We start from the raw sequence: 72089 nt of genomic DNA on the forward strand, positions 1-72089 counted from the left end.
GAGCCGAGCAATGAGCATTATATTTTGTAACATTCGCAAGGGCCTATCGTGCGATATGCCCTAATCACATGTTACTACCGATATGATTGTTGCTACTATTTAAGCGTATAGCGGCCCTTACACGTGACAATATTATTGTCAATCCAAAGTATTGTCAATACCGTCAATCCAATTGACTTGGTAACTTGAGTCCGCATTTTTCGAGAAAATCAAGCGTTTGGAGATTCAAATATTGCAAATGAATATTAAAATATAGAGAGAAGACATTATTGCACATATTTAACAGTTTCTCTCTGGAGAGAAAGTATTGTTGGATTGATGAGCAGTTTTGATTTTTTTGACAATATTTTCGTCAATCCAATGAAGTTTCCATTACACGATCAAAAGTATTGTCAATACTCCTTGTATTAACAATAATATTGTCTCGTGTAAGGGCTGCTTATAGTTGAATGACAATGGAAAACAGGCTACGGTTACTATGGTATTTTGCTCAGTGTACATTCACTTCACTTGATTTCCATCGTGAAGTGATACCCATAATAAGGGTCACATTCACTTTACTTAATTTCACGGTGTAGTGACACCGATAATAAGGGCCTTAAATTTTAATGTGATGATTTCAACATCCTAATCCAACTTCGTAAGGAAGCTAAGTTTTGGTATTACATTCTCTTTGTAGAGTTGGCCTTTCTGTTTCAACAGACTTCGCAGCCGATTCATAGCATACAAAATCATTGCATGGTTAATACTACGACCTTTCTGACACTAAAAATCTTTCCAGGTCGAAGGTCGGACATAATAAAACTGATCTATAACACCAGCGTCCAATGCATTGAACTTTTAACCCGGACAAAAAACTTTGAAAACGGGCAAAAGTTCATTTTGAAAAACAAAAGTTTACGGGAGCGCGCGCCTCTCATTCGGTTTCTCAATGATTTCTGTAGAAAAAAAAGTCGGATATCTTTATGGTTTGGAGGTTTGTCGAATTCGTGATTTTATTTTTGTTGTTTTCTTGTATTTTGCACATTTTTTTGTTTTGCTTTTCAGTTTTTTTTTTCTTCTTTCAACAAACTTGTTAGCTTACGGATTGCAATACGTTACTTTAGATTTCTGATTTAAGTTCTTTGTTTCACGTTCTCTACAAGGTTATGATAGTGTTACATATTTTCGTACTTTTCTTTTTGCGCCTCCATCCATGAAAATATCCTATCTCACTAAAATGTTTTTTTGTTTTCAAGACGTGGTGAACGGACTGCAAGAGTCTTTCTTCCTTTTTTTGAATCGCTGTTTTCCAAAATCAGCGACGAAACTTTGCGGGACTGACTGTTTTTCGTCTGTAGATTTTGCGGAATCGGAAGGTAATTATTACAGTTTGAGACTGTTTTTGCTAGTTGTTACATCATGTGTATTTAATGGTTAATTTTGTGTAGTCAGTATTTTCATCAGAAGCACTACCGAAGATTAAGAAGTCTGCAATACATATTGTAAGTTCTTCTCCCAACACTATAATTGACTCTCGGGTTAAATTTGGGTAAAAGAACAATAACAATAATGCTCTCCCAACGAACGGAACAAAGTTTGAAAGTGTGATATTGCGACCCGAGAGCTTGAGAGGTTTTGATTGAATTAGTATATTGGACTTCCATGGACTTTGAAGGGATGATGAAATCAACTTACGTCCATTTGGATAATTGGCTAGATATTCATATTTAATCTACCTACGAGCTACGGTTGTTCTATTATGTGGATTGATATTTTTTAATGTGAATTTAGTTCAATTTTCGTTTGTTTCCCTCTCAGTCTTCTTTTAGCAACAAACTATAACGACCGATTGTTTATCGGTGTTGGGGAACTGTTCTTCTCCTTCAAAGAAGACTCTCACGTGACTTAAACGTAAATAGATGCTATGCTAAAAGTTTGAGGATTTGACGGAGAAGACACCTTGGAAATGGTGCTTCAACCGATTCGGTTTGGCGATGACAGATTAGCATTCCTTTTAGTGATAATACAATGCCGTTATATGTTTTCTGGAGCTGCTGCGATGAGCGTGTGTATGTATCAGAGTGAATACTAGTGAACGAGTGATTTTCAACGGTGCCGACGAGTAGTCAAGATCTAACTTGCATCACCACACAATATTTTTTACTTTTCTGTCTATATTTGCATCATTTACAAAAATTAAACACTAGTTGTTTACACTATAAGTCAAATCTAATGCCATATACAAAGGTTCCATCGAATCATCTCACGCTATGCTTTGTTTCAAAAGAAGCTTCAATTGCACTTCCATTCAGTTACTACAATCTATTATAGATCTTCTCACCATTCGATCTTAGCATGCTTGTTTTTATTGGTAGAACTAGATTGATTCACTATTACTCTCACATTTGGCGAATACAAATTGATCTAATTAGTGGCGAACAGAGAAGAACACTATTTTCTTTGCATTTTACAGTTCTATTTTTATATAGGTTGAGTTTTTGTAATGATATTCTATTTCAATTAGACTGCTACCGTTTACTTTGTGTGAGTGTCTGGTGTTACATTTATGGGTTTGTGTATGTGTGATCTATTTTACCCAACCATTCGCATCAAAACAAACCAAAACACCAATTCCAATTTCATTAGCTAACCTACGATTTTGTCACTAATCAATCACTGATCGGTACACAGAAGGAAATAAAAAAAATCAGCAAATCCAACTAATGTAAAACAGCTCCTTTTTCCATCCATTTCAGAAGCAAATTTTTATCCAGAATTAAAAACAATCTACAAAAGGTACGATTGGAATTTACAATACAATAAAAATAAACCTTTTCTGCTAAATTTCATAAATCACCATCAATCGAATCATGGTGTAAACACCACGAATTGAAATATTTACTCCTCGTCCTCCTCGTCTTCGTCCTCTGCTTCCGCTAGCCAGGTCAGCCATTGATTTACCTGGAACAGTGCCTTGCCCTTACCCGGGTACATATCGGTGACGTCTTCCTTGTAGCGCAGGAAGGCGTCCTCCTCTATTACACTCAGTTCGTAGAACTCACGGAACCAACGCAATAGGACTCCTAAACGGTGCGAAAAATATCAATTAGACAACAATCAAGATAAGAAACAACGTGGATCAAACATACCCTTTGGGAAATCAATGCTGTACCAGTACACTTGCATCGCATATATGGCAATCAGCTGCAAGTCATTGTTACCATTGAGAAACGCGTTCAGCACCGGACAGTACTTCTTGAGCGTTTCCATTTCCTTTTCCAAAGCTTGCTTCTCATCTGCACATTTAGATGATTCCTGCGATAGCAAAGAATCAAACACTGAAGTTATTAAGCGAGAAAAAAAACGAAAAATATATCGGCTACCTGGGTGATATATTTCAACAAAACCGTCATCACAGCGGTTATGAATCCTGGATCGATGTAGCAACTGGCTTCCACGTTTTCCTTGATCCACTTGTAGAACTGTTGTGGATTGGCATCGGCTTGAATCTGTTTCCATAGTTCGGCCTGCACCCGCAGTAGTGGATACAAGAAGCTTAAATTGCGATCTTCGAGAATCTCCGCCATTCGATCCTTAGTACGGTCACTTTCCGGAAGGCTACTCATCAGGTTCACTTTACTTTGTTGGAACATCTCCTGTAGCTTCGATTTTCCGAGCTGCTTGTGCAGTTGTTGCAGCACTAGCAGGAACAGCGGGTAGTGTTGCCCATTGTCGGTGTAGTTGGAAATATCGGAAAGTTTGCATAATTTAACCGGAACTGCTCGTGATAATAGAGACGCTACAATAGTGGTGATTTTTGGGATGGTTTTTTCCTTCTCGTTCATGGAATTGACTAGCGCTTTGAACGATTCCAACGTGGCACCGTTGGAAAGTTTGTTCAGTTTACGTAGTCGCTGTAGAAATACAATAATTTTTTCGTGGAATGGATCTGCTTTGTCTAGCACTTCGTTCATGACTTTGATAACTGAGTCGCGCATGAACTTTTCTGGTATTTTCAGCTCACAGAACTCGCGCACCAGTTCATCCATCAGCGACTCGGTTGTCACTTTGTCATCGTCTTCAGATTTCATTGTTTCCGAACCGTCATCTCCCTTCTCTGAGGACTTGTCATCCTCTGTCTTCACCTTAAGGTCTGCCTCGTTGATAGTATCCGGATTCGAAATTTCATCAACCACTTCCACAACAACCACCTGCACGGCACCGTTCTCGATTGGTTTTTCATTACGTTTTTGCTTATCTTGCTCGATTTGCCCCTTCAGGTTGTCCAGCAACACCTCGGAAGCGAAAATGGAAACCTTCTTCAAAAATTCTTCCTTGTTAGGACCCTTATCCTTCTTTCCCTTTTTCTCGGTCTTTTCCGAAGAAACCTGTTTGATAATGACCTGCTCCTTTTGGAGAGTATTGTTAATTGGTGTTGTGACAGATGCTGAATTGACAATCTGTTGGTTGGATTGAGATTTTTGATTGTGTGTATTGTTACGACCTAACTGAGTTTGTTGGTTTGATAATGGGCTCAGGTTCCTCGGTGTATTCTGCTGACCAATTGGTGTAGGGTTGTTGAAACCACCAGCACTACTGAGTCCTCCTGCAGAAGTACTACCAGAGCCAAGTCCACTGCTATTTGTGGATGACGAAGAGGATTGATTGTATAAACCGCTATTGCCGGTGTTTGCCCCAAAGGCACTATTACCAGCAGACGCCGCGCGTTGCTCACTCAAGAGCGTTCGGGTGGTCAGCGGTGACGGAAAATCGCCAAGTTGCGATGAGTTGTAACCGCTCGGTTTGCTCGACTGCGATGAAGGCGTTTGCGATATCGGCAACTGCGTCTTCATGTTCATATTTTGGGTCTTAAACAGCAAACTGTTCGGTGTAGGACGCATCTGCAGATCCTCGACCGGATTCTGCGGAATCAGATTACGTTTGAACCGTGGCGCTAAATCCTTGTTGTTCATCATGCTGTCTCGGTTCTGGTAGGACATATTGTGCACATTCGATCCACCGCCACTATTCTGGTGGTGATGGTTCTGATTACCGCCACCATCCCGACCACCATGATGATTGTTGTGCTTGTTGAAACGCATGTTGTTATTGTTGCCACCATTGCCGTGGTAGCTGTTATGCTGGTTTTGACCGGTACCGCCACGGTTATTGTGCATGCGATAATTACCTCCACCACCACCGTTGTCGCGATGGTCACGGTTACCATAACCGTTTTGGGTATTTGAATACCTGTTGGCGATATTAGTCATAAATTAATATAAGTCAAACAAAAAAGAATCATTTATTTATCACGATCTGAAACTTACGTTGGTGGTATCAATGGTGATGGACTAGAAACGCTCAGCAGGTTGAAACTGTCGTTGAAGTTGAGTGGATTAAGTGAGAACTTACTAATCCAGTCCCGCTGATCGCCCCGTTCCGAATTCCGATAGTCGCGGCCTCGACTGCCGTATGGCGGCCGCAGCACCAGGTCATCCTCGTTTGTGAGCTCCTGGATCGGAGCCGGTCCTTCAACACGGGCCACCTTTCTCGGTGTCCAGTTGTTTTTGCGCAGCTCGATTAGATCACGCAATAGAAACCGGATGCGCGGTGGAAATTTGCTCGACTGGGAATACTGTTCCATCCGATCGAAGTACTGATCCATCAGCTGTTTTCCCAGCTCTGTATCCAGATTCTTTCCGCATGTCTTGATGAGCTGTGCCAAGCATTCCATGTCCTCGCAATTTTTCTCCGTCGTCGCACCCGACTTATTGGTGAAGAGTGAGCGCAACATCTTGTGCAGATGTGGCTCACCCAGCATGTCGAGCTTGTACAATTCGCCGATGAACTTAACATTACCCAGTATCTTTTGTTTGGCCACATTTTTCTTTTCCTCCAAATCATCGGTTAGAGCGAGTTCTGAATTGATGATCTTCTCACTGTATTGGACTCGGTTTTCGAACTTGTCGCGACAAACGTTTAGCAATATTTGCAGGAAGGTATTGGACTTTGTTTTGTCGATATCGATCTCTAGTTCTTTCTCGATCCGTTTGCACAGCTGTGCGTACATAGACGAGTACTTGGGTTCATCTAAAGCTTTGTCAAATATCAGCAGGATAATTCCGTTTAGAATCTTGGATGAGTTTAGGTCGAGCTTCAACAGGTCATCACTGAGCTTTTGAAATTTCTCTGGAGTTAATTTATTCAAAATACCGCGTACCTAAAAATATGAAACCTTTAGAAAAACGATACGCAATCGTAGTAGAATTAAAAGACTTACTTTACGGAAAATCGAATCAATTCTGGCCTCTTCGGTGAGTCCATGTTGCGGTCTCAGTGATGGAGGGACCCAGCGTCGGCTAGCGGGGGGGACTTGATTTTCCCTCCCCGTGGCACGAGACTCTGTCCCCGTTTGCCTGGGGTCTTCCGTCTTGGAGGTTAGCAACGGACTACCAGTAGGATATGCACTCCGCAACCCAACCGACGACGGAACCGCTATCTTCTCTATTTTTCCGGGAATGGTGAAAGAAGAAACGGCAACCAGTGGCGGTGTTGGATAGCCTTGCTGTTGCTTCTGTAGTGGCTGATTCCTCCCTGGTTCGAACGAGTGGTACGTTGAACGGTGAATCCTAACGGTGTACTGGGACGTGCCCACCTACAATTCCGATCTGGATCCGAATCCTACCAACGAACAACGGCAGATGAAGTCTCAGTTATCGCACACTTGCTTCCGCGTTTGGATAGAGGAAGCCGTGTACCGATTCCGGATGCAGGGAATGAATGTTCTGTTGCTCGACCGCGACTAGTTTCACGGTTGACACTTATTCTGCAAGGACAAGAAAGGTAAAAGACAACACATTACTATCCATTTCAAGAGGTTGGCTCGCTAAGGTCTTCAAACTTGTCATAAGTTTCACTTGTATTTAATAAATTGGTAACGGTCGATGAAGACATTCGAAATAATCGAAGTAAACTAATATTTATTTATATCTAGTCATTTTTTTAATTTGTTTTCTAGTACATAAAAACAGATTTTTTAATACGACTTCAGCATTTATTATTTTAGCAAAAAAGTGCTTTACATTGCCTCAAACAGAGAAAACTCTGGTGAATATTCCTGGATATTAGAAAAAATATGAAAAACTGTGGCACAAGCTTTATATTTTTAACACATATTCTCGCAACTTTTCTGGTTTCGATTTCCAAAACCGCACACATGATCAGAAAATTTTTCTTATCCGAAAGATAAATAAACTAATAATAAAACCTCAATAGTAAAAAAACCACAACAAATATTTATGAAATGTTGAAATCCATGTGATGCAAAAACTAAATAGAATTGAATTGTTTCTAATATCAATAAATAAATTGCACTCAGTAATTTATTTATTTATTTCAAAATGAACTGTCATATTATGATCATAATGATCATTTTAAATAATGTATCAAATATTGGCTTGTATTGTGCTACGTGGGAAATGCAAGTCGACCCCAGATGATACTCGTTCGAAGAACGTTCAATCGATCTTTGTTAGTAGACAACGGTTCATACCTTTCATGTGATTCATGGATATTGAAGATCTTCAAACTTTTTAGGAAAAAGCTCACTTAGCAAAAAAGTTACTGTGAATTTTGAAGTATCAGCCATCAACATTCTACCGGCAGGCTGGGCGGTGCTGTTTGGGAGTACCACCAGATAAATATCAACAATGAAATATGTAATACTACTACGAACTATTCGCTGAGCTGAGCTGAAGTAGATCGCCCGTAGTTGCACTTCGTGATTGGCCGAATGAGTGAAAACGTACAATGAACCAAGAAAATGAAGCTGGGAGAAGCAAATCATTTTCACTGTCCATACCCACTCACTCCTAACTTTGTATTAAATGATCAATAACGACGCTGGCTACGACCAAAGGCTGTGCTACTGAGGGAAAGGAAGGAATGTTAGTCCGATACTCGTTGTTTCTAAAGACCGCGAGTACCACTGTATCTCCACGAGCATCACGGGATAGGAGATTTGTTAGTAGGGAGGGAAGGAGATCCGGATATGTTTTGGTAAACAATATAATCTCAACAATACCTGATTTTCGATACTCAGGAGAAATATAATAAGTAAGAAAAATATAAATGGAACGATCTCACTAGTATCCCTTTCCTCCTGCTCGCTCTGCTGTCAGCAACGCGAGATGACAAACGACCACTGAAAGAATAAAATAAAAACACTCGCGAATGGGTCCGCTGCAGACCAACCCTAGACCTTCAGTCTGAATGACACGATCGACTTGTAAACTTTCACACATTCCATAGAAATCCGACAACACCGACAATGACATGCAGACGGCGCTTCGATCGGTTAACAGGTTAGCATCGTTGAATTTTGGGGCGATAAATTCACAGTATCCGCCGCTTGAGCATCTTTAGTTTCGCGGATCAATATTATTCAATAAATAGCACTCTCACTTCTAAACACATACTTGTCACACCTGCACTATCACTCAAAATAACTATTTCTACCAAATTTTTAACTATACGTATCAAACAACGCATTGAAATTATACATTTTTGAGAGCAGCACCAGAACACCGCATCGCACTTCCAGTGATGCCAACTCTCCTCTCTGTAATACTACTACGAACTATTCGCGACTATTTTCTTAAATTTTATTTTTGAGTAAATCTTTTAGATTACTACAGTCTACAATTCTTATTACTTTATTTGTTGCTTATTTAGTTATTGTGAAGCACCAAAGACATCATATTAACAAGATCTCCAGCTTCCCACATTTCCAGCTCTCACATTTCCCGAACAAATCATTGGCTACATCCTTTTTGAGATCATTGCGCCCTCAGGCGAGTTTGCATTTAATCTCGTACATAGAAGCAGGAGAGAGAAATGTCAAATTCGAGTGCGCCAAAAATAGCAGCACTGCGCACCCATACAATTAACATGATATGTTGAATGTGATGCCGTGCTACACGCTAAAAATAACATAACCATTTTTGACTAATTTTTAACCATTTATATGAAAAAATAGATTAGTGATAAAATGGTTATATTTAAGGCGAAATTGAAGGTTTTTTTTAATCATTTTTCGAGATGCGTGTAGCGGCTGTAGAAGAATAAAAACAAGCCTTGGGTGTGTGGAAAAAAAACAAAAAGTGAAAAAACGGCGCCATGTTCAGCTGCGAAAAATCAAAAATAATTGTTTTTTATATTGTTCTGGAGTAAATTATATTCGGAAGTTTATCACAATTTATGTATATTACTCACTCGCTTTCTTGTTAGTATAAAGCCGACTGTAAATGGAAGAACTAAGGGAAAAACTGGACCAGGAAAGTTTGTCTATATTGGAAGGTAATGGTCACATTTTATATAAATTTACAACTTAAAAACAAATACAAATCAACGTAAGGTTTGCGATGTCATATTCCGGATTGTAATGAGTTCATACCGGGACATGTAGATGAACTTAAACATCATTTTATTCGAATCCATAAACTTAAAACTTCAGTTTCAAATGAATTACCATTCCGATGTTCAGTATGTGGTCAAACAAACACGTATTTTAAAGACTTGCGAAAACATTTGCTGAAATTTCATCCAATGAACAAAGAATTAGCGATTGAAACAAATGAGTCTCCACAAGTTAATACAAATATCGATGCCATAGAAGGATGTTCCAACCATATAAACAATGTTGAAGCTACTATTACGAATGCAGGATTTTTTATGAACCCTGTTACATTAGAGAATATGTATGACTTGGCATCTGAATTCATAACGGAAATGCGATGTGATGTATCACTTCCAGAAAGCAAAATACAAACATTCATGAAGTTCAGCAAAACGATGTTAAACAACTATAACCGATATGTAATAAGATTGATTCAAGAATTTCTTCCGCTAAAAGACTTGACTTCTCACGACGAGGCAGTTGCAAATTTAATTAATAGTTGTGAACTCCCTAATATTTTCGCTGATGTTCAAACTTTCAAACAAAATATAGCATTTTTATCTGCAAAGTCTAAATGTGCGATACCTGAACCAAAACAAATCGTTTTGGGAAAAACGAAGAACATTAAAACAGTAAGACTTGGAACAACAGTTCGTCGTTGTGGGCAATCATTGAAAAAAATTAACCTTTTTAAAAAAAGGACTACTGTATCTATAGATCAGCTTCACTACATATCAATTCGTGATACATTGGAACTAATTGTGCAAAACTCAGCTTGTCGCAAAATGCTGGAAAATGAGCATTCCAATCCAGATGGAAATTTGTGTGGATATAAAGATGGAAAGCGTTTTGGAAGTCACGAGTTTCTTTCGAAATTTCCTAATGCTATCAGACTATCTCTGCACATTGATGAAGGCGAATATTTGAATCCTTTAGGATCGCGTAAAAGCAATAATAAATTAACAAATGTTACTTTCAAAATTCAGAACTTTGATCCGATAATTAATTCAACGATCGATCGAGTTTATCTTGCGCTCATGGTAAAATCTAACGTATTGAAGAAGTATGGATATCAAAAAGTATTAGAGCCACTTCTCGAAGATCTGAAAACATTATCTCTAGAAGAAGGTGTTGTCGTTCGGAAAGGTTCTGAAGTTATTTGTATACTTCGTGCAGTATTAGTCAATGTACTTGGTGACACTTTAGCAATTCACGATATATTCGAGCTGATGCCTCCACAGTCAACATTGTTTTGCAGAATGTGCTATATAGATAGACATCTTTTTTTATCTGGAGCATATGGTGAAGTTGTTCCGATTAGAACACCCGACAGTATTGCTTCTGATCTCTCAGCAGTATATAACAAAACAAAAAAAGCAAGTGAAGTTGGAATAAAACAAAGATCATGTTTAAATGATATACCACACTTTAATATAGCCAATAATTTCACTTTTGACCCCATGCACGATTTGCTAGAAGGTGTTATTAGTATGGTGCTGAAGTTAATTTTAAACAATTTTGTATGCGTTAAAAAATTGATCTCCATTACTACAATTAATAATAGAATAAAACAATTTCATTATGGCGATGCTGAATCCAATGACAAGCCATCGGGTAACTTAACTTTAGAAAAACTTAAATCAAAATCAAATGCAATCGGTCAGTCTGCGGCTCAAACTTGGACGCTTTTACGATCATTTCCATTTTTATTTTGGGATATACTGAGTACTGAGGAACAAAAAGTACAGATAGTCGGACTTCTTTTAAAAATATCATATTATTGCTTCTCATATAAAATTAGTCAATCTATGTTGAATGATCTAGACGATGCTATAAAAAAGTTTTTCGTATTATTCAAAATATGTTTTCCTTTAACAGATGCCATAAATAAAGTTCACCATCTTGCACATTATAAACGGGTAATCAAAGAATGTGGACCGATTGCCAACTTTAGTTGCATGCAATTTGAAGCCAAATTCAAAGAGTCGAAAAGTCAATCGAAGACATGTAATAATTTTAAAAACTTGACATACAGTTTGACGAAAAGATTAAATTTGCGACAAATTTACAACATACAACACCACAAATATGACATAAACAAATCAGTGATTGTTTCGCACACTTTAATTGAAAAAGATTCGTTGGATGATGCACTATTGCTTTTTGATCTGCCAAATACTGTTGCATTGATTACTCATTTGAACATAAATGGAACTGATTTTAAACCAGGTTATGTTGTTAAATATTATATTTGTGAGCAAAAGGAATTCGGTCTGTTGAAAGCTGTTATTCAATCTGGTGACGAAACAATTTGCATACTACAAAAGATAAATTGTTTACGTTTTTGTGAAAATTCTTTTAGTTATATTGTAGAAATAGAGGAGCAAAATATTCGTATTCCTTGTGTCAAATTACTTACTCGTAAGACCTATAACTTGTGGAAATATGTTCAAAAAGAAGACGAATACTTTCATATAAGTTTAAAATATGTTGATGAATAAATAACCTTCCAAATCGTTTTTCTGATTTTTCCACGTTATACCATCAAGCTCAAATATCGCATAGAGTTCTACCATTTTAAAGGTAGGTTAATCATGTTTATAGCTATATTAATATTTATTAACAAGCATGACCATGATATCGAACTAATTTTTGAGATTTTAACAGCATGTACAAACTTATAACTAATCATAATAACAAGCCATAAAAAGAGTATTCAGGGATACACACAAACTATGCAATAATAGTCAAATTTATATATGATATTTTATAAACAAAATTTGAACGTTAAACAATGATTAAATAGAAACAATAAGGGATAACACGAAAGTTGAGAGAAATAAACGTAATAGCTTAACTACGATAGAATTTTAATTGTAATCATATAAAATATATAGTATATTTGAAATCAAAATTGGAACCTCTTATATTTTTGGAAATTTTAGTTAAAATGAATTAATGTATTTTTAGAAATTTTAGTTAACTAAAATTATTATATTTTTTGAAATTGTACTTAATTAAACCTAAATAAAAATATTGTCAACAACTTCACTTATTGTATGACTGATGCATTCGGTTTAAAAACTATTGATTGGGCTGATGTTTTCAAGATACTAATTGAAAACAATATTTCGAGCTAATCAGCACTTAGTAAAACTGTTGTTCAAGGCTAATTCAACCTATTGACAGCACATATTTTGAGAATATATGGTTTTTAGAAAGGATACATAAGTCAGTTCTGGATTTACTATAGCGGAATAATACTTTTCAAATCCACACAATAGCTAGTTGAATTTTTCCATATTTTCAATTGAAGTCTGTTTCAGAATGCATGGACGCCGTCGAAAACCTCGACGATTTCGAAATAATTAAGAACCTCTCATTTTTTATGGTTGTGTTCTGTTGTTTAACTTTATTTCTCACCACTTATGTAACTGTTTATTTGTTTCCAGCATTTTATTCCAAAATGCAAGGACTTCTAACCTAAAATGCTGACACTTTGAAATCAAATGTTCTTTAAACCAAACAAATGTTTGAATCTTCGAATATATAAGTAGAAGAAACCTAACAGCAGTCCAAAACAAAAAGCATCGCTCAGGCCCACAGTTCGAAAATTGTTCGATGCGATATTTGCTGGAAATTTGAGCTATATAATCACGAATGACGAAATCTACGTGAAGTTCGATTACAAATCCTTGCCAGAGTCATAATTATATAATTAACTTATATCAACAGTATATCCAAATGTATTACATATCCAATACATTTACATTATTTCCACTGAAAACTAGTTGCGCCTTACATTCTGGGACAGACTTTACTAAGCCTCGTAATTCGTTCTCATGCTGCCTTTTTGCGACTGTCTAATGATCAAGATAAATACAAAGACTACATAAACAATCAATGTTTTATTCTAAAATGATTGTGAGAATTAGACCAAACAAAAGTATTTACTAGCATACGTTTTTCCTAAATTGAAAAATAGATTAATAGAAATTAACCATCTAAATAAATCTTTTTTGCGTTTTGCGTTTTTTGCGTTTATTTACACATATGACAAAAAATATTACTTTTAGATGAACAAATAAATAATTATTCATTGATGGAACTGAACGAATCGCATTTAACGAACATGGGAATCATCAGAAATGGACCACGTTTGATCATTCTCGGAGTTATTAGAAGAAATAAGGAACTTGCTGATCACGCGAATATGCCTTCAACAAGCACTGGAAATATTCTTCAAAACACTTCTGAATTTTCGGTAAATAATAACAAACAAGAAAATTGAAGCATTTTAACAATATTCCTGTATTTCCAAGGTCCGCAGATTACTTGAATCGGATAAAATCTTCTCTCAAAAAATACTTTATCCTCTGCTTGATCATCAACAAGTTCCGCAAAGGAAACAACTTTGCTGGATGGTGAGAATCTTGTGTCGTCCGTGGTATGACATGATTATCGAGAAAAAAAGGTAAGCACATAATGAATGATCTTTGTGTATTATAAAATTCTGCATTAATGCACGAAATCTTTCTCTACTATATCAGGAGCATTTTAAATAATTTCGGTTCCTTATTGTTTGCAATAAGTCTGCAAGTATAATAAACTTTTTATACTCATCTTTCTTTAAGCATAGTTCTAAGCATCATATGACTACTTTTTGAACCCGTTTTGCTACCTATAGGCTTTATAACTCATAGCATATGAAGTAATAAAAAAATTCGTGGTTTTATTCTAGTACAAGTTGTTTTACTTTTAGTTCAGTTGTTAGCCCGGGTAACAGGTTTTATAGAAGCTTTGAACACTATTTTATTACTTGTCAAAAGAAGCACTTATTATAGTTGTCATAAAACTTGTAAAGATTGCAGAAACAATCACAAAACTCTTAAAAATTATAATCAGAACCATAAGGCATTCTAAATGTTACTTAGGATGTGATGTTTGTTCAATTCATACCTCCCATAACTGATAATTATATCAAAATAACAACGAACTAACTATTTTCAATTAATTCAAGGTATCCATCGGTGGAAGAGAAAAAATTCTTAGCAATGAAGATTCTGATAACTTTCCCTCACTTGAGATCTACGGCAGTTGGAGATGGAAGCGCGGAGGTATGTGCATATTTTGTTGTCTAACAATATTATCACTGCAGTTGAAAGCGGCAATAGTTTTTATAAGGTTAATCTATAACCTTACTACTAGTGCGCATTATAGCGCATCATAATACAAAAAGGCGCAATACTTTCGACATGTTATATTTAGCGTTGAACATGATATTGATGGTCACTAGTTCCGTTTTCGAATTCTTAACCTGTAACGCGAGTATAAATAAATTTGTATTGATCCGCCATACGATGCCATTTGCATATATTCTCATTTTGTCGTGAATACGACTTGCTTTACTATGAGGTGCCTTTTCAAAATTTACCCTGTACGAGAATGGGCAGAATTTAATCTCGAATATCTTTTGTTATATTAAACGCAGCAACATATTTTTTTCTTCATATCGGAAATATGATCAGCAATTTATGCTACAATTTTCAGTAGTATGAGATAACCGAAGTTTTCTAAAATGCTTGGTATAAACAAACCTTACGATGTTGAGAAGTTGTACATTCTTTGTTACGTTGTACATCACGCCAAAACCTTTGGCGTGATGATAATACTTTACCTAGCTGATGACATAGTTACAAAAACATCAAATTAACAAGATACCCAGCTCTCACATTTTCCGAACAAATCATTGGCAATATATTTTTTGCTAGCATGGAGCCCTCAGGTGTGTCCGCATCGAATCTCGTACATAGAATTAGGGAAGAGAAATGTCAAATACGTGCGCGCCAAAATAGCAGCACTACGCACCCATACAATTTACATGATATGTTGAATGTGATGCCGTGCGATGGCGTTGCTGAACTGAAGATTGTTTTCGCTCCAAGCTGACAGGGTCTGATAATTAGAATACAATTTATAAATAACTGAATAATATTCAAACAAGATCTTTTATATACGAACAGGTTGTAAGATGCTTACTAAAAATATCTAGTTTGTGAAGTGCATATCATATCTGAGGACAAGATTTGACAATTGTTAATCCTGTTCGAGAACCAGTTTCGGACCAGCTCGTGATTGGTTGAAATTGACATAAGCAAGTACAAGTTGTTGACATTAATATTACTGCAGAGTGGTGGAAAAAGTGTTGTCAGTATCGTCGGTAACAATGTAGCTTGATGTTGCATTTAGAAAGTCTGAAATCACGAAGTGTGATATGGACGAAAATATTTATTATGTTGGATGTATTTGAAAATAGTACCAATCCTTTGTGTACTTCTGTATGTTAGTATTTTTCTCAAATAGAATATGTTGAATGCTTTAGTTAATAAATCTGCAAAACCTAATTACCCAAAATTAAGTGTTTAAAAAATTTTTTAATAAACTGTTTCAACTAAACGTTTTCTTCAAAACAAACATCTTATCAAAATGAATTCAGAGCTATATTTTTGACTGATATAACCTTTGTTTAAGTGTTTTCAAATGATTAATAATCGCATGTTATAAGGGGAGAAGCTTTCCAGAATGAAAAATCATCTATACTGGCAACAGTGATCGCGAGGCATGTATTATTTATAACAGGGAGCAACCGTAATAAGAAGAAAAATAAGTTGGCCCGCGCAATAGACGACCTTCCCCAGGTTCTCTGCTAAGCATAATATAGGCCATTCTATATTCCGGTATTCTTGCTACATGTCCAGCCCACTGTAGTCTGTCTGGTTTTATCAGTCTCCCAATGTCAGTATGTTTGTATAATTGGTACAATACGTGATTCATGCGTCTTCGCCATTCTCCATACTTTGCCGCCGAGCATTGAGCGAAGGATTTTTTCTCTCAAACACACCTTCGCTAATGATAGTACTGTTATTTGTTTTTGCAGTCTGCTTTTTTTTATGCGAACGGTGGAAAAGGAACTGGTCATGAACATACTGGTTATATACAGAGACATATTAGAAACCTAGCTAACAAAGTACCCACTGAACTCAAAAAGTACAGACGACGTATGATTTCGCTGGTAGATGATCCTGAAATGATTGCTGTGGCTAAAAAATGTGCCAAAAAAGAAGCAACTACAGCCAACTTCATTTTCATTCGAGACAGCATGCTCCAATGTGTTAAACTTCATACAACATTAGTTGCTCGGAAGGGAAGTGCAAAAGAGATTATGACTACGTTTCCACATTTTCGATCGTATAATGGAAAATTGGTAAGTGTTCATTTTCATTCTGTGAAATCAATACGAAATTTATAACAAATCTTTTCAATCACAATTTGAAACTAAATATCTGTAAGTTTGATAAATATTTTCTATGCTATTTTGACATGTATAACATTTTTCACAGGTTCAGCATTTTTTTGAAGCCCTGTATGATAGCTATAATAAAAATATCGATTTGAAATCCACCTTCGCCAAAGGATTACTGTTTGGTAATAATACCTTCGAAAGAATAGAAGATGGTAAGTAAAAGCATCTCAAATATTTTGTCTCAAATCGAGAATGCGTATAACTGACACATACGGAAAGATTTGGAATCTTTATTAAACGCCCAACGATATATCTTATTGCGTTTATTACGAATCCTTGTGCAGCAATCTTATTTTAAAAACGTTTGCCTTCCGAATCACTCTAAATTTGTATATTTGAGATTACCTATCTTAAATCTACATTTCAGATGGTCTACGCGGATGTCTTCGTATAATGCTTAAGCTTAACAACAGAGGTATCAAACGAAGTTCAGAAGGAGGATCGATTGAAGAGGATCTTGCTTCACCACTAATTAGATGGATACCGGTAATATCAATTATCTTTTAATTTTCTCAAATATCGTGAAGATTCTTATTCGATTTTTCAAGAATTTGACATTATCTGACAAAATGAATTGATTTAATATTGCTTGACAGGTATCAGTGACTTGTTTACACATTCGATTCTGTTCCATGTCATTTCATGTTATTCAAGAGTAAACAAACCATCGACAAATGTCAGAGATGAATTTGATTTTCATTAATTCATAATAAAACTGACATGCTTTTTCCACACATTCAAATATCAATAAACGCACGTACTAGTTGATTGATTGTGAGAATTTTGCATCACTTGCATAATTGTAATCTTTTAGTCATTTAAGATTTCTAAATCTAAGTTGGGAATTAAAATGATATTAATTTCAATAACTTAATTTTCAAACCCGTCTCGAAAATACAAATTTGAATAGCGATTTGAAAGAATATTCATAAACAGAGCTTAAGAATTGTAAAATGTTATTGTGTCTTCATACTAGTCAACTAAAAATACTCATGGTTTATAACTATACATAGTTAGTGTCTGTTTTACTAGCGAACAAAACATGTCGTACTCAGCCATTAAAAATATTCAGTATTTCTATGTGTTGGTTTTGCGCAATATGTTTTGTGCGATGATTCGCTCAATTCATGCACAAAATTTTACCTTAATACTCCTTAATTCACCTTAATACTTTTGATCAACAACCCAATAGTAGCTTTTGAACGAATAAGGGAGAGAGAATGTGTTGAAAAAGCATTAAAAAGTGCATATACACACATACACATGTTCCGACCTCGTCGAGCTGAGTAGAATAGTATATAACACTAGGGGTCTGCGGAGCTCCAATCAAAATTCCAGTAAATCTATTAGCTTCCTATGGAGGAAGACAAAAACGCGCTGAATGTTAACGTTTTGAATATCAAAAAATATATGCAGTATAAAATTTTTACATTTTTGATCATATCACTAATTTCAATTGTTCAAGTTGTAATCTTGAAGAAATCGGAGCTAGAAATTTGATAAAAAGTTTTATATAACATTTTCGTGATCCATGTGGCAATTTATGTTATTTTCATATTTAATTAATGGTATTTAATCATTTCATGAATTGTCTAAATCAATTTTCATTTTCAGGATACTGATGAGGCATTTAACGAACAAATAACGAAATACGCGGCGTCCTATACTGTTAATGGATGTTACCCTCCTGCGCATATTCTATGCCATGCAGAAAAATTCAAATCTGGGACATCGTACATATGTATATATAGACGGTGAATTGATCAGATGTAGGGACAACATGATCACATGTATCGATGTTCTTGTGAAAGCTTTCGTTGTATTCCATGTGAAACCGCCAGCTCAGTTATATAAATTAATTGATTTCCTTTATATCACTGGGTACAAAATAATGACATCGAGCAAACGAACTTCGGTAAATAAACTTTGCAGTTCAATTTTAGATTACGAAAGAGTAATTTTAGGCTCAGATGATGAATTTGATAACTAATTGATTAGATTAGGCATTCAAGATGATACATTCTCGTTTCAGTAACGTATTATTTTTTGCACGCATATTTCTGCAGGCCAAGAAGGCATCTTAATTGATAACCAAGCATCAAAAAATTCTTTGTGAAATCAAAATGAAATGTAATACAACGATAACACTTCCGATAAATGTATTGCTTTAAAATAAAAATTTTAGATCAACAGTTATGTTTTTCTTATATTGACCCTCAAATAAAAAAAACCTTTCTGCAAAATGCTTTAAAATTAACCAGTGTACGATTAAAAATTAATCATTTTCTCAATTGAATTTATTTCTGAAAATGGTCTAAAAATAATCATTTTTCGAATCGATTACTGTTTATCAAATGCTTTAAAATTAACCATTTTGTTGTTCCCGTAAAATCCCGTAAATGATTAAAAATTAACCATTTTTCAAGTTAACATCGATGTCATTTAATGACTAAAGCGCCTTTAGTCATTTTATGACTTTCCCCAGGTTTAGGTCAAAGTGGTTAAAAATCATTCGTAAATGATTACTTTTTCCTTAGCGTGTATGGCGTTGCTAACTGAAGATTGATTTCGCTCCAAGCTGACAGGGTCTGGAAGCACTGAAGTCTGTTTTAGTTCTGAAGTATGTCTGCAAGTTTATGTGGATATTTTCAGACTATTTCCATTAGTGTGTCCTTCATGTACACGGTAAAATAGATGAAATTAACAAGTTGGTTATTTACTTGTATCCTCAAGTAAATTTAATCGAATTCTAGTTTTTTTTGTACTAACTTTTGCAGTACCACATTAGTATTTATTTCTGGGTGCACCCAGTTTACCGTGTAGATCCACAAAGTCACGTGTTCTGTCTCACGCATACTCGGAGAGTCAACTGATATAGGGTAATTGTACCAATAGTCATCTCATTAGTAGAATCACCATGTTATTTTGTCGATTACTCGACTTTTAATCAACGAATTGTGATAAAATCGAATACAATATATTGGCTTCGGCTCTAAGAAGCAATACAATAGAAAAAAATAGTACGAGAATTGTTCAATACTGCTATTACAGTGACGCGAAAATTCGAAACGAATGCACCTAATTTTATCTTACTTTTAAAGTCAATCTATCGAACAGACACAGCAGATCTCACTCTAACTAATGATATTCGTATATGAAATGAATACTAAATCTGAGATGAATTGGGACCCCTTTACCCTATGAAAACGATTTTCAAATTGACTTGGAAAAAATTCAGACCTAATTCTCATAATAAAAATATTAACTTTTTCACTACTTTATTTTTTCACTCTTTGCTGCATTACAACTTTGTCAACAGAATTCCTCTTTCAATGAAATCGTATCTCTTTTGGCATTCTTCAAAGACAGCTGGTCATCTTACCGAATGTCACTTTCGAAAACTCCAAACATTGTTGGGTGGAAATCCTCCTGCCTCCACAGAAATCACATCTGTGTATGTTCACATGTTTCCTCCGGTTTACCCAATACTAGATACAATGGCTTTGTTAGATCCGAACGGGTGACAGTGAGGTTAGATAGGAAAACTTTAGCCGGTTTTCGTATCGATAAAAAAATTTAGATTCCTGGTTTTCGTATACGTTCTAGCTCTTCTGAAGCTCTTGCACGCAATCATTTGATTGAATCTTATATTTCGGTTACTTCTACGACTATTTCGATCCTTGACCTCTGTATTCGCATTTCTTGCACGTTGAAGATGAATAGTAGGTATTACTAGTACATCCATCGGCGTCTTCAAATATCTATGAGCAAGTCTGTGTACTTAATCGCAATTTAATCTCTTCACAAGTGATTTTATAGTTTCGATCGCATTTTTACATATTCAAAATAAACACAGAATTTGTTCAAAATGCTTCGACATTGTCTCCGTGTTAAATCTGTAGATGTACTACATTAAATTTTTTATCAATATCAAACTTTGTGTTGGAGCCATAGGAAATAACGATTAAGAGAATAACATAAATGAAAATATCCAGCCGTAATAAAAAACACAAAAACTCTTAAATTAAATTCCACCATGGGCAGAGAGTGAATTATATTGATAATTACGTTGTATAGAGTGTTCTCTTGCTAGGAGGATGCCATAGATATAGGAAACTTCGTGGCACCCGAATGAAACTGATTTCCAAATCGTGTATCACTTTCAAAGTATTTTAATAAGCAAGACGATTTTCAAAAATAGGAAAAGATACAGAATCCCGTTTCAGTGGCATTTTAATTATAACTATATTTTTTTATTTAATCTCCCTTTCAACCTGTATTTGATCGTTCGCTCGGGTGGAAATGTGGTATTTATTTACAAATTTTCATTTTGTTATTTACGTTTATTAATCTTTTCCAATTTGTTTTCGCATTGGTCACTGAAACAATTTAAAATTGAAATTAAAGACGACTTACATCTTTACAAACATCGTTCAATTGTAACCGTTTGTTACAAAGTCCTCTGATTATTTTTATTATATGTTTAAATGTTATTTGTACTGTCACGTTTCTAAATGTTAATACATGGGTTTATTGTTAGTAGGGTTAGTCAAATAAAAATGTTTAAAAATTGTTAGATTATATGTTAATTGTAAAACTAGGATTAGTAGGGTTAAATAAATGAAAACACACAATTGTCAAAACACTAAAACAACACAGTGGGTACAAATGAATTGTATAGAGCTTACGCAAACTGAACAGAAGTCAATTGTGCCAGTCCGGGTAAAACTAATACCCGTATTACATATACCCTCACAGGACCTTTTGGTATATTTATTGATCGCCTTGGACTGAAGGAAAATCTTCCCAAGGTAGCGCACGATTCGGCCTAGTGAGCCCTGGATGCTCACTACGTCTAACCCGTCAAAGACCAGCGATTGTTCTCTGGCCTTGGGCCATAACTGCAAAGGAGAACATACCCCTCTCGGCACGGTCACTCCGGTATCGTCCTGGGCCTGTCGATTTCCGTCAAAGAGGGAAGACGCCAGTACTAGCCGTAACTTTCAACCTAGAACCCACCAATTTCGACCAACCGGAATTCTACGCCAGCCATAGTTCCCGTACAACCGCACCGTCTGTAGCAGCCACGCGAGCGCTCGCCGGACCATTCCAATTCACCTAACAACAGCATTGGTACGTACCAGGAAAACCCCACAGCACTCACATACACTTACACTTACAGATTGAAAAAAAATAAATAAAATAAAGTAAATCCAATCAATCCGTTTTGTTAGTCCAAATACATTTCCTTTTTAACTCACAACCCATATTCAGACAGGTGACAGTACCCTACAATAGTTGTTCGCGAAGTCCCTCCGAGTACCCAGCTCGAGGGGTCTCTTGCTATTGAGCTTTTCCGGGATACACAGTAGAAGAGTTACACAATATACTACTAAAACATGATCAATCCTTCTTATTCTGTAATATTTTTCCCGGTTTTTCACTAGAATACCCTGTTGTTCCCTTTTCTTAGTGTCAGTGGATCCATAGTACTAGCCATGCAATGATTCTGTACGCTAAGAATCGGCTGCGGAGTCTGTTGAAACAGAAAGGCCAATTTTCACGAAAGGAATGTAATGCCAAAACTTTGCTTTGCTTTGCTTTACCCGGTTGTTCCCATTGAAACCAAATTCCCGACTTTTTCCCGAATTTCTCGGTCTCTTGCCACTCTGGTTTATGTTTATAATACAGGGTGATTTTTTAAGGGCTTGAGAACTTTTTTAAACAATAAAACGCATAAAATTTGCAAAATCTCATCGGTTCTTTATTTTAAACGTTAGATTGGTACATGACATTTACTTTTTGAAGATAATTTCATTTAAATGTTGACCGCGGCTGCGTCTTAGGTGGTCCATTCGGAAAATCCGCTTTTTTATCGACAAATTTTGTTCAGCGATGAGGCTCATTTCTGGTTGAATGGCTACGTAAATAAGCAAAATTGCCGCATTTGGAGTGAAGAGCAACCAGAAGCCGTTCAAGAACTGCCCATGCATCCCGAAAAATGCACTGTTTGGTGTGGTTTGTACGCTGGTGGAATCATTGGACCGTATTTTTTCAAAGATGCTGTTGGACGCAACGTTACAGTGAATGGCGATCGCTATCGTTCGATGCTAACAAACTTTTTGTTGCCAAAAATGGAAGAACTGAACTTGGTTGACATGTGGTTTCAACAAGATGGCGCTACATGCCACACAGCTCGCGATTCTATGGCCATTTTGAGGGAAAACTTCGGAGAACAATTCATCTCAAGAAATGGACCGGTAAGTTGGCCACCAAGATCATGCGATTTGACGCCTTTAGACTATTTTTTGTGAGGCTACGTCAAGTCTAAAGTCTACAGAAATAAGCCAGTAACTATTCCAGCTTTGGAAGACAACATTTCCGAAGAAATTCGGGCTATTCCGGCCGAAATGCTCGAAAAAGTTGCCCAAAATTAGACTTTCCGAATGGACCACCTAAGACGCAGCCGCGGTCAACATTTAAATGAAATTATCTTCAAAAAGTAAATGTCATGTACCAATCTAATTTTTAAAATAAAGAACCGATGAGATTTTGCAAATTTTATGCGTTTTATTGTTTAAAAAAGTTCTCAAGCTCTTAAAAAATCACCCTTTATAACTATGCAAATTCACAAACTAAACCAGTACAAAAACGCGCTTGCAATGCATTGAAAACTTCAGATTCAATACCTTTTTTACGCTGGAGTTGTGTGTTACATAAAATCCATAAATTTTTTTTCTCAAAATCCCCTTGGGCAAGATATTTAAATATATGTTCAAATCTCTTTTGTACCCAAGCGATAAATTAAAAACAATAAATCCACACATCCATCGGGAGATATAAGGAAAAGCTGTACTTAGACTTAGACACATTTTGCCCACTGAGGTGTGTTTTACGAAATCCAAAGTAGTTTAATTGGCAAAACGGTTTCCTGGGTCGTAAAAACTGTTTCTGAAATAATTTTTATTTTTCGAAAGTTTTCATTTTTAATATTTTTTTCAACTCTTTTTCTGGTCTGGCTTGCACGCAATATTTTCCTTGTTAAGCAGAGTAAATCAGTTAGGTCAATAATATGACATCTTCAGTGAAAATATTTCTCAATTTCAATAGTTGCTGTAGTATAGATAGATGGAATGTTATGGCATATATCAGCCCTAAACTAATGAAAATATGTGCTCCAAAGTCTGAATAACTTCAAGATTATCAAGTATTTTGAAAATAAAATAACTTTGCGGTTTAAAAAGAAATTGTATAGACAATTTTTGTGCGTCAAGCTGTATGAACGCCTTTTTCTATTGAATGTGTTATACAGGGTGATTTTTTAAGAGCTTGAGAACTTTTTTAAACAATAAAACGCATAAAATTTGCAAAATCTCATCGGTTCTTTATTTTAAACGTTAGATTGGTACATGACATTTACTTTTTGAAGATAATTTCATTTAAATGTTGACCGCGGCTGCGTCTTAGGTGGTCCATTCGGAAAATCCGCTTTTTTATCGACAAATTTTGTTCAGCGATGAGGCTCATTTCTGGTTGAATGGCTACGTAAATAAGCAAAATTGCCGCATTTGGAGTGAAGAGCAACCAGAAGCCGTTCAAGAACTGCCCATGCATCCCGAAAAATGCACTGTTTGGTGTGGTTTGTACGCTGGTGGAATCATTGGACCGTATTTTTTCAAAGATGCTGTTGGACGCAACGTTACAGTGAATGGCGATCGCTATCGTTCGATGCTAACAAACTTTTTGTTGCCAAAAATGGAAGAACTGAACTTGGTTGACATGTGGTTTCAACAAGATGGCGCTACATGCCACACAGCTCGCGATTCTATGGCCATTTTGAGGGAAAACTTCGGAGAACAATTCATCTCAAGAAATGGACCGGTAAGTTGGCCACCAAGATCATGCGATTTGACGCCTTTAGACTATTTTTTGTGGGGCTACGTCAAGTCTAAAGTCTACAGAAATAAGCCAGTAACTATTCCAGCTTTGGAAGACAACATTTCCGAAGAAATTCGGGCTATTCCGGCCGAAATGCTCGAAAAAGTTGCCCAAAATTGGACTTTCCGAATGGACCACCTAAGACGCAGCCGCGGTCAACATTTAAATGAAATTATCTTCAAAAAGTAAATGTCATGTACCAATCTAACGTTTAAAATAAAGAACCGATGAGATTTTGCAAATTTTATGCGTTTTATTGTTTAAAAAAGTTCTCAAGCTTATAAAAAATCACCCTTTAGTAAATCGTTTAATTGAGGTTGGTGTGTTCTGTAAACGGCTACTAAATTTTTTTTTATATCGTTTATTTATAGCCGGCTTTAACCAAGTTGCAGTCGATCGCCGGGCACTACTAAATTGATATATTATCTTTCCTGAACTGCGCTATGCGTATTCATTTTTGGTACACATACACAATTTGAAGCACCTGCTTAATAGTAAGTCTTCAATTTCCTGTCAATACTTGGCGACTGAAGAACTTACAGCATCATCTGCGATACGCTGTACTACATTTACAATTTACATTTACAAACTAAGTTGCAGCACCTGCGCTATGCACCATAGGCATTGCAGCTGTTTTTCTGATTATTCAGCACAGCAGAATAATCGAGAGCTGCTTGGAAGCAACGTGGAGTAAAAATGAAAAGAAACAGCAAAACTTTGCCTGATAAAAATTTGGTCAAAACAGAACGTAATCATTACGCTACCTTATATATCTGCATGGTTCTTACTCAAGCTAATCTTGACAGCACTGGTGTGCTCCATTACGAAGCCATCAAAGCATTCTTACCTTAGCTTACTTCGCAGAAATAGGTCATCAAAGAACTATATGAATCACCATTCACATCTGCAAGTGTTGCAATAATAAAACAAGGTACCGAAAAAATAAAACTAGCTTGATATAACGGTAGAGATCGGCTGACTCGTGTTATAAGACCTGCCTCAAAATGATGCTATAAGACCTGTCTCAAGAAGATGCTAGTCTCAGAAAGAACACCACTAGCATTGAACAAACTCTTAAAATTAAACCAACTGCAAATAGAGAAAATCATTGAAAACTAAAACGCAGTTTCTATTCTTGTTTATCGACAAGAGCCGAGTGAGTAAGTAAACATCCTACAGGAAACCACAAAAAGATATAGGTATGTTCACTTTCTGCGACTTTTCTAGTTTGTACCCGATCCCGATCCACGAACAGAAACTAGATGTCTAGAAGTTGTAACAACACGTAATAGACGTGTGAATTACAATAAGCAACTCGTTATTCGTGGAACTTCTGGAACACAGGATTAGTAGTGCTGATAACGGCAGCTTCGACACATACTATAATAGCACTGCGCTATTTGATAGTGATAGACGATGATAAAATGATTAAGATTATCGATTAACAATGTGAAATGTTGCTCCTATCTGAAGATTTTTGCCACTATAACAACACAAGTTAGGGTCCTATCGAGCAGAAATCTCACAGAGCAGTGCAGTAACCAGAGCCAGCACAAGGTCAATGATATCCGATAATTTGAAATTATTCTTTGTAGTCTGTATCGGTAGTATACAATCTGTCCCATTCGCCATCCTTCGTCAGAACTGCGACTCACACAACTCGCGACGACCCAAATAAGATGCGGATTGAGAGCAATGCACAACGAAGAAAACCTGACCACGATGACGACGACAGCGGACAATGGAATGAACTTCAATAACTGCACTTTCCACCAAGGCTATAACACGTTTGCGGATAGAAAATCTCATACGTTCGCAGTACATCCAGTACTGCTATAACTAGCTTGGCATATACTTCACCAGATGCAATGGCGCGCTACTGGTTCGAGATTAGATGGAGTGCGCGAGGCACACAGCACCAACCTTGAACGTTCGTCGAATCGTTCGGTATAAGCACACACTCGATCGCTGCCACGGAAACTTTAATAATTTCTTACTGAACACATACACTCACTGTCTGTCTCTCAAACAGCTTTAATGGGCAATTGAAAGTCAATTGAATTCCAATGATTATATCACACTTCACTTCCTTATTTCAAACAGTCTCTAGTCCTTCGAAAGTATAAATTGATATTCTTCTTTCTTATTTGTGAGTGATTAGATCACTTGCGACCTCGAACGGAAATCAAAACCGTTTCGGTCGCTTGCGTCTGGCTTGGACGAATACTGCTCAGTTACTAACAACTGGGAATGCAATGTCGCGACGTACACTTTTGTGCTTTTCGAAATTGGCGACTGTAGCTCTTATAACTGCTGTTTACGCGTACCAATGTAAAGTTGAAAAACAAAAAATACTAATACACGTATATCTCTATATACCGAAGAGGACTGATTTCCAACGAAAGCAGACGGCTTAGATAGTCTGCCTTGTTTTACTGGCTAGTGTATGTGAAGTGTTGTTCTTCTGTGTTCAACCGTATAAGTTTCCTATCACGTCTGGTGTTCCCGAAACATGCGTCAACTAGACGGCCACTTTATGATTGAACCAACCAATGAGTCATATGGCCTGAGGAGTAATTCTATAATCAGAAATGCAATTCTCGGCATAAGCTGATTGTTACCACACTATGACTAAAATGTAGAGTGGTTTAACGTAAAATTATATTGAAATATTTCGGGTTTCAAAAAGGTTTCTTTCGATGCAAAAACCGCTGCCATTTCGCAATGGTTAAGAATCTGTCAATTTTTATGGCTGCGTCCTGTTGTTTACACTCGTCTCTAATCACTTGTGCAGTTGTTTATTCGTTTTCATTAGTTTGTTTTGAAATCTCGGAACAAACTGTAAAACAGAAGAAGCAAGCAGCAACAAGGGCCCGAAAATTGTATTCGCGTCTCTTGCAGTGTCCGGATGCATGCGTTTTGATGGACGATGAGACTTATGTACAAGAGGACTCAAAAACCCTTCCAGGTCCACAATACTTTACTGTCGTCGTTGGGTAGGATGTGAGCGATGCGGACAGGTCGATTCAACTGGAGAAACTCGGTCGAAACGTACAGGTATGGCAAGCAATACGTTCCTGTGGTTTGAAGTCAACCATTTTTTACACTACCGGAACTATAAATGCAGAAATCTATCGATCTGAGTGTTTCCAGAAGAAATTGCTGCCTTGATATGAGAAGCATAGTACACCTCCACTGTTTTGGCTGGATTTGGCGTCGGCTCACTATGCCAAAACCACTCTCAATTGGTTTGCGGAAAAGGGTATACATTTCGTTGAGAAAAATATCAATCCACCAAATTGGCCTTAGCTTCGACCCATCGAACGTTACTGGGCAATCGTGAAGAGGGTCTTCAAGAAGAAGAAGGCAGCTGCAAAGACATCATATCAACAAGATATCCAGCTCTCACATTTCCCGAACAAATCTTTGGCAACATCCTTTTTTGCGACCATGGCGCCCTCAGGCGAGTCCGCATCGAATCACGTACATAGAAGTAGGGGAGAGAAATGTCAAATTCGTATGCGCCAAAAAAGCAGCACTGCGCACCCATACAATTGACATGACATGTTGAATGAGACGCCGTGCGATGACGCTGCTGAACTGAAGATTGAGATCGCTCCAAGCTGACAGGGTCTGGCAGCTGGGAACATGCAGGAGTTCAAAAAAATTTGGGCTCAAGCGTCCAAAAAATGCGATGCAACACTTGTCCGGAACTTGATGAAGAGCGTTCGATCAAAAGTTCGAAAATTCGTGAAGGAATAACTTAAATTTCATCCGGTTTTCTTTATGCTCAAATTTAACCTCGTACAATAAAGGAACAATTTTTAGTTACAATAAAATATAGGTTTTTATCATAATTTGAAAGAAAAATTTGTGAATAGCTTATTTTCGATACACTCCTTGATAGAATAAAATACAAGGATTTTTTTTTTTTATTTGAATATGTTTCAGTTTGGATTCAAAGATATTTTATGTTGAATCAGTTCTTATTTTCATTTTCCTTTGATTCTAATACATTTGATATTTACTTCAAAGCAAATAATTTTTATTTCTACGCGCACAGAAATTATTAAAAAGGACCGTTCATATACCACGTAGCCCAGAATCTGGTATTTTTAACCCCCCTCGTAGACTCTCCGAAGCATTGTGTCAGCGTAAATCTTTATAAAAGGTTTGGAAAACATTTTGTTCCAACAACAATACAGCATACGCAACAATCGATCTTTCTGTTGAAAATTTGTGCAAAACGACAGTTTTAATAAAAGACTTTTCTACTCTCTTGAAACTACTCTATTTATTCATCGATTCGATTCAGTTGTAGCAACCTGCAAAATTCTGCGCAGTCTCAAAATAAAGTAAACCAACAATTCCATGGTTCGATTTCAACCTCTGGGGTGTATTTTTTGGCAAATGTCTACATTCGCAAATCCAATCATTTTGATTTTTTAAATCTGTTCTTCGTTGAATAAAACCACACTTATAACTGCTTCACTTCAGAACAAAAATATGAATAACTTTCAAGGCTTCCTCGTGAATTGATATTTTCATAATTAAAATCTATTTTTTATTCGTGATCGACTATAGATGAGCGGTTAATTCTGATCATTTTTTTACCCTACTTATATCGGTCCTTTGCCGATTACTAAAACTCTCTGGACATTTCACTCGTCACAACGCTCATTGACAGCAGAAGCAATTGACATTATCTTCATTCCTCCTATACTGCTTGATTACGATGTGACTAAATAATAATCGGACAGCATAAAAATTTAAATTTATTCATTTACTCGAATAAACTTAAAGTCCGATGACTTTTTGCAAAGAATAATGTACTTTATTGATTTAAGTTTGTATTAGTACTCTTTTTGTTTTTTTTCTTCCTTCAACAGAGAATAGAAGAATGTGAGAGAAAACAAATAGAGTCGCCTGTCTTAGACTGAGTATACTTGGTCATATAACTATCGAGTATCTCATTTGGCAGTCACTTTCACAGTACAGATTACAGTTAACGATGATTTTAGTCTGTCAAGGTCATTCGACGTGACAAATTGCAATTCTGCTCTCAAATATCATGCATTTAGTTGGATATGCAATTTCAACTGGCTTTTTGATCATCGAAGGAAACACACAGACTAAGCTAAGCTAAATTTATAGAGAAATTTAAAAAAATAATTATGAGACTACGTGGACATTAGGCAAAAAAACCTCCCCCTCGTAGACAAACATAGACTTTTGACAGACATATTTGAATCAAATACATTTAATGTTCTGTAACAAACATTTGAATCAAATAAACTTTTGATTTGATTCAATAAAATTTTGAAATTTGAATCGATATCTTAATATATTTGAATCTAATATGCATTGCCACACAAAATTTGATTCAAAAAGAATTTTATTTTATTCAAATATTAATTAAAAATTAATTTTATTTTCAAACAATTATGTGAAGTTGACTTGAAGACTCAATATATTAGAATGTAATGTGTTATATTTCTCTGCGTGTACAATACAATAGTTCACAAAAGCATGCTTCAGCGTTTATGTCACATATTCGGCATCATTTCTCAAACCAACCGCTTAACATTTGCGTTGACTTTTTGTATGAGAAAAGTGATGCTAATATCAAAACCTTTTTTAATATACCTAGTGGTGAAATGATGCCTTTTTTATATTACTTTTATTTCCAAAAATATCACTAGAAGATTCTGTCAAGATTTTTTTTTCAAACTTGAATAAAATCAAAAACTTTTTTGGTATAAACTACCTTCACCTTTTCAATTTGTAAACAGTTATGTCGAGCAGAACCTGTCAGCTTGGAGCGAAATTAATCTTCAGTTCAGCAACGTCATCGCACGGCATCAGATTCAACATATCATGTCAATCGTATGGGTGCGCAGTGCTGCTATTTTGACGCGCACGAGTTTGACATTTCTCTCTCCTACTTCTATGTACGTGATTCGATGCGGACTCGCCTGAGGGCGCCATGGTCGCAAAAAAGGACGTTGCCAAAGATTTGTTCGGGAAATGCGAGAGCTGGATATCTCGTTAATATGATGTCTTTGTGTCAAGTTAATATAGATTTAAACAGGGTGGCAAGTAAATTAGCGATTTCAATTTCCCGGTACGTGAGACTAAAAATTCCCGGTTTTTTTAAACAGGGCCAATGTTCAGGTTTTTTAAAATATTTCTCTCATTCAAGCTTTAAGTTGAAATCCCATGTCCAAAAAAAACATCGAGAGTTGAGAAATAAGTATTTTTCGGATATCTCCTTGGAACTACGATTAAAAATCTCATCCACAGTTTGTCCCAACGTTCATCTTCTGAACTAACAGTACCATCCAGCCAGACCCTGTCGATGATGATGATGATTATGGTCCCACCTCATACCCCTACAAAGGTGTGAGCAGAACGAGTTATCTAAATGATAATTAATATTTTTGCACATATCTTAACCAGTAAACAAAAGAAAACGATCTGATTAATCTAGCAGGTATTGATTCTTCTTCAAAAGAACGACTGACTACAAAATAACATTCAAATATTTCGGATTTACTATCCAGGGTTAATCAAGAAAATTTCCAACCAGGGAAGATCCTTGATCACATCAGGAATCGAACCCGATATCTTTACCAGTATCAGACAGTAATTCACCTGGCCCTTCCCGCCGGACCAGTTCATCGCTACACACATCAGCTACGATGGAGTAACGAGACTGCGGATGAGCAGAGCCAAGCCCAATTCCATCAACAACTGTCGATCCCAATTAATCTCCCGAATCAATTCCTTAAATTATTAATCAAACCTTGCGATCAAGGTCAAGAGCAAACTTAACACACTGAATGCTAAGGCTCTTCGGCTAGTCCTGTTCGCTTTCCAAATAGTCACTACCTGCTTCGCGCGCGAGGCTCAAACGTTTGTAGACTGCTCATTATTTTTAACTCTCAAACAAACTAAAAATCCATCATCATCATACCGAACATAGTAACTTAATTCGTCTCACAATAATATATATAAACAAAAAGAAAAAGAAAATACAATCTTCGTAATACGTAAAAAATAAAAAATCTAAAAATTTTGAACTAACTAACTAAATATTTGCTTACAAAGCGGACTTTATGTGTGAAATACATAACCTTTTGAACTCCACCAATGTCGCTGCGCGTTTGATTTCTCTTGGCATCGAATTGAAAAAACTTATTCCCTTGTACAACAATGAGTTTTGCGATCTGGCTAACAGAAAGCTTGGTGTTCTAGCATCAGATGCGTTTCTAGTATTGTACCTATGCAAATCAGTTCCTCTTTCAATTCGATCACACAAATATCGAGGCAGCATGCCGTTTAATATCTTGAAAATAAATACCATGGTTAAGTAGTAAATTCTCTGTTTCACTGAAAGCCATTGTAATGCGTTCAGTAGAAAATCTGAGGAGGTATATCTACTACATTTTAGAATTAATCGCATGATTTTATTTTGCAGTCGCTGTAATCTCAAGATTTGTGTGTTATTAGCAAGAAACAGAATGGATGGGCAAAAGTCAATGTGTGGTGAAATGACTGTTTTATACAAAAGAATCTTACTATTGGTCGTTAAGTCATTTTTCAAACGACATAATACACCATACTTTTTGGCAATCTTCTTGATGACGTTATTGATATGAGATTTGAATGTTAACTTTTCATCAATTATGACTCCAAGATACTTCATTTCTCTAACGCGATCAATAGTTTCACCATCAATTTCCACATTGGCGTCATGACCGGTGCTAACAGAAGAAATAACCATATATTTAGTTTTCGCGACGTTTAGTTTCAGTTGCTTAAATTTTAACCATCGAACCAGCGAACTTAGATCCTCGTTTAAATGTGCAACAGCTTCATTGAAATCTTTAGCCGTAATGAACAGAACAGTATCATCAGCAAACAAATTGATATCACAGAAACGTAAAACTCGCTTCATATCATTAATATACATAATAAATAGAATAGGACCTAACACACTTCCCTGAGGCACACCAAGTGAATTACCGAGGGAACTAGACACTACATCGTTAAAAACAGTCTTTTGAGATCTACCACATAAATAGTTTTCAAACCATTCATGTGCCATTCCCCCGATGCCAAAACGCCGTAATGTCTGCAACAATAAAGGTCTTGAAATTGTTTCAAAGGCTCTCTTCAGATCCAAGAACACAGCAAAGATACTCTCTTTGGCTTCGATTTTCTCCTTCCATTTTGCCAATACTAGGTTCAAAGCGGTTTCACAAGAGTGACCCTTACGATATCCCGATTGTTCCGGTATTAGCAAACTGTTAGAGTTCAAATAGTTAATCAGCTGATCTTTAACAACAAGTTCCAGAATTTTTTCCAGTGTGTGCAGCATGTTAATGGGACGGTACTCCTCGGCTTTATCCGTTCCAGTAACCTTGGGGATAGGAACCACCAGAGATTCTTTCCACACTTTTGGTACGTGCCCCGTGTACAACGATTCATTTACCAAATCCAGTAGATCGTGTCCGATAACATGAAAGCAATCCTGTATCACTTTTGAGTTTACATTGTCAATACCAGTTGATTTTCCCAAATTGAAACAAATATTTTTCAATTGTTCAAAAGTGATTGGTTGAAATTCATCAAGTCTACAATAGTTATTCATCGGCTGTGTTATTTCAACAGGTTCACCTACCAATTCAATACTTTGATTGATCTGCTGAACACTATTTATGAAATAACTGTTGAACTTTTCAGATACAATTTGTTCTGTGTGCTCTTCTATACCGTTAAAAGTTATGGTTTTCGATGCACTATGTGTAGGCTTGATCAACTGTTTGAGAATTTTCCATAACTCTCTGCTGTTTTGATGATTTTGATTGATCTTCCTCTGTATGTATTCATATCTAGTCTTCTTCAGGGCCCGTGAATAAATATTTCGTGCTTGTGTATATCTACTCCAGTGACTATCATTGTTAGTTCTACAGAATCTCTTGTACTGCTTATCCCTCTCCCGTTTTAACCGTAAGAGGTCTATTGAGTACCAACTACTCGAGCTGTTCAAACTAACATACTTTTCAGTTACTAATTCATTAGTACACTTTTTTAATATGTCAGTAAGAATAGATGCCCTGTGATCCAAATTTCCAGTCAACTGTGTACAACCCAAGCTTCTTGATACAAGTCGAGATAGGGTTTGCTTTGAATAGTTTTTCCAACACTTGATTTTCACCGTATCTTCCTCATTTCTAGAGCTACTCATTACGGAAATTGCAATTGTTTCATGATCTGAAATCTTGCAATCGGATTCCACATTTGAATAAACACCGTCGAAATTGGAATACACGTGATCTATCAATGTTTTACTGTATCTCGAAATTCTTGTAAATTCATTCACAGTTTGCTTCAAATTGAAGAATTCTGCTAACTGTTTCAATTGAGTCGAACCTTGATCACTGAGCCAATCGATATTAAAATCTCCAGTAATAATATTTAATTTACCAAAATCTACGAAATTCTCCCACCAGTTTTCTAGAATTTCCAGAAACTGGCGATCGCTTGAACTTGGAGAGTGGTAAACAACTCCATAATTTCCCATCTGCATGCCTCTTTCAACTGATATACCCAAGAACCAATTATTTCCAACTGCTTCGTTTGATTGAATGCTGAATTCAATTGATTCTCTGGCGTAAATTGCAACTCCACCCGTGTGCCTGGAATGGGACAAACAAAAAGCAACAGTGTAACCCGGAACACTGAACTGATCGAAAGCGTCAGAATCAACAATATGTGTTTCTGAGAGAAAAACCAATGAAGGATGTCTATCCTCTATAAGATGACGCAATGCGACATAATTAGAAGACAAACCGGCCATGTTCAAATACAAAATATCTGAATGCCTCTCACTGATTAGTTGCTATTCCATTGACATAATGTTGTTCTTTTTCGTTTCAAGCAATCTCAGATATACAGGACACTGCTTACTAAATGCTGGATGGTGAATGTCTAAATTCAATTTCCTTTCTTTGTTCATTTTCAGACAATAACGCATTTGAATTCAGTTGAAGAACACTCAGCTTGGAGCGAAACCAATCTTCAGTTCAGCAACGCCATCGCACGGCATCACATTCAACATATCATGTCAATTGTATGGGCGCGCAGCCCTGCTATTTTGGCGCGCACGTATTTGACATTTCTCACCCCTACTTCTATGTATGAGATTCGATGCGGACTCGCCTGGTGGCGACATGCTCGCAAAAAAGGTTGTTGCCAATGATTTGTTCGGAAAATGTGAGAGCTGGATATCTTGTTAATATGATGTTTTTGATCCAGCCCAATGTATTCCATTTTTATTTTGTCTTTTATTTCGCAGTAACTTCGATGTAACAATAGGATTAAAACAAGAAACATATCTGGCCAATGGAGATGAAAGTGATCAGTCTGAAATTTTTTTATGTTTCTTCGAAAATAATATGAGAGCAACAAATTATATTTTGTAGTAAACAGATTCAATAATAGTGAGTGCTTTTTGCATGTGTTCAACAATCGTTCTTCAAACCAGCAAACTTTCCGGAAGACGCAACTTATTTGTATACATACTCAAAAAACTCGATTACTTTCATTTCCATTGAGAAGAATATAGAGCTATCATTCTTCAATAAAGAACTACAGTTCCCTCAATCTTCGAGGAGAACTAGTACTTTTGGACCGTTCGCGGACTGACCATCTCTAGTGTATTCCAATACTTTTTTTAGCCTGGTATTGTCTGGAAAAAGTATAAAGTTAAAAATTGAAAATGAATGAACTAAAGAACAACACTCCTCCCGCAAACCCGATTTCTTCTAACAACCAGTGACGTCTCGTGACAAAATTTACGGCTTGTGCACTGCTTATATGGTATGATCGTTTCGACGTTGCAACTGAGACAGCAATTTGTTTTCAACTGCCATAAGCATAAGCCACTGAAGCCTCTCCTGAATGTTCTCAGTTCTCACAGAGCCTATTCGACCAGTTGTGCCACTGCTAACAACATATACGATATTCTTTCAGAGTTGGGTTTTGGCGAGAGAACAAAATCCTTCTAGAATTCTTAAAATGTACGCTTGTCACTTTATAAAAACAACAATCTATGCCTCTAGTGCCATCGACAATCTTCGATTGCTCCTTCGTCGACATCAATATCCTCACCATAGCTGATAATCTTCGAAAAAAATTAAACATAGATTTACTGAACAGGCTCTTACGAACTGTGAAAAACTAATTCCAGCTGTCAAAGAAGGAAATCAAATATTTCTTGCAAATGGTGGAAAAAGTATTCTCACAATTTGACATTACTGAGAAAAATTTTGGTGAAATAAGGGGTATCATTAGCTGGCAACTAAAAACACGGCTCCTAAGAATTCTTTAAAAAATTATTAAACATGTTACCTGATGCTACTTTTACCATTATGCATACTTATTCTAAAATTTGAAGACAAACACTAAAAAGGCGGGTGGGTAATGTCAGAGACATAACTGGATGTCGTGAATACGAAAACAACTGACATGTTCCTTAACACTTCCGAATATCAATTGTATGAATTATGTACGCATTCCCCTTTTTCACATTTTTCGCAAAAACAAAGAACGCTTCACTTGATCTCGATTACTGTGAATTTCACACAGCGAAAAGTGCACAAATCTAAGCAAACTGTTCTTGATTTGCAGTAAACTGAGGATATTTCCCTACGATTTGCAAACAACAAATCCTAATAGTTCTTTAGAAAACTTTTAGAGCCATTAGAACAGCTGATATTGTGCAATGCTCTCCACCGTTGTTTTTTCCCAATGCTAATGACTGGCAGCTGTGACGTAATCGCTCTTGTCGAAAGCGTGCAGACGACACAAAACACATCTGCTCGCAGTGGCGATTGAATCCAAACTGATTGAATTTTTGTTAAGAGATTTCCTTTTATGTGATTTCGTTTGTAGCTTTTTCACTAATGGGCGGTCCTAACGGCTATAAAAATAGCCGCATACAGAATTTTATTGTCGATTATTTCATTTCGGATTTGCATAATTTATTGAAAGAAACTATCAATATGCTGTAGGCATTCGTTTCTAGCATTCACAAGGACCAAATTGAGGAACTCACTGTGATATTCACCACTTTTCGGAACATTTTTCCCGGACGATTTGTTGTACAGCAGCAGATATTTTGTTCTCTTCCTTAGAACGCGTTCTGATTGGCTGGTGTTGACATGGAGCAAATGAGACAGGTTTTTCAATAGTGTACTATTGAAATACTTCATTGCTTTTGCTATACACGTTTAAATTGAAAAATTTCGATTCTATTGGTAGTTAGATTATATAAATCCTTTCACAGATCACTGAGCTATGAGCTTTAAAAATACGAGAAAGGCAAACGCGCCTTATGAATTATCCTCTTTGATACTCGTTTATACCAAACATTTCAGAAAAGTTTAATTTTGAATTATTTGAGACTATGTCTCAAAACTGAAAATTTTATCATAAAATTGTGATCATATTTCCATGTCGGCATGTCGCAAGTATTATGTTGATTCATTAGATACAACGATAGATATTCACGATCAGAAACTTATCACTCTCTCAGAGGGTAAATTTTGAAAAGGCACCCCATAGTAAAGTAAGTCGTATTCACGACAAAATGGGTTGTATAGAGGTACAGTAAAGTAAATTCCGCATAATTCTTTAGGAGTATTATTATGGTTTTAAGAAGAACCGAATAGAAGTCTGGAATAGAGAACTGGACCCTGAGTTCAAGACCTAAATTTAGATCCAATAACAGACTCAGAATCCAGTTTCAGTCGCTGCTGGTTCTCGCCTTGATGGCGAGCAAGCGAATGAGAGATGCGACCTGAGCGTTTGAGGTTTTTAACCACGCAGAAGGTGCATTCTCTCTCGCTGCTGGTTAATAGTTTAACTCCCGCTGCTGCTGCTGGCTGGTCCTCTCGCCTCGATGGCCAGCAAGCGAATGAGAGATGCGACCTGAGCGTTTGAGGTTTTTATTAACCACGCAGAAGGTGCATTCTCTCTCGCTGCTGGTGGAAAGTTTAACTCCCGCTGCTGCTGCTGGCTGGTCCTCGCGCCTCGATGGTCAGCAAGCGAATGAGAGATGCGACCTGAGCGTTTGAGGATTTTAACCACGCAGAAGGTGCATTCTCTCTCGCTGCTGGTTAACTCTCGCTGCTGCTGCTGGCTGGTCTTCGCGCCTCGATGGTCAGCAAGCGAATGAGAGATGCGACCTGAGCGTTTGAGGTTTTTATTAACCACGCAGAAGGTGCATTCTCTCTCGCTGCTGGTGGAAAGTTTAACTCTCGCTGCTGCTGCTGGCTGGTCCTCGCGCCTCGATGGTCAGCAAGCGAATGAGAGATGCGACCTGAGCGTTTGAGGATTTTAACCACGCAGAAGGTGCATTCTCTCTCGCTGCTGGTTAACTCTCGCTGCTGCTGCTGGCTGGTCTTCGCGCCTCGATGGTCAGCAAGCGAATGAGAGATGCGACCTGAGCGTTTGAGGTTTTTATTAACCACGCAGAAGGTGCATTCTCTCTCGCTGCTGGTGGAAAGTTTAACTCCCGCTGCTGCTGCTGGCTGGTCCTCGCGCCTCGATGGCCAGCAAGCGATTGATTGATTGCGACCTGAGCGTTTGAGGTTTTTATTAACCACGCAGAAGGTGCATTCTCTCTCGCTGCTGGTGGAAAGTTTAACTCCCGCTGCTGCTGCTGGCTGGTCCTCGCGCCTCGATGGCCAGCAAGCGAATGAGAGATGCGACCTGAGCGTTTGAGGATTTTAACCACGCAGAAGGTGCATTCTCTCTCGCTGCTGGTTAACTCTCGTTGCTGCTGCTGGCTGGTCCTCGCGCCTCGATGGTCAGCAAGCGAATGAGAGATGCGACCTGAGCGTTTGAGGTTTTTATTAACCACGCAGAAGATGCATTCACTCTCGCTGCTGGTTAACTCTCGCTGCTGCTGCTGGTTAAGGTCCTCTCGCCTCGATGGCCAGCAAGCGAATGAGAGATGCGACCTGAGCGTTTGAGGTTTTTATTAACCACGCAGAAGGTGCATTCTCTCTCGCTGCTGGTTAACTCTCGCTGCTGCTGCTGGTTAAGGTCCTCTCGCCTCGATGGCCAGCAAGCGAATGAGAGATGCGACCTGAGCGTTTGAGGTTTTTATTAACCACGCAGAAGATGCATTCACTCTCGCTGCTGGTTAACTCTCGCTGCTGCTGCTGGTTAAGGTCCTCTCGCCTCGATGGCCAGCAAGCGAATGAGAGATGCGACCTGAGCGTTTGAGGTTTTTATTAACCACGCAGAAGGTGCATTCTCTCTCGCTGCTGGTTAACTCTCGCTGCTGCTGCTGGTTAAGGTCCTCTCGCCTCGATGGCCAGCAAGCGAATGAGAGATGCGACCTGAGCGTTTGAGGTTTTTATTAACCACGCAGAAGGTGCATTCTCTCTCGCTGCTGGTGGAAAGTTTAACTCCCGCTGCTGCTGCTGGCTGGTCCTCGCGCCTCGATGGCCAGCAAGCGAATGAGAGATGCGACCTGAGCGTTTGAGGTTTTTATTAACCACGCAGAAGGTGCATTCTCTCTCGCTGCTGGTTGATGATTCCACTCCCACGACGTCTGCTTCCATCGAACGCACAAGAAGAAATGATCGATTTTCGACCACGGTTCCCCTTTTATACGCATTCAGTTGAAGATATGTGCCTGACTATCTCAAAATCGTCGTCCTTGCGCGAAAAACCCAAGCGAAAGTAAAAAGTTTTCCGCGTTGTTTTCAAATTTTAAGAAAACTTAATTTTTGAGTTGTTTGTGGTTATCGCACACTGTTCAAAATATTATCCTGAATTCCTGATCATATTTTTGATGAAATGGTGAAAGAATTATGTTGCTACCATTAATACAAGTCGAGATATTCGCGATTAAGTTCTGCCCATTCTTCCATATGGCTAATTTTGAAAAGGCGCCCCATAGTAAAGTAAGTCGTATTCACGACAAAAAAGTCCTAAGTGCAAATGACAGTTCCTCTTTCTTTACTCTTTCTTCCGATTATTACGGTCCTATCGGCAATCCTTCTATCTTACACTTTGCAGAAAATAACGACTGAAACTATCAACTTTCGATCTGCTGTTAAAAAATGTTGGAAAATACAGTAACAATTGAAAAAAAAATGAACAAAGAGAAACTGTCATTTGCACTTGGAGCCTTTTCAAATATTTATCGAAATTTAACAGAAATCCTGCAGAAGCATCCCAATTGTCCTTATGTTTCAATATGAGCATTCATTGTGCTGTTATTGATGACAACTACGAGAGCTCTTATTAATTTAAAATTGCTGTCAAACCCATACAAAAACCGTTGAGACATGAGGTGTTGGCCCCATTTTCAATGAATTGTGTACTATTGAACCTGTGTGGCACAATAAGATGTACCGTGTGGGACAAAACTTGTACTGAACTTCTAGTTCAAACACAAAATTGCCTTCAACTGCCTACTTTTTCCCGGTAAAACCAAATTCCCGACTTTTTCCCGGTTTTCCTGGTCACTTGCCACCCTGTTTAAATGTGGCAACCCTGCACGCTATACAAAATTGAGCAAAGCACGCTGTGAGCTAGGTGGGTGCGTTTTCTTTTTCTTCCGTACCTGTACGTACCGATGCGTAACGAATTTGCTTCATTTTGTATGACAGTATGAAAGTTTGAATACTCATTGCCCGGAAGTCGGATCTAGATGAAATTGCACAGTATGTTTTAAGACACTGAGAGCTTTAATTTGAATCATGATTGCTGAGAAATCGAAGTGAGTTCCGTTTTTGGAGTTGTTCTTCACTATTACCGGTGCGTTCGGAAGCGGAAACCGGGCACTAGCAGTAAATTTATATATCCACTAACTGAAAAGGTCTGCTAACTAGAATAATTTACCAGTAAATTTTTTAGAAATGTGTACCTCGTTTCGCCAACGCTTGTGAAAAAATACTCATGAAATTGAAAATTTGTACTAATCACACTGTAATACCGGAACCGGAAGTCAGATTTTATCAACTTTTCAAGGACTTTTTAAAGAATTTAAAGACCTTTATTTACATCTTAGTTTGTAAAAATCGATTGCGAAATTTCAGAGAAAATTTTCTCAAAGATTTGCACATATTGCCTTGTAATACCGGAACCAGAAGTCGGATCGGAATAAAATTCAATAGCGATCTATGAGACCGTAAGACCTTTCATTTGTATCTGAGTTTGTGAAAATCGGCTCTGCCATCTGTGAGAAAATCGAGCGACATTATTTGTCACATACTCACAAACATACACACTTACACACACACACAAAGAGACAGAGAGAGAGAGAGAGAGAGAGAGAGAGAGAGAGAGAGAGAGAGAGAGAGAGAGAGAGAGAGAGAGAGAGAGAGAGAGAGAGAGAGAGAGAGAGAGAGAGAGAGAGAGAGAGAGAGAGTATAGTATAGTAGGGTGGGACAAGGTTGTATGAGAAAAAGATTAAAAGGTTTATTTTCTCGCTCCACCAAACTTTTCGTGTTCTTTTTGGGTGCCATAAGCACCATGCAAAATGTTAGCTTGATCGGAGAAACTACATTTTCGCGCCCGAGGTTAGGATGCATATGGGATTTAGTATGGAGAAATTTACTTTTGCCAAAAAAAATCGGCTGGAGTTCAACCTATAAACTCTAAGTATCAGTACATCTGTGATTTTCGTAGGAAATTTTGCGAGTAGGAAAACCTGCGAAGACCTCAAAACAATCCGAGATTTGTAGAAAAAGTTATTAAAGGAAAACCGACACAAAGTCCGAACAATAGCTCACTCCTTAATATATCTACAATCACTGCTGCTAGTGCTGGTAATATGATTTAGCTATCTTTTATTATGCTATTACGGTTGAATGACGATTTGAATGTTTTGAGATTTATCGCCCTATAATTTCGGATCCGGAAGTCGGATCAGGATAAAATAGTATAGTAAATTTAAAGACAATGAGAGCTTCAATTCGAATCATGGCTCGTGAAAATCGCCTTAATAACCGTTGCTGAGAAATCGAAGTGAGTTCCGTTTTTGGAGATTTTCTATTATCGGTGCTTTCGGAAGTGGAAACCGGGGACTAGTAGTCCAAAGTAATTTCTATACATCCACTAACACGATCTGCCAACTAGGTGAATTTAGCAGTAAGTTTTACAAAAATGTGCACCTCGTTTCGCAAATGCTTGTGAAAAAATACTGATGATATTGAAAATTTTCGCTAATCGCACTGTAATACCGGAAGCGAAAGTCGGATCTGGATCAACATTTTGGTGACTTTTTAAATAATCTTAAGACTTTTTATTTGCTTCTTAGTTTGTGAAAATTGGTTGAGGAATTTCCGAGAAAATTGAGTGCGCATTTTTTAATAAATTTACACATATTTTCTTGAAACTCCAGAACCGGAAGTCGAATCCAAATGAAATTGAAGAAAATTTTATTAGGCCATAAGACGTTTCATTTGAATCTAAGTTTGTGAAAATCGGTTCAGCTACCTCTGAGAAAATTGAGTGACATTATTTGTCACACACACACACACACACACACACACACACACACACACACACACACACACACACACACACACACACACACACACACACACACACACACACACACACACACACACACACACACACACACACACACACACACACTTTGTGATCTCGACGAACTGAGTCGAATGATATATGACACTTGGTCCTCCGGGCCTCGGTTGTAAAGTCGGTTTTCACAGCGATCGCATAGCCATTCTATATGAGAAAGGCAAAACTTCTATTATTACTGTGCTGAACGAATGTTCCATTCGTCATGGATCTCAGATCGCTGCTTTGTATTTGTTTATCTTTTTAATTATGTCGAACAATATCATTTCGCACCACTTCACCTGGTGGTCAGTTATTTTTACCGATGGCTACTGTATAACAAAATGAACACCGGCAGTCGGTTCAGCTGACCTACTTTTAAAAATGGCCACGGCTGACGTTAGCTGGATTTGAGGCCACACTCGGAATGATTTTATTGCCTAATTAGGTAATCGAGCCGATCGTTACTGCCGTCCGTCTCGTGTTTTCCTTATGTCTTCAACGTGGGAAAACCACATGAATAAATTGAATGAAAAGTACAGTACCTAGTTGGGGGCTACGCAAGGTTGGTTAAGACTACGGAAACCCTTATTCATGTTTGTTGGCCAGCCATTCGTTGAATATCATCACGTTGCAGAAAATTAACCATAAAGTTTTTTTCAGCACGTGTCACGTTTCAAATGAAAACGGCACGTTCAACGACGGTATGCAGTACGAAAAATGTTTTAGTTTGCTATGTGATGTCACCCAGTATGCAATCACTGAACTTTTGGCATTGTAGCGTACAATGACAACATTCACATACAATGTTCAATCAAGTTGTGATGTCCTTGTGGGAAAAACAATCGTGATCTACAAAAAGTAACACGTTCCGTCGCATTACGCTCGCGTCATTGAACTTCACACTGTTATTGCAACCGCTGGTGGTTCTGCCAGGGTAGCATTTTTCCATATTCGGCTTGACTTGCTCAAACTGTTTGAGTTCAAGGACATCGTCGAAGTCAACGGCTCAGTCATCGTCGTGTATTAAATATATGGTGGAAACTACACACCAAAAGCGAAACACATGTTTTGCTACACAATTTCGTTGATTCTCTTGTCAACGCCACATTACTGGTGTGTTGGTATATCACGAGCCGAACACAGATAAAACTATCGCTGCTGACTGAACATATTGCATATAACGTCAAACCAGGGCAGATGGTGATTACAACAAGTGCAATCTCTAGGTGGACCCGGAGAGAAAGGAGTAACCAATTTTCCTGTGATTTTTGTGTTATTAAACTTCTCTGTGTATGGTCGTGGGAACCTGCGTTGGTCTGACTTGACATGGACCTTTTACCTACTTCCCCCCTGGTGAAGTATCAATTATTGCTGGTGTTGGTACGAGTCAACTGAGCGCGCAAGTATGCATGTGGGATGATCTTGATATTGGCCATTGACAGGTTGAGACTATCCGCAGGCTTCCACGTGAGCAATGTGATTTGCATTTTACACAGTGCAAAACAGATCATATTAGCTTCTTGATTAAATTGCAAAAGATTGATGATCTCGTAGACAGGATAGCAAATATTTTCTGTTTGATTATGGTGTAATGATTCATTAGAGTGGCCAACAGTTTTGAGAAATTAGCACATATCCTGTGTTTAAGTACAATTCGACTCAAGACTAATTTGTGAAAAGGATGAAGTAATCTCAGGAAATCAATTAAGCAATCTAACCAAAATATGCATAAAAAACTAAAAAACCTGTTTTAATCCATCTAGTGGTATAATGATGCCTTTCTTATATCTCTCATAGTCTCATATATAAATGTGTGGATTTTCGCAAAATAATTTTGTTTGATTCTTGAAAAAAAAAACAAAAAGGTTTATCCATCAACTAGTATAACCTACAGACTCGCAGGTACTTCCGAAATCGAAATCCGGGAACCGGTACAATCGAAGTCGATTTGAGAAAAGTGTCTTGGATCCATTTTTAAGTCATAATATCTGGTTATTAATCGACAACCGGGAATAAAAAAAGCCGACATCAATTTGTTTGGCCGTCTACTGACAATGACAATCGATTGAAATAGTTTTGAGGCAAGTTTTGAAATTAGTTTACGTGCCACACTTACCGCTTCTAGTTACGGTATAAATATTATAATAATCTTCACCCTGTAATTCCGCAACCGGATGTCGGATCCGGATGATATTCAGGAATTCAATATGGGACCACGAGACCTTTCATTTGAAGCTATATTCATTTGTGAAAATCGGTCAAACTATAGCTGAGAAAATGTGAGTGAGATTTTGGAATAAATTGACCACTATTTCCGATGCTTCAGGATAGGATCAGGATATCCAGAATCGGTTCATTTTATTTGTCCACTGATAATTGCTACCGATTGAAGTAGTCACTAGGTCAGTTTAGATTTTTTTTTATGCTTTTTGTTTCGCCACTTTAAGTGGGAATATCAAATTTTAACACACTTTACCCTATAATCCGGTAGTCGCGTCCGGATGAAACTTTGGAGTTTTGTAAAGGACCTTTCATTTGAACTTAATTTTGGGAACCTCATACCATCTCTGAGAAAAGTGATAAAATAATTGAAATTGTAATTTTTACACTAATCACCCTTTAATTCCGTTTATACCTTTCATTTGAATCTAAGTTTGTGAGAATCGGTTCAGCCATCTCTGAGAAAACTTAATTCACTTTTCATTTTTTGTACATATCATCCTGTAATTCCGAAACCGGAAGTTGGATCCGAATAAAACTTTGTATGGGGTTACAAGACCTTTCATTTGAATCTAAGTTTGTGTAAATCAGTTCGGCCATCTCTGAGAAAAGGTAGTGCAACACACACACACACACACATATATATATATATATATATATATATATATATATATATATATATATATATATATATATATATATATATATATATATATATATATATATATATATATATATATATATATATATATATATATATATATATATATATAAATATAAATATGCCGGAGACAAAATAGGAAATATGGCTGTAAGTGTTCAAAAGCTGGCCACATTTCCACTTGTATTTACCCTTGAATTTCTAATTTGCACCCCTATATAGAAAATAAAGATGTGTTTCACATCAAAATGTCAATTTCTTGAGCATTTTTTCAAAAACGATGGTGAAACGATGTGCAAATTTTCTAGAACTTACCGGTAAATTTTTGAATCCGAAAGCACATATACTTTGTGCGTGTGTCAAACATTTTTTCTCGGAGATGGCTTGACCGATTTTCATTAACTTAGGCACGAATAAAAGTATTCACTGCTACACTAACCACCAAGAAACGTCAACGATGAACTTGATTCACCGTTCATCTGTTGTCATCGTGTGAAACCCAATTGAGATATGTTCACTTTACTTAAATTCCACTTCATACTGGTAATAAGGGCCGGTAGTATGAAAATGAAACATAAAACAGAGCTCAGTTAAGCACAACCGACCTCTCCAACCCCGGATGTTAAAGTGTAATACAATCAACATCTTATTCAAGTCATTACATATCTCATTTATTAAACTCAATACTAAAGCTAAAAGTTGTAACACATATTTATATTAAATTGTAACGCTAATTAGTTGTATGTGATGATGTTTGTAATACCGTCAATCCCACCAACCATGAGAAAAGCTTAGTCATTTGTTGATGGATTTACATAATTTAAATACCAAACGTCGTTTCAGGTTTTCAATAGTACCCCAATGAAAAATCGATTTGAATTGACCTATTTTTCACGAGCCAATCAATCACAGCATGCCATAATGCCATCCTTTCGATTCCTCTAACACGGCCGACAGTTTTGATCGTTGCTTCACGTCTCGTATTTCATTCAGTACCAGTTCTGCTTCGGTTGGTATAGGGAGACCATGCGTCATGCATGTAAAACTATCCCACCATTCTGCACAGTATGAACTAACGCGCACAAAAAAGGCTTGGTATAATATTCCTTATGTGGAATTTGACCTTATGTTTCAACAGACTTCGCAGCCGATTCATAGCGTACAGAACCATTTCATGGCTGATGCTACGATCCTACTGACACTAAGAATCCTTCCAGGCTGGGACTCGATCATACGACAACTGTCTTGTAAGACTAGTGCCCTATGCATTGAACCACCAATCCGGGTTAAAAATCTATCGCACTATTGAACAAAACAGAATCTTTAAATATAGATTCTGTCCCATTTTTGTCGTGAATACGACATACTTTACTATGGGGTGCCTTTTCAAAATTTACCCTCTGAGAGAGTGATAAGTTTTTGATCGTGAATATCTCTTGTTGTATCTAACGAATCAACATAATTTTTGCTACATGCCATCGGAAATATGATCACAATTTTATGATATAATTTTCAGTTGTGTGGCATAATCTCAAATAGTTCAAAATTAAACTTTTCTGAAATGTTCGGTATAAACGAGTATCAAAGAGGATAATTCATATGGCGCCTCTGCCTTTCTCGTATTTTGAAAGCTCATAGCTCAGTGATCTGTGGAAGGATTTATATAATCTAACTACCAATAGAATCGAAATTTTTCAACTTAAACGTGTATAGCAAAAGCATTGAAGTATTTCAATAGTACACTATTGAAAAACCTGTCTCATTTGACCCATGTCAACACCAGCCAATCAGAACGCGTTCTGAGGAAAAGAACAAAATAGCTGCTGCTGTACAACAAATCGTCCGAGCAAAATGTTCCGAAAAGTGGTGAATATCGCAGTGAGTTCCTCAATTTGGTCCTTCTGAATGCTAGAAACGAATCCCTACAGCATATTGATAGTTTCTTTCAAAAAATTATGCAAATCCGAAATGAAATAATCGACATTAAAATTCTATATGCGGCTATTTTTATAGCCGTTTGGACCGCCCATCTGTGAAAAAGCTACAAACGAAATCCCATAAAAGGAAATCTCTTAACAAAAATTGAATCAGTTTGGATTCTATCGCCACTGCGAGCAGATGTGTTTTGTGTCGTCTGCAAGCTTTCGACAAGAGCGATTACGTCACAGCTGCCAGTCATTAGCATTGGGAAAAAAACAACGGTGGAGAGCATTACACAATATCAGCCGTTCTAATGGCTCTAAAATTTTTCTAAAGAACTATTAGGATGTGTTTTTCGCATATCGCAGGTAATTATCCTCAGTTTAGTGCAAATCAAGAACAATTTGGTTAGATTTGTGCACTTTTCGCTGTGTGAAATTCACAGTAATCGAGATCAAGTGAAGCCTTTTTTTGCGAAAAATGTTCCAGAGTTTAATGTCGTAGAGAATTACGTAATTTGACCCTTCTGAATGCTGGAAATGAATCCCTGCAGCATATTGATAGTTTTTTTTCAATAAATTATGCAAATCCGAAATGAAATAATCGACATAAAAATTCTGTATGCGGCTATTTTTATAGCCGTTAGGACCGCCCATTAGTGAAAAAGCTACAAACGAAATCACATAAAAGGAAATCTCTTAACAAAAATTCAATCAGTTTGAATTCAATCGCCACTGCGAGCAGATGTGTTTTGTGTCGTCTGCAAGCTTTCGACAAGAGCGATTACGTCACAGCTGCCAGTCATTAGCATTGGGAAAAAACAACGGTGGAGAGCATTGCACAAGGTCAGCCGTTCTAATGGCTCTAAAAGTTTTCTAAAGAACTATTAGGATTTGTTTGTTGTTGTTCGCCATTTTTGTAGCAAAAAATGTTCCAGAGTTTAATGTCGTAGAGAATTACGCAATTTGACTCTTCTGAATGCTGGAAACGAATCCCTACAGCATAATGATAGTTTCTTTCAATAAAATATGCAAATCCGTAATGAAATAATCGACTTTAAAATTCTGTATGCGGCTATTTTTATAACCGTTAGAACCGCCCATTAGTGAAAAAGCTACAAACGAAATCACATAAAAGGAAATCTCTTAACAAAAAATGAATCAGTTTGGATTCTATCGCCACTGCGAGTAGATGTGTTTTGTGTCGTCTGCACGCTTTCGACAAGAGCGATTACGTCACAGCTGCCAGTCATTAGCATTGGGAAAAAAACAACGGTGGAGAGCATTGCACAATATCAGCCGTTCTAATGGCTCTAAAAGTTTTCTAAAGAACTATTAGGATTTGTTGTTCGCAAATCGTAGGGAAATATCCTCAGTTTACTGCAAATCAAGAACAGTTTGCTTAGATTTGTGCACTTTTCGCTGTGTGAAATTCACAGTAATCGAAATCAAGTGAAGTCTTCTTTGTTTTTGAGAAAAATGTGAAAAAGGGGAATGCGTGCATTATTCATACAATTGATATTCGGAAGTGTTAAGGAACATGCCAGTTGTTTTCGTATTCACGACATCCAGTTATGTCTCTGACATTACCCACCCGCCTTTTTGCTCAGTCACCACCATCTTTCATGCAAAGCGGATGGGTGAAATATTCGCTTTGTCAAATACTCCATGAACAGTGCACTGTTTGGTTTGTATTATTAGCTATTATTATTATATTGGTTTGTTAGCATTATCTTGATGGACCTAAGGTTCAGATTTCGTCTTGTTCAATTTCTCACAAAGCTCACCATAAAGCTTTCTGAACAATATTGAAATATTGTCGAAGACCGGTGATTTAACTAGGTAATGTTACCCAAAAATCACATAATAAGGAATAGCCTCTTTAAATCTTCTATACTTCCTTTTTGATGGAAAGAATTTCTACGTATTGTGACACAGTTCTTCGAATATTTTCCTCACGATCGACTGAGGACAGGTCAAGCATACGCACTTCGGAAATGTCATAATCCATATACACTTGCATTTGTACTTCACTTTATCGTGTTCCACATAGTGCATATTGCTGTTTTTAGCGAATTAGTTTTCAATTAGCGATTTCGATTCCATTTAACTCTTGATAGAACGTGCTGTTTATATTTTTAAACAAATAACCCATTCGGTAAATCGGCTTCCGGAGTAAAAACTCAACGCAAAGACTTGGTATTAGATTCCTGTTATGGAATTTGACCATTCGGTTACAACAGACTTCGTAGCCGACTCTTAGGGTACAGAACCATTACATAGCTAGTGCGACAGTCTTTTCCATACGACAATTGGCTTGTGCACGATCGGCGCAATAAGCATTGAACCGCCAGCCCGAGATAACTAACATTCGATTGCAAAAAAAGTAAATCACATAATTTATCAGAATTCCATTTCATTCATCTTGTTAGATGAAAGAAATTAATTCAATTATTTTACAAACAAGAAGACTAAGTACAGTGCACAACGCCGACCAATCGAAATGCAACCACTTGAAACACCAAGGGAACCGAAGAAAGCTTTCAGAGTATTGTAACTTATTCGAAACAACGTATTTCTAATACTGACCATTCAACTACAACACCAGATTACGTGCTTTTAGGGGAGCCCGTCACAATATACAAATACAGGTCCTATTCCATGTGACGGTTTAAGGAGCAAGACTCTTTGCAAGCGTATGAGTAATATCAACAATGTGTGCGTAAAAGCAAATTCCGGCGCTTCTTTTCCTGATTTTACTCAATAAATATTTCATATGGTTGAAAAATAAACCAATCGGTTCCTACTGCTTAAAATTGCAATTCAAGAAAAGCGAAAATCTTAGGTCTAAAACTCTTCGGTTTTCCTTGAAACTGCTCGAGAAAAAATATTTCAGTTTCAGCTTACATCCACTAATACATTTGATTAGCAACAGACACATTCCTATATGGATTTCCTCTTGCAGAAATTATTTCGATATAAAGATTTATGAGCCTTCTATAAGTAAACCCGCAAAATATGAACCTTTAGTTTAACACGCGAAAGGCAATGGATATGGAATGTTGTCGTAAAATTATTTATTTTTGTGGAAAACCGCTTTTGTAACAGAAAATACTTAGTTTTGTTTATTTTGTGTAGCACAGTCTAATACAAATGCATTGAAGCAGTGTTGCTAGCTTTTTTATTGCGGAATTGAAATCTACATTCATAAAATGTAAGCAATTTTCCATCAAACGTTGGTGAAAAATTGATCAAAACTGATATTTCACCCGAGATGTCAGGCTTAACATCCATTTGAGAATAAATTATTGTGATTGTTTGAAATTAAATCGTGCAATCCACTTTGATAAACTCGGTACACTGCATATATGAATACGCAGATCTATGGCATACGTACCAAATAAAATGTACGTAATGAACAAATTACCAACACAAGTTAACTTGGTTTACTCTTGATCCTTAAGTGTTGGAGCTCTGTGGTCTAAATTGCACGTATATATTTCCAGCTCGATAGATTTTTTCGAGAGGAGTGACAGCTCCGTTTTCCATTGAGGTGCTGCACTCCTAACAAAGCAAGATGCGCTATGCAAACACGTTTTTCATGTGCTATTTTCTTTGTTTGAAACATGATTCGTCCCGACCGGAATGGTACACAGGATAAACGAACATAGCATAACATTAAATCCAGTGGGTATTGTCTTGACCAAAGCTCCTGTTCTTTTTGTTGGGAAATCGATACCCAATTTATATTCTTATTCATTGATAATTTGGGAATTTAGAATAAATACGCGCAACTTTAAATGATTATACAGTCTTTACACTTCTCTAGAAAGAAATGAATGTGTTCATACCGGCAAGGATGATTTTTATCGTTTCAAAGAACGCTCACTCTTCACTATTCACACGATTAAATCAGTGCCATCAAAGAGAGACTGACATCATCGCAACAACAAACACCCGGCATGGCTCATTTAACATAACAGATCGGCTGAAAAGTTCGTATCGTTTCTATGAGAGGGCGCCACTAGAATTAAATCCATACCATTTTCAGTTAGTACCAACCTTCAAAAGATACGTGTATAAATTTGACAGCTGTCTGATTATTAGTTTGTGAGATATTGCATTTTGAGTGAAGCTACTTTTGTTATTGTGAAAAAAATGAAAAAAAAAAAAAAGAAATTTCGTGTGTTGATGAAACACTACTTTTTGATGAAAAAAAGTGCCGCCGATAGCAAAACATGGCTTGATGAGTGTTATCCAGACTCTGCACCGGGCGAAGCAACAATTCGTAAGTGGTTTGCAAAATTTCGTACTGGTCATATGAGCACCGAAGACGATGAACGCAGTGGACGTCCAAAAGAGGCTGTTACCGATGAAAACGTGAAAAAAAACCACAAAATGATTTTCAATGACCGTAAAGTGAAGTTGATCGAGATAGCTGACACCCTAAAGATATCAAAGGAACGTGTTGGACATATTATTCACGAATATTTGGATATGAGAAAGCTTTGTGCAAAATGGGTGCCGCGTGAGCTCACAATCACAATGTCACAAGTCAATGAAAACCATGCTGAAATTGAACGAATTGGGCTTCGAATTGCTCCCTCATCCACCGTATTTTCCAGATTGGGCCCCCAGTGACTTTTTCCTGTTCTCAGACCTCAAGAGAATGCTCGATGGTAAAAAATTTAGAAGCAATGAAGAGGTAATCGCTGAGGCCTATTTTGAGGCAAAGGACAAATCGTACTACAAAAATTGTATCGAAAAGTTAGAAGATCGCTATAATCGCTGTATCGCCTCTGATGGCAATTATGTTGAATTATAAAAACAATTAATTTTGGCAAAAAAAATGTGTGTTTCTATTAAACGATACGAACTTTTCAGCCGAACTGTTAATACAAAAATGCACAAACTTCATGGTTGTCCATTCGATTTCGATCAATTACATTTTTGAATGACATCAAGTGTGGTCTAAAATGTGAATTAGATAGAATAACTTATCATCAATTATCAACATACGGACACGTGCATGATTCCATCGACTGTATTCTCATAAGTATCCAGCGCTCGAAACAAATCGGGAAAAAGCTGATTTGATTGTTTCAATGAAAGACAACATCACACTCAGTTTTTTTATTCTTAAAAGACCTATTCAATATTTCCCAATTTTGATGTCATTTCCCTCGAGTGCGTAGTGCTTACTGAATAATACTGCAAACAATATCCTCTCACAAGACGTTCATGACGGTTTGTTGAAATCGTTTGAATCGCAGATCGAACTTCGACCATGTTTCATCTTGTAAACTTTGAACAGCGGAACTGATATGTACCTCACTACATCAAAACCGTTTTAATCTTACAAGTAATGACGCTGTTATAAAACATATAGAATTGAAATGAAATGACAAATGTTTTAATTACTGTTGACAAGTCCAACTTAACTGAGAAGACTATCAAATTACCCGAATGTATTTCCTGTGGTAATCCTGTTCGACATTTACAATTGCAAAATGAAAAGGAGACACCAAATTTCCAATTATCAGTTCAATCCGTTTCGCCCGTTTCTGAAATAAATCATGAAGACGCGTGGCAATTTAATTTTTCATACACTACAACACTGGTATACAAAAAGTAGGTCATGAATTACCTTCACTACTGTACAAGAAAGCGGCGAGTGGCGTCTTCGTTTCCTCCTTCTAGCGAGGTTAACACGAAAGCGAATAATGCGTGAATTCTTTGATATATGAAAACTTAAAACTTCAGCAAAGGTTAGGCACACGATCAAAAATCTAACACACATCTAATAACTAGGTAGCAAAATCTAGGAAATATCCAGCGCATACCGGAATTACCGTGCAAGCGTATACAAGTAAAAGTAAAATTTCGTTCACTTCGTACTTCCTGATGTATATGCCTCGGAGTGGTTTATGACCATCATGATAGCCTGAGCCCTGTTGCAATCAAACTGCTAAACACCCACTCGCTAGCAGAACGTGTTTGTAACTCTTCAATGGCAATAAACAATGCGTGGTATGCAAACATGAAGAAACGAACGATATTAAAACGTTTATGTGTTAAAAACTTGCGCACTCACTAGGTGACGGTGCACCAATACGAATAAGAGACAGCTTCAACTAAATACTCTACAATCAGCTGGAGCGGTTTTCACGACATCCGTCGGGAAGTGCGTGAGGTGTTCAATATACACGATATATTACCTTGGTGTTCGTGAGTGAGAGGATGCGTCTTATTAAAGCGAACTAGGGCTATTGTACCAATAGTCATCTCATTAGTAGAGTCGGCATTTTATTTTGCCGATTACTCGTCTTTCAATCAACGAATTGCAATAAAATCGGATACAATATCAACACTGCTGTTAGAGCGACGCGAAAACTGCACCTATTTTCATCTTACCCTTAAGATCAATCTATCGATCAGACAGCAGATCTCACTCTAAGAAGTCGTTTGAAGCCGGTACCATAATTTTCAAATTTTTAAATTTGCGAACGGAGATGTCTTCTCCCTATTGCCAGTATAACGCATAGTGAAGTGATCACTGTAGTGAAAAAAGCTCATTTTTTCAACGAAATGTTGGTGACGTGATGTTCAGAATGACATGAAGTTCATCCAAATAATTACTTTTGTCTTTGAAGCGACTTTCGTACTAAGGACCTAAATTCACTTCACTCGATTTTCACCGTGAAGTGATACCGATAATAAGGGTCACAATCACTTCACTTGGTCTTCACCGTGTAGTGATACCGGTAATAAGGGCCTCAATTCACTTACATGTCACTTCACTTGATTTACCCTATTACTAGTGTTACACATAGTCAAGTGATCACTGTAGTGAAAAAAACTCATTTTTTTAACGAAATGTTGGTGGCGTGATGTTCATAATGACATCAAGTTCATCCAAATAATTATTTTTGTCTTTGAAGCGACTTTCGTAATAAGGACCAACATTCACTTCACTTGATTTCCACCGTGAAGTGATACCCATAATAAGGGTCACAGTCACTTCACTTGGTTTTCATACAATTGATCAACTAATTGATATTCGGAAGTGTTAAGGAACATGTCAGTTGTTTTCGTATTCACGACATCCAGTTATGTCTCCGACATTACCCACCCGCCTTTTTTTCCACCACAGTGATCACTTCACTATTCGTGATATTGGTAATAGTAAAAATCAAGTGAAGTGACATGTAAGTGAAGTGAATGTGAAAGTGGAATTGAGAACGGTAATAAGGGCCTCGTCTAGAAAGAGAAAATATGGCCGGCTGCCAGCTGACTTCACTTTTTAAGACGACTTCATTAGAGGCCCTTATTACCGTTCTCACTTCCACTTTCACAATCACTTCACATACATATCACTTCTTTTGATTTTACCTATTACCAGTATCACGCACAATTTAGCAAGCACCATAGTGAAAATATTTTTCCAACAAAATTTTTGTGACGTGACGATTATCATAACGGCTAGCTCATTCAAGTAGCTACTTTTGTCGTGAATACGACTTACTTTACTATGGGGCACCTTTTCAAAATTAGCCATATGGAAGAATGGGTAGAACTTAATCGTGAATATCTTGACTTGTATTAATGGCAGTAACATCATTCTTTCACTATTTTATCAAAAATATGATCAGGAATTTAAGGATAATATTTTGAATAGTGTGAGATAACCACAAACAACTTAAAAATTAAGTTTTCTCAAAATTTTGAAACAACGCGGAAAACTCTTTACTTTTGCTTGGGTTTTTCGCGCAAGGACGACGATTTTGAGGTAGCCAGGCACATATCTTCAACTGAACGTTATGAAAGGGAAACCGTGGTCGAAAATCGATCATTTCTTTTTGTGCGTTGGATGAAAGCAGACGTCGGGGCGAGTAGCCGCATTCAAACAGCGGCAGAGCTGCTGAGAGCGCCCCCTCTGCGTGGTTAAAACCCTCAAACGCTTAGGTTGTAGCTCTCATTTGCTTTTCGGTCGTCAAGGCGAGAAGACGCATTAAACCAGTTTCGCATCATTTGGCACTGCCAGCGAATGTGTCGGTTTGTTCGCAAAGCTAGTTTCAATTCAAGCGTGTGCGAAAATCGTTCGAGATAAATGTTCCGAACTGTGCTAAATATCGTAGAGAATTCCACAATTTGGGCCTTCTAAAAGGCAGAAATGAATCCTGTTTGCATATATTACATCATGTAAATCTTTCTACCATTTATTATTCACCGTGGATTTGACAGTTGAGAGAAAAATGTAACTACGCAATAGTTAGAACTGAGACGCAATTCGAATAAAACGTGTTTTGTGATACTACGGGTTTTTTCATAAATTTCCGTTGTCCGTTTGTAGCATCGGTGGTTCCGCGTTGGTAATTCCGAGTTCATCTTTACAGTCCGCTACATTAGTTGGTCCTTCTACACCGGATAAAAACAGTAAACAGCGATGGATAAGCTGGTATCCCGACGAAATGCATTGCTAATGCAGTTGAAATGGGAGCGCTCGGAAGCAGACAAAATTCATGACCGGAATGCATCGATCGGTGAAGCAGTTGATCGGCTTGACCAGTTGAAAGAGATTGCTGATAACTTTCGGAAAACGCAACGAGAAATAGAAGAAAATCAACCTGATGCAGAGGCGATTGCGTCAGTGCACAATTATCGAGAGGAATTTACTGCTAACTATTATCGCGCAAAAGATTGTTTGGAGCATTATTTAACACAATTGAAGGAGGATAGTATAGACACAGCTTCCATAACTAGTGAAAACACGGTTGTCAATACATGCCAGGACCTGAAGGAAGCGATGAAAATGCTGCTAGAATCTCAGCGAACGATGATGCTAGCAAACCAGCTTGGAGGAAATGTCGATTCAGCAGGAGGAGAACAGGTATCGAATCGTTCACCCCAGTCAGTAGTTAGACTTCCTCCGATAAATGTACCAACGTTTAGTGGCGAAAGAAAACATTGGAGGTCATTCAAAGACATCTATGAGACAACAATTCATAATCGAATGGATTTGAAAGATTCGATGAAAATGCAGTATTTGGTGTCATATTTGGAAGGCGACGCGAGGCGACTGGTCAGTTCGTTCCCGATTTCGGATGCCAACTACAGAGAAGCATGGGCAACTCTTACAAATTTTTACGACAAGAAAAAGTACACTGTGTTTGCTTTGGTGCGAGAGTTTGTGGATCAATCGGCGATAAATACTGCCAGTTCGAGCAATCTGCGAAGGTTAGTTACGACATCTGATGACGTAGTCCGTCAACTTAACGCGCTTGGAGATGAATTCAACACTCGCGATCCGTGGCTGATCCACCTACTATTGGAAAAAATAGACAAGGAAACTCGTTCGCTGTGGGCGCAAAGAATTATTGACATGGAGAATCCGACGTTCGAAGAGTTTTTGAAATTCTTGGATGATCGATGTGATGCTTTGGAAACGTGTACTGCGTTTTCTAAGAAACCAGATGGGGGAAAGGAGCTAGCAAAAAGGCAGCCGCCGATGGAGAAAAAATTGCAGTCTTTGCATACTGCAAAGGCAGTAGAAAAGTGCGCGAAATGCTCCAGTGAGCATCCCGTTTATCAGTGTTCTGAATTTAAAAAGTTAGATATTCAATCTAAGCGTGATTTAGTGCAGAAAGCAAAGTTGTGTTATAATTGTTTGCGTTCGTCGCATATCGTTAAAGATTGCTCGTCGAAATCTTCGTGCCGTACGACAGATTGTAAAAAACGGCATCATACACTACTATGTCCGTTAGTGGATGGTTCGAGAGATAAACATACGGAGAAGAGTGAAACGAGTAACAATCCTCCAGAAGTTACTGAACCAGTCATCAACGTGCATGTTACTCAAGTGCCAAAGGAACCGCAACAGTTCGTTCCAATACTTCCGACTGCCATTGTCCGTGTACAAGGGAGTGACGGAAACTTACAGCATGCACGTGCGTTACTCGATTCTGGTTCTGAAGTATCGTTAATTTCGGAATCATGCGCCAATAAACTCGGTTTATCGCGCAGCAGTGGCAAATTTTTGGTTTCTGGGTTAGGCCAGCAACAAGCTGGAACGACTCGAGGGCTTGTTCGTCTTGCTTTAGCTAATCGATTCAGTGATACGATTCTTCTGCAAACGAAGGCCTTTGTGATGGGCAAACTAACCTCAACGTTGCCTACACAGAATTTCAAAATGAATGCGAATATTGAGCAAGTGCGGATGTGTCTGGCAGATCCAAACTTCAATCAACCGGGTCACATCGACATCATTCTAGGTTCGGATGTCTTTCTTGCTCTCCTGGTAGCGGGGCAAGTCAAGGACAACTTGGGCATTCCTGTGGCCCAGAACACCATATTTGGATGGATTATTTCGGGAAATCATGCTATTTATACTTCGGAAGTTCGCAGTAACCATTCAATCATCAACCTGCATTGCGATGTGGATATCAACCGCACTTTGCGGCAATTTTGGGAAGTGGAGGAGGTTCCGAAGCAGCCGGAACTCACCACTACAGAGCAAGCAACTTTAGACTTCTTTAGATCGACGCTTACACGCGACAAAACGGGACGTTTCATCGTTCGACTTCCTTTCGACGATTCGAAACCAGCGCTGGGTGAATCAGTTACTTCAGCCATTAAACGATTGCGATCGTTGGAGAGACGCTTTCAACAAAACCTCGAGCTCGCTAGGCAATATTCGGACTTTCTTGATGAATATTTAGCGTTGGGACATATGGAGCAAGTTCCCGACCACCAGATTGACGTCGATTGTAGTAAATGTTTTTACCTTCCTCATCATTCGGTATTGAAAGCAGAAAGTACAACAACGAAATTAAGGGTCGTTTTTGACGCTTCATGCGCGTCATCGAACGGTCTATCCCTCAACGATCGATTAATGGCAGGGCCAAATGTTAATCGAGATCTCTTCACGGTGTTTCTGCGGTTTCGTTCGAACCAGGTTGCATACGCAGCAGATGTGGAGAAAATGTACCGTCAGGTTTTGGTACACCCGGCGGATAGAGACTTTCAGCGGATAGTGTGGCGAAGTAGCTTGGAACAACCAATTAAACATTATCGTTTGTGTACAGTGACGTACGGGACTAAATCCGCGCCTTTCTTGGCCATTGAAGCGATGAAACAAGCAGCACGAAATTACGAATCAGTTTACCCTGAGGCAGCGGAGATTATCAAACTCGACACATATGTCGACGATTTGCTTTCCGGTGCACGCGATGTACACGAAGCGAAAAGGCTGATAGGACAAATTACGGAAATCATGAATTCGGCAGGATTTAATTTAAGGAAATGGACTACAAACGTCCCGGAACTGTTTGAAACTCTAGCTGTTGACGAACAGCTTCCTGTTGATGTAAAATGGACAGATCAACCGAACACAGTGAAGGCATTAGGCATACAATGGCAACCAAAGGAAGACGCCTTTTCGTTTAAGGTGTGCCTTCCGTTAGAGAGCGTGAATACAAAACGGCCAGGAAGTGTCATTCAAACCACTGGCTGGTTTGCATCCCTTTCTGGATGGAACTGGAACGATGCGAGTAGGCGGTCGTCTGCAACTGGCACCTTACTCCTATGATATTAAGCACCCTATCATACTTCCACGTGATAGCCGTGTAACGGAATTGCTATTGCGAGATCTTCACCTCCGCAACATGCATGCAGGATCAAACTTACTAACATCTACGATAAATCAACAATATTGGGTAGTCGGACACAACACAGCTGTTCGACGAATTGTAAAGCATTGTGCTCGCTGTGTAAGATTGAAGGGGAAAACAGCGACTCAATTGATGGGAAGCTTACCAGTGCCTCGTGTGATTGCAACTCGTGCTTTCACTCATGTTGGCGTAGACTACGCAGGGCCGTTGAAGATCCATGCTTCGTGCGTTCGTGGTGTCAAAACGACAAAGGGATATTTAGCGGTATTCGTGTGCTTATCAACAAAAGCCATTCATCTGGAGGCAGCTAGTGATTTATCTACAAGTGTGTTCATTGCAGCACTAAGGCGATTTATTTCACGACGTGGATATCCAAATGAGATTTGGTCGGATAATGGCACAAATTTTGTTGGTGCTGACCGTTGGCTCCAGGAGATGTCTGCTGCACTTTCGTCTGGAACGTCAAGGGTTAGTCATTTTTTGTCAAATTTGGGCATCAAATGGATATTCAACCCTCCATCATCACCGCACCGTGGAGGAATTTGGGAGGCGGCGGTCAAGAGCGCCAAGAAACATCTGGTGGCAGTTCTAGGAACATCAGCGATGACTTACGAAGAGTTAGCAACGATTTTGACGCAAGTAGAAGCCTGTCTAAATTCCAGGCCTCTTTGTCCGCTTTCTAGTAATCCTGACAGTTACGAAGCACTGACTCCCGGGCATTTTATTGTTGGTCATCCGATGAATCTTATTCCTGAACCCGATGTCCGGAATGTTCCTACAAATCGTTTAGATCAATGGCAGCTTATGCAAAAACATACGGCTGAAATTTGGAGGCGATGGCAAGACGAATATTTAACTAGTTTACAGCCCAGGACGAAATGGCGTGTAACAGAAGAGAACGTAAGAGAAAATCAACTCGTGCTTGTGAAGAATGAAAACACACCTCCTACCCAATGGGAGATGGCGCGTATCGTCAAGGTGCATCCGGATTCAACTGGAGTCGTTCGGACAGTTACTTTGCGACGTAATCAGACGGAGTATCTTCGCCCCATTCAGAAGATATGTTTGTTACCAGTCGATTGAGGCGTGTTGCCTCAAGGCGGGGGAGGATGTTTGCATATATTACATCATGTAAATCTTTCTACCATTTATTATTCACCGTGGATTTGACAGTTGAGAGAAAAATGTAACTACGCAATAGTTAGAACTGAGACGCAATTCGAATAAAACGTGTTTTGTGATACTACGGGTTTTTTCATAAATTTCCGTTGTCCGTTTGTAGCATCGGTGGTTCCGCGTTGGTAATTCCGAGTTCATCTTTACAGTCCGCTACAAATCCTGTACAGCATCTTGATAGTTTCTTTCAATGAAATATGCGAATCCGAAATGAGATAATCGACGTCAAAAATCGTTGAAAATTTTAGTAGTGAAAATGGGGAAAATTTCGCAATGCACACAATCGATCAACTATCAATTCGAATTCGAAAGTGTTAAGAGATCGCGTCAGTTTTATTCGTATTTACGACATCCAGTTATGTCTCTGACATTACACACATATGAATCAGATGAGCGATTGTGTGAATTGTAAAAGCATTCATTTTTTTCACTAGTATTTGAAACGATGCACCGATGCACAATCGCTTCAAGTGCGCACAAATTCTGAATAAATACGATTTCCACTAATAGTTTACGACATTTTTACATATCGGTTTAGAAATTTAAATAAAGATATATCGAACACATGCGAAAAACATCAAAACAATTTTCAAGCAGTTTCAATAAGACTGTCCTTTTTAGCTTTTTAATGGATTGTTTTGCTTTGACACTCCTCATGAGTTTTTGGCTAATAAACTTGTTAATAATACCCATTTCAGTTTTGTTTTCTTTGTGCTGTCCTTCAGTAATGATGGTGATAGATAAATAGAAACAAATTTTCTGATATTAAAAACAAAATTAGTTGTCAATGAGAATTTCGTGTTGGATTGAAATATTGCTGGTTTGTGTCCAGGATATTCACCAACTAAACACATTCTCTAAAAATAAGAATTTTTTCAGCAAAGTAAATTCTCAATTTTAACTAATTTTATAGTTATTTTGCAAATTTTGTTGTTAAAATCAACTAATTCAAAAACAGTAATACGAATTAGGCACAGAGCTAATTTCGGTCGTTCCGTGTAGAAAAAAGTACAGGTATGTAATGTCAGAGACATAACTGGATGTCGTGAATACGAATGAAACTGACATTTTTACTATATACTTCCGAATATTAGTTGATTAGTTGAAATTTGAAACGATACTCCTAAACTAAAGTACAGATCAGTTACATTAAACATTCTGACACACAAATATTACGAAATAACTAGTATAGTTCCTTATGCTAAGATAATGGTGATTCTGAAAAGAACCTTTTATGAAGGGGTTCGTGATGGAGAGTGACGAGTTGAGTTATTATGGTTCTAAACGGCACCTTAGAGAATTTTGATGTCGATTATTTCATTTCGGATTTCAATATTGTAGTAAAAGATACTATCAAAATGCTGTACGGGATTAATTTCTGGCATCCCAGAAGAGCCAAATTGTATAATTTTCTAAGATATTAAACACTGATTGGATATAAACAATTTTAAACACTGTTGCAAATTTAGAACTGAGAAAATTGAAAAAACTGATCAAATTATCTTAGATGTGCTCTACACTGATAATTTTAATTTTCGATTTACAAAGAAGCAATCTTTATATTCTTTAGGTAACATTTAGAGCCATTAGAAGGGCTGATTTCCCGGCCCGGTTTCAAAACTGGGATAACTTTAGCTAACTCCCACCTTGAAGGGAAGTAACCAAGCTCCCAGCACCTGTAAAAAAATTTAGCTAAGAAGACAAATGAGCGAATACTCAAATGTTTCAGCTCAATGTTGAATGTGTTGTCGAAACCGGGGGCCTTCATATTTTTGGATTTTTTCACAATAGCCATCAGCTCATTCGCAGTGACTCTACTTTCCTCCGGAACCAAGCTGTGATTGGTCAACCTCAGCTACGCTATCAGTAACGGCTCTTTCATGTGGACTAACAATGTTGAGGCCTAAATTGTGAGAACACACAAACTGCTGGCCTAGCGCATTTGCCTTCTCTACTGGTGTGATTAAAGGTATTCCTTCAGCTGCGTCCTAGGGTGACATCAGAGGAGGAATAGGCTTCGGTTTTTTCTTAAGCACCTTCGTTAAGGACCAGAAGGGCTTTGAATGTGGGAGAATTTCTCGAAGCTTTTGCTGGAAGTTCCTGTTGCGAAGCTCAGATATCCTTTCCTGGATTATCCTAGTTAAGTTGTTATAAGAAGTCTTCCTATCTAGGATGCCAGTTCGTTGATACTGCCTCCGGTAGATATTTCGAAGTCGGATGAGTTTCTTGGTGATGATCGATTTTCGACCACGGTTCCCCTTTGATACGCAGTCAGTTGAAGATATGTGCCTGACTACCTCAAAATCGTCGTCCTTGCGAGAAAAACCCAAGCGAAAGTAAAGAGTTTTCCGCGTTGTTTTCAAATTTTGAGAAAATTAAATTTTTGAGTTGTTTGTGGTTATCTCACACGGTTCAAAATTTTATCCTAAATTACTGATCATATATTTGATGAAACAGAGAAAAAATTATGTTGCTGCCATTAATACAAGTCGAGATATTCACGATCAAGTTCTGCCCATTCTTCCATATGCCTAATTTTGAAAAGGCACCCCATAGTAAAGTAAGTCGTATTCACGACAAAAATATGTTGGTGGGTTAAGTACATCAAGAGATATTCGCGATAAAGTTCTGCCCATTCCTGTACAGGGTAAAGTAAGTCGTATTCACGACAAACACTGCCTCATGTTATTATTTTCTAATTAACATATTTGAAAACCTATTTTCGCTACTATACACTGGGAATAATGAGGAAAAATCCAGACATGTTCTTTATACAAACATACCAATACAACTAACAGTTCAGTGTTGATAGCTGTTGACTAAGTCAGCGCTAAAGTAGGTCAAGGTTTATTATCCGATCTAAATGATAACGTTTCAAATTTCCACATCATGTGTTGGCTGGTTATGCAATCAAATTAGGTCACATAGATATTATCAATAGACCCTCCTCCTCGGGGTATTTAAATTCACGAATAAACTCTCTCTTTTGCATTTGACAGTCTCTGTAACAGTACCGCTGCATACATGGTAGGGCATGCGAAACGAAATCAGCCAAAGCTAACTGTTATTTCTCACGAACTATGATTTCAAATATACCTAGGAGGAGAATCAAACCAATAAGAGTTGGTCGCGGTTCAGCTTCCAGCTTCACTTTTCTTTCGATAATCATTTCAACGGTTGGTTTATTACGCCTCTCTCCAAAGTAATCAGCCAGTCTTGATTTCGTTTTTTTTTTCGTCGTTACTACTTCTTTTCTGAGACTAAAGATTAGGAAACATTTCCCGTTTCCCACAAACGGTTCTCATGATCAGTTGTTTGATGCTTTCACTTGTTTGATGATCCGTCTCATTTACAGCGGTGGAACAAGAAGGGTGGGATGATCGTTTCATTTCTTCAACCATACAGCATTTAATACACAAACTAGATGTTGGGGTTGGACTTTGAAGCTTCGCACCCCGGCTACCGTAAAATACTCACCTAGTACTAGAGTGTATTTATTGCACTCGGTAGTCTACTTTGAATTACATCGTCGCTTAGTACTGTTGCTACTCTTCGTATTATGAAACCTCTGGCTTAGATGGGTTTCCACGATATTTCAGAGCAATGGCACAGCTCATGCAATCAAGTCAGTATTAGTACGTCCGCCATGTTTGTCCTATTTGAGCACTAACGATGATGCTGTGCACTGTCGTTGGTTGTTTTCGTTTACTAATATGACCTACTTTCAGAGTCCGCCAATCAGCATCGAGTTCAAACATCAGACATTTATTGATAGACCAGAAAAATACAACCCCAATTGTGTATTTCGATCGAATACACCATTTTCATTCTGTAATTCGATCGAGTTCGAGTTTTCCATACATCATTATGACTGAGATCTGCTGGACCATTTATCACTAAAATTTTATATCTGTCCAATGCAATAAAGGATGTGATGGATACAGTTGTATCAGTTCGAAAGTTCAAATAAAAGAAGTGACATTGTACAGCTCAAATATTCTATAAAATTGCTATTATTTCAATTCATGGATTGGGTGTAAACACGCTAGTAGATTACGCGGTAGAGAAGACTAAAAAAACACAGCTTTGGTGGATGTTATTTATTTTCAATTTCTAAAACAAGTCCGATTTAGATCCGTTCTTGCCTCTGTTTATAAAAAAGTACCCCCAAAATTTTTGTTGGGATTTTGATGACAGGAACAATCGTCCTATGTAGTAGTTCTCAAAGAGAGCTTTACAGTCCGATGCAAATTTTTTGCCTTTCTCATATGGAAAGGTTATGCAATCACTGTGAAAATCGACTTTTGAAACGAGTGTCATATACCATTCGACTTAGTTCGTCGAGTACGCAAAATGTCTGTATGTGTGTGTATGTATGTATGTAACACTTTTTTTTGCACTCACTTTTCCCGGAGCTGGCTGAACCGATTTTCATGAACTCAGATTTAAATGAAAGGTCATGTAACCCCACACAAATTTCCTGAATTTTATTCGAATCCGACTTCCGGTTCGGGAATTACAAGGTGATATGTGCAAAAACAATGACGATGGGTGATATGTGCAAAAAATGAAAATAAGCGCACTTACTTTTCTCAGAGACGGCTTAATCGATTCTTACAAACTTAGATTCTAATGAAAGGTACAATTGTCCTATACAAAGTTTTATTTTCATTCGACTTCCGGTTCAGGAGTTACAGTGTGATTAGTGAAAAAATCCTTTTTCAAATTATTTCCTCATTTTTCTCAGAAATGGCGTGACCGATTTCAACAAACCTAGATCCAAATGAAAAGTCTCATGGTCTCATACAAAACTTACATATTTCATCAGGATCCGACTTCCGCTTCCGGAATGTAAGGTGAAGTGTGTCAAAAATTGGATATAAATACTTGATGCGGCGGAACAAAACACGAAAAAAAATTCTTAACTTGCCTCGAAACTATTCCAATCGGTAGCCATTGTCAATAGACAACCAAACAACCCGATTCCAACTATGCTATTTCTGATCAAAACAGTCTCTCAGTAGACGGCCAAATATTGATTTGGCTGACCGAAGATTGTAGCCATAGACTCAAAAATGGATCCCAGTCACTTTTCTCGAACCAACTTCGATTATATCGGTTCCCAGATTCCGGTTTCGGAAGTACCTCTTTTCGTATATTGTATATCTTGCACTACTCAAAGATGGTCTAACCGACCTGAGTACTGTTTCACTCTGTAGGTTATACTAGTTTATGGACAAACCTTTTTGCCTTTCTCATATAGAAAGGCTATACAATCACTGCAAAAACCGACTTTTGAACGGAGGGCCGATTGTCATATACCATTCGACGAGCTGAGCAAATGTCTGTGTGTGTATTTGAGTGTGTGACAAATATTGTCACTCGCTTTTCTCGGAGATGGCTTAACCGATTTTCACAAACTTAGATTCAAATGAATTTCATTTCGATCCGGCTTCCGGTTCCGGAATTACAGGTTGATATGCACCGAAAATGTTGAAAATTATTCATTAAAATGTGAAAATAATGTCACTCACTTTTCTCGGAGATGGCTTAACCGATTTTTACAAAGTTAGATTCAAATGGAAGGTCCCATACAAAGTTCCTGAATGTAATTTGGATCCGGCGTCCGGTTCCCGAAATACAGAGTGATATGCAGCAAAAAATATGAAAATAATGTCACTGACTTTTCTCAGAGACCGATTTTCACAAACTTAAATTCAAATGAAAGGTCCCACGGTCTCATACAAAGTTACAGAATTTTATTTGGATCCGACTTCCGGTTCCGGAATTACAGGGTGGTATGCACCAAAAATGTGAAAATAATGCATTAAAAATGAGAAAATGTTACTCAATTTTCTTAGAGATGACTAAAAAGACTTTCTCAAACTTATATTCAAATGAAAAGTCTTATGGCCCCATACAAAGTTTCTGAATATTATTTAGATCCCAATTCTGGTTCCAGAATTACAGGATGATATGCACCAAAAATATGAAATTAATAATATCACTTGATTTCCTCGTAATTAATATCGCTTAATTTCGAAGATCGGATCAAACCCCTGGTTCCGGAGATAGGGTGCTCAGTATAAAAACGTCAATTTCAGGTATACTTTGTTCATAAGCTACCTCTTTGTATTGGCTAGTGATTTTCTCTAGTTTGCAGACCATGAGACTCTGCAACCAAATAAACCATTGATAAATGATTTACTGAATTTTATTCACGTCCGACTACCGGTACATTTTCTTCCAATATTCAAATCATCATAGTGAACCGTAAATCGTTTCTCACGTATTCAAATGTAGTGTATCAATGTAGTAGTATTATGCAACAGAAATCTTCAAAATTATTTTCTAAACTTGTAGCACTTCGGGGAATTTCTACTGTAATATACAGGAGAAATGGAAATGAGAAAGGCATCATTACACCACTAGGTGCATTAAAACAGGTTTGTTTTTAAGAATCTAAGAAAATTTGTTTTTAAGAATACCACATTTATGTATGAGAATATGTGAGATATGAGAAAGACATCATTACACCATTAGGTGGATTAAATCAGGAGCAGAGTTATTTTTGATCCTGCTTTCCAAATGGAATTTAACCATAAGTTCGAGATATATCTAATCATCAAATTTTAACAAAATTGAAATAAATTCTCAACTTATACACAGCCAGAGTTGCGAGCAGCGATGCCAGATAGTAGTAGTGTCATTTCCGTAGATTGGAATTTTTCTCGAATTTTGCTCGTTAGACAAAACTTGTTTCCGTAGTTCTCCGTTGATAAATTTTAATTTCCGTAGAAAATGTTCGAATCCGTAGATCTAAGGAAATTTCCGTAGATCTGACATTGCTGGTTGCGAGGTAAAAAATTCAAATCTCGGTTAATTTTTCAAAAGGGCGAATAAGCAAGTGACAGTTTCTCTTTGTTTACTTTCTCTTCTATTAATTACCAAGCGGTTTCCACGTTTATCACTCAACTCTTTTCATGAAATGATACCCGAAACATTCGACTTTCAAACAGAATAGTGATATCAAAGAAAATCTTTTTAATCACATCACAATAATCGAAAGAGAGAGTGATTAAAGAAAAACTGTCACTTGCTTATACGCCCTTTTGAAAAATTACTCGAGAAATATCTTCAGACAGGATTGCCAGTCAGTAAATCCGAACATAAATCTGCAGGCTTCAATTTCTCTTGAAAGTATGATACACAAACTGCCGAAAAACTGCAAACTGCAAAATCTGTGCACGTTTCCCGTTACATAAAAGCTGATCGGAATCATTTTGGAGAGCAAAACAAGAATCTCGCTACTTCCAACCGCTCTGTTGGATATTCACTTTCTCTGTTTTCCCTAGCAATTTGAACACTTTTGGGCTCATTGCCAGTCTGTGATGGATTTCAGAAATCTGTCATTTATAAATCTGTGCAGAAAATTGAAAATCTGTGAAATACAGATTAATCTGTGAACCTGGCATCTCTGGACCTAATGTCTCAATTTGACAGCTGAAGACAAAGTAGATGGCACACAGAGAAGATGTATAAGTCCGGATGAAACTGAATAAAGGGGCGCACATACATGCGTGTCAATGAGCAGACGTAGGTATAGGAAGGCGAAATAGCCTGTAAAGTACTGTACACCATTTTATCGATCGATTTTCGAGATTCTCTTTCTTGGTTAGAAATGCTACCTGAATATTTGTTTCACTATAAAGGAACCGAATAATTTACGGATTTGATTTGGCTACTTGAACGAAAGCTTGGTGTAGCTTTATTAATCGAAAGTGAAAATATCTTTTTATCTAGAATTTCGTTGGAATTAATTCCTCTGTAGCAGTCGCCATTATTTTTATTGTATATCCCTCACCTTGCACTGTTAGGCTGTACTTCGAAATTCTTTGGAGACACTTTTCGACAAAACTTCTAATGGAAGTTGTTTGAACAAGCACAATTGTAGAAATATAACTCAAAAAATCGCCAGACTAAAATTTTAAACACCACACTTTTACTGCCTGCTTATAAGTTTTCTCGAGCTTTCTCGCGTGGGGTTCGCTTCACCACAGTGGAACTTCTTATGTGTCTGACAGTCGCACTCTGACTCACGTCAGTCACAGAGAATCTGAACTTCGTTGTTTCGTTCAGTTTTGGTACATATTTTCTACACTATTGTTGTATATGTGTGACAATCCATAGCGAGAAATTAATGTTCAGCGTTGCCAGTCGCAGACAATCAATATTATCCAGAAGAAAATATTTCAGCTGTTTTTCAAAATGAAGGCAAAACTAGGGATGTCGGCATTTCCGAATTACTCGATTATCCAATAGCGGCCCTTACACGATCATTAAAAGTGTCATTACTAAGTAATGACACTTCTGCTCAAACGCTCGTCATTACTGCATTACTGTACATCATTACTTTTTAGCATTACACGTTCATTATTAATGATGAGTATTTGTAACTACTCCAGCAATAGCAATATTTTTATTTTCGTTTAGCTGAAAATAAATTTGATTTGCCATTGAAACGTTAAGGTTAATGAAATATTAACAATTTAAATCTACACTTTGTCATTTTTTCGCGTATAGTCCTAAAGATATTCATCACTTCCACAAAAAAAATAAGAAGAAGAAATAATGTTAGTAATGATGGAAAATCCACAATTCCATCATTACTGAACTCGTAGACCTTACACGATCATTAAAAGTGCCATTCCTTTTTAGTAATGACACTTTTAATGATCGTGTAAGGGCCGCTAATAATCGAGTATAATTTTGAAACTAATCGATTGAAATTTATTTGATTATCTGGGTTATGGGATTATTCGATTACTCGATTATTTATTCGATTATTACTATGGGATCGTTTATCTGAGGTATTAATCCATTACTAGATAAATTAATCGATATTACGACATTCCTAGACAAAACAACTATTAACAACAAAAGAAAAAAATATCGATAAATGTTTCGAATTTGATTTCAATTCCTATCTCGGAACTATCGTATGTTCTCAGATCAATATTTAATGAGTTGATGAATTATTGAATAATCTTTAAAATAGAATTGAACTTTCATTTTTGTCTGGAAAATTAATTATCAGCATTAGTTGATACCGTTGGTATTATTACATACACGCAGAGGAATAAAGCTGTTTAATAACAAAACTTTTAGTAGATTTTTAAATTTTATTTATGATGATTTCTAACTAGAATGTGATTGTTCTGAACGATTTTTTGCTGCAACATCAACAATGTTCTCTGATTGATTTGAATCAAAGCTTTGGTCAAGTCAAATGAAAAAAAAATATTTTTTTAAGTTGATTCTATCGTATAAATAAACTAACTATTTATTACATATCAACCAAAGTTGAGTTGATGTTATCGGCAATGTCTATGTTGATTCAATCCTGCTATATACATATATATCAAGCAAAAAATTAGTTCAATTTGTCTTTGATCTTATTTGTGTTCCGATACAAAAAAGATTACTGTTTAAATGGATCATAAGTTTATTTCTTATAAACAAGAGCAATTTTTTCCGCGAGAATAAAGCTATAAAGTTTGCGCGCGTTTTGAAAGTACTTCTTTCATTCCATAGGATATTTTGTTTCAGTGTAATCTAGCCCCGGTCGTTGAGAACAGTCTTTTGCCATTGATCTAGCGTTATATCTTGATGAGTCTCCTTCATCCTTGATACTAAACACCCACATTGAATTAATAGCTTTTCTTCCTTCCGGATGATTGCTAACCAATTCCCATGTGTTGTTTTCACACAAGGAATCAAGCTCATCTTTGATAGCAAGCATCCACAAAGGCCAATCGTCGCATCTCTTCAAACCATCAATATTTTCTTCCAGTGCTGACGAAGCTATAAAACTTGTTTGATAATTATTCAACCAATCGGGTTGTCTCGTCAGTCTCTGAGACCTTCTTTAAGAGGTCTCAAAATGTTCATTTTCGCACGGATTTGCTTCAAAGAAAATTTGATTGCTATCATTGAATGATTCAGAGTCATCGAACTGTTCATACTGTTCGGGGTTTCCTATTGTAGGTAATTCTACCTCACAATAAGTTTTCGTTCCATTCTGATTACTTATCTCACTAGAAGTACTGAAAAACGATTTTAATTCATTAAAAATAATATCTCTTGAAAGTATTTTTCGTCTGTATTCGTCATCCTACAGCCTGTATGCATTTGGTGCACATCCCACAAATACTAAAGTTTTACTTTTTCTATCAAACTTAGATCGATGTTCTTTGCCAATGTGTGCGTAAATCCAACCCCTCAACCATTTGATATGTTACAACCCAATTTTTTGTGCCAAAGCATCAAATTTCCATCAACTTTACCCATACATACCATATCACCTTTGTCCAGAGATCCAACTGATATAGCCCATCAATGCGAAAGCCCCGCGCAATAACCACAGACTAGCAAACAGTACACTCAAATTAGATTCTTCAATCATTTTAACGATCATTTCGAATATTCCTTTATTTGAGACAGTACTCACATGTGTCATGATGGCGCCACGCTACCCTATCAAAAATATCCTGTCTGTCATCTAGACTGTGTTTATTTTTTTCATTTACCAACAGAGTTGCCATTCAAACAGAATTACCTGTAATGCATTGATTTGTATACGTCCATGCGAATTTCATGCAGGATACAGATTTAATACATATTGCCAAAACTATATACATAATTTTTTTTTTTTTTTTTCAAATAAAATTTTTATTAGGCTCATTTGCTTTAGCTTAACGTGGCCGATTGTCTTGTTGTTAGGGAGAGAGAAAGGGATGCCGTATTACGGGGCGGCATACTCCCCAGTTAGTAAGGGGACATAGGGAGGGTGGGACCTACACAGTATTGAATTGAAATTTGAATACATCATTGGTTTGTGGCATACATCTTTTAGACACATTTTGCGTTCGATGAATCTTCATGTTTTTCAGCTTGTAGCAATGAAGAGATTATTCTGGATTGGGATGCTTCGTTGGTGTGTTCTGACGTTGATGTGACGTTTTTGGGTAGCTTCCAGCAACTCAGTCAGTTCAAGGCAGGTGCATGCTCCGAAGCATCGTTTACACAGGCCATACTTCCAGCAACGTAAAGAAGAGTGCGGTAGAGCTGTAGACGAGAAAGAGATAGGGAGAGCACTAAATTTGAGCATTGATAGTTTTCAAGAAGTTATAGATGAGAGTCATATAAGGAAGATTTCGAGTTGCCAAGACGTCGCGGACTGGTACGAAGGGTGGTATACCTCGGGCCCGAAGGGAACCTATGAGTTGGGACCTGGCATCACAATACTCGACACATGTCCAAACAACATGTTCGATGTCATGATAACCCTCACCGCAAACGCAGACACCACTCTCAGCGAGCCCCACACGACGGAGATGCGCGCTGAACATATAATGATTAGACATGAGTCTTGACATTACACGAATAAAGTCTCGGCTCACGTCTAACCCCCGGAACCAAGCTTTCGTCGATACCTGTGGGATTATTGAGTGTAACCATCGTCCCAGGTTTCCACTATTCCATGTATTCTGCCAGCTAGCTAGAGTTTTCTGACGACAGCAACTGAAAAATTCATTGAAGCAGATTGGTCTTTCATAGATATCACCTTCACCTTGGCTAACGAGTCCGCCCTCTCATTGCCCCGTATGGAACAATGTGAGGGGACCCAAACCAAGGTAATCTGGTATGATTTTGCAGATAAAGCACTCAATTGTTCCCGTATTTTCCCCAGGAAATACGGTGAGTGCTTTCCAGGCTTCACTGAACGGAGAGCCTCAATGGAACTGAGACTGTCCGATACAATGAAGTAGTGATCTGTGGGCAGAGTGTCAATGATCTCAAGGGTATACTGAATTGCAGCTAGTTCTGCGACGTAAACTGAAGCTGGATCACTGAGTTTATAGGAAGCGGTGAAATTTACATTGAATATACCGAAGCCAGTGGACCCGTCTAGATATGATCCGTCAGTGTAAAACATTTTATTACAGTCGACTTCTTTAAATTTATTATTAAAAATTTTTGGGATCTCTTGAGGGCGTACAGGATCCGGGATTCCACAAAT

The 72089-nt window shown here is 37.5% G+C and overlaps 2 protein-coding genes and 1 long non-coding RNA gene across 3 annotated transcripts; 2 read left to right on the forward strand and 1 right to left on the reverse strand.

Moving 5' to 3' along the window:
• Nucleotides 1–962: 962 nt before the first annotated feature.
• On the reverse strand, nucleotides 963–6630 carry LOC131438851 (eukaryotic translation initiation factor 4 gamma 2). Its single transcript, XM_058609188.1, has 5 exons — nucleotides 6263–6630; nucleotides 5310–6202; nucleotides 3366–5232; nucleotides 3132–3297; nucleotides 963–3065 (listed from the first exon to the last, which is right to left on the reverse strand). Exons 2-5 carry the CDS (start codon nucleotides 6050–6052, stop codon nucleotides 2881–2883), a joined length of 2961 nt encoding a protein of 986 aa, XP_058465171.1. The 5' UTR covers nucleotides 6053–6202; nucleotides 6263–6630; the 3' UTR covers nucleotides 963–2880.
• A 10281-nt stretch (nucleotides 6631–16911) lies between these two features.
• Nucleotides 16912–18693, forward strand: LOC131438852 (uncharacterized). Its single transcript, XR_009230997.1, has 3 exons — nucleotides 16912–16954; nucleotides 17170–17288; nucleotides 18417–18693. It is a non-coding gene; the product is annotated as an uncharacterized LOC131438852 (long non-coding RNA).
• A 36915-nt stretch (nucleotides 18694–55608) lies between these two features.
• Nucleotides 55609–59914, forward strand: LOC131433767 (uncharacterized). The gene is made up of 2 exons (XM_058600359.1): nucleotides 55609–58711; nucleotides 59025–59914. The coding sequence occupies exons 1-2, from the start codon at nucleotides 55609–55611 to the stop codon at nucleotides 59912–59914; spliced, it is 3993 nt and encodes a 1330-aa protein (XP_058456342.1).
• The last annotated feature ends 12175 nt before the right edge of the window (nucleotides 59915–72089 follow it).

This window comes from Malaya genurostris, chromosome 3, assembly GCF_030247185.1.
Source record: "Malaya genurostris strain Urasoe2022 chromosome 3, Malgen_1.1, whole genome shotgun sequence".
NCBI lineage: Eukaryota > Metazoa > Arthropoda > Insecta > Diptera > Culicidae > Malaya > Malaya genurostris.

Excerpts from the sequence above, each read along its gene's own strand:
- LOC131438851 (XM_058609188.1), bottom strand. The coding sequence starts at position 6,052 with ATGTACGCACAGCTGTGCAAACGGATCGAGAAAGAACTAGAGATCGAT. Across the intron at positions 5,233-5,309 it reads TCACCATTGATACCACCAAC|GTATTCAAATACCCAAAACG; the intron begins GTAAGTTTCAGA and ends TATCGCCAACAG. Across the intron at positions 3,066-3,131 it reads CAGCATTGATTTCCCAAAGG|GAGTCCTATTGCGTTGGTTC; the intron begins GTATGTTTGATC and ends CGCACCGTTTAG.
- LOC131433767 (XM_058600359.1), top strand. The coding sequence starts at position 55,609 with ATGGATAAGCTGGTATCCCGACGAAATGCATTGCTAATGCAGTTGAAA. Across the intron at positions 58,712-59,024 it reads ATGGAACTGGAACGATGCGA|ACTACGCAGGGCCGTTGAAG; the intron begins GTAGGCGGTCGT and ends ATGTTGGCGTAG.